Source organism: Anomaloglossus baeobatrachus, chromosome 5 (assembly GCF_048569485.1).
Source record: "Anomaloglossus baeobatrachus isolate aAnoBae1 chromosome 5, aAnoBae1.hap1, whole genome shotgun sequence".
Lineage (NCBI taxonomy): Eukaryota > Metazoa > Chordata > Amphibia > Anura > Aromobatidae > Anomaloglossus > Anomaloglossus baeobatrachus.
In genome coordinates this window covers 223489660-223561748 of record NC_134357.1, presented here as the reverse complement: position 1 = coordinate 223561748, position 72089 = coordinate 223489660, and the positions used below count along the sequence as shown (strand labels likewise).

Here is a 72089-nt window from a genome sequence, read left to right as displayed (position 1 = left end):
CCGTTTTATAAAGGATCTTGAAATGGGGAGACTTTTGCTATTTTCAACACCTTCAGTGTCACTGTCATCGTCATCCATATCTTGCATATCATTAGTGGACATGCTTTGGGGGCTGTCTGTTTTAGCATCGGCTGCATGCAGGTGCTTTTTGAGAAACTTATCCACATCAGCCTGGGTGGTGGACTTAACTGGCCTGGGCAGAGAACTGGCACGTGCGTTGCCGATTTTGACCATGTTGATGTCAGACATACGTGGTTTTATGCTTAAATGAGTGGATGGTAGGGGTTAGGCCACTCCGCTCCCTCCAGGTAGCACAGACCTTAGTACATTACACTCCCTCTAAGAGGGGTAGGGAGGCAAGAAGAAAATGTCTCTGTTTGAGGTATTTCAGTAAGGCCCCTCTCTAAATCATCTCCGTCTCTGGGCCGCTCTTGCTGCCTTGGTGCTTGCGATAATGTATGGAGCTGTGTCTAGAGAAGGATTTCCTGCCGCTGGCCAGGTTGCTGTGCAGTGTAGTGTGGGCCCCAAACCCGAGCCAACAGGGCACCCTATAGTATGAAGGTGCACAGAGCAGCTCCCCACGGCTCCCTCTGTCTCTGGGTACCTTGAGAGGGGATCCCCCCGGACCGAGTCCGTTCACCTTCCACCTGGCAAAGTCCCGGTGTAGGGGGGGCTTTTCCTGGCGTCTTCCCCTCAGCACTGGTCCCTATTCCCCCTGCGACTCCACGCTCAGCAACGATGACGGCCGCTGAGCCACACGGGGGGGGGGCAATGAAGGGGGCGCCTGGGTGCCGGGTGTCCGCAGCTGGGCCCGACCGTCGCAACAGGCCGGATCTGGAGCCTCGGAGCGGGGGAGGAGCAGACGCACAGCCGGGCGCCGGAGGATGTCCCACTCACCGCCGGGTCCTCGCTCAGGTGCCGCAGGCCTCTCCCGAAGTGCCGCTCCCTGCCGCGAGATCTCACGCCGCGTCCCAGGAGCTCCACGCGGCCTTTCCAGTAACCGCGCGGCTCGCCGATCTCGCGCCTCAGACCCTCCGACCGGCCAGCTGGTGAGTACCGGGCCTCTTCACCTCCACAGGTCTTCCGGCTTGCTCTGGCAGCCCGCGCGGTCTCAGCTCCGTCCACCCTCCTCAGAGCCGGGCGGATGGGGATCCAAAATGGCGGCGGCAGCACCCCGGAGCGTCGGACCAGCCCGGGCCAGAAAGAGAGTAGGTGGGGGACTTTAATCCTTCTGATATCGGCCTGTACCTTCTGAGCTCCCTGGTGGGCTCTGTCCCTCCTCCTGTGAGTGCCTTCTTGGGCCGCGCTTCTCTGGCCCTGTCACCTCCAATGCCCTGCCAGGCCGCAGCTATGGCCGAGTCCTAGGATGCGCTCCTATGGATGCAGCCGGAAAATCATTTCATGAAATATTTAATAAAAAAAGGGCTTCCCTATATTTTTGTTTCCAGCCGGGTACAAATAGGCAGCTGGGGGCTGGGGACAGCCCGTAGCTGCCTGCTGTACCTGGCTAGCATACAAAAATATGGCGAGGCCCAAATAATTTTTTGGGGGGGCAAAAAGTCCTGCATACAGTCCTGGATGGAGTATGCTGAGCATTGTAGTTCTGCAGCTGCTGTCTGTATGGAGGAGAGCAGACAGCAGCTGCAGAACGGCAAGGCTCAGCATGCTCCATTCACTAGTGCATGCAGGAGAACAGACAGCAGCTGCAGAACTACAAGGCTCAGCATACTCCATCCAGGACTGATGAAGGAAGATATTCCAGCAACTTGAGTCCAAACAGGAAATTCTTTAAAACGTGGATTCTTTATTATTTACACACGGTAACATAGGAGTGAATGTCAAAAAAAAAAAAAAAACAACAAGAGAAACACGACTTTAAGTTCCATCCTATCACCAAGTGATCACACTAGCAGATGCGATTCTATTGAGGATGTAAAAACTGCCCGTAATTGGTTACCTACCACAGGATCATACAAGTGTGGACACAAGAAATGTGGACTTTGTCATTATATGTTGAATGTAAAAAAAATTTCTTCATATGCCGATAAAAAAACGTACCAAATTACTTCTATGATTAACTGTGGTTCAGACCATGTGGTTTATTTGATTTCTTGCACGATGTGTCAACTGCAGTATATTGGCAGCACTTCATGCTCCCTAAGAAAAAGAATATCCGAACACATCTATGATGTGAATAATGTTACATCTAGGAAGTTGTCTAGTGCCTCCCAGCACTTTCGTGATATACATGCTGCTAGTGTGATCACTTGGTGATAGGATGGAACTTAAAGTCGTGTTTCTCTTGGAAACAAACTTTACTCCATCCCTTAATATATGATGTAAAGTGTCATCTGTAGACAAAATTGGAAGATATTTCTTAACAATTCTGATCACATCATAGTAGTTGCTGCTGTATTTTGTGGAAAAAACCACCGGTAATTTGTTCTGAAAGTTACCTTGATTTTTATCCTTATTGTTCATTTCAAGATATCGGGATCTGTTTTTAATATTCACTTTGATTTTTGCCCTCTGAAGATTTTGAAAATTATACCCTCTGGCCAAGAACCTCCTATCAATACTACTACACTCTGCCTCAAAACATTCCTGACTGCTGCAGCACCTCTTTGCACGTATATATTCACCTGTGGGGATATTCTCCACCACATGCTTGGGGTGACAACTTTTAGCATGTAGTAGAGAATTGCCTGATATGGGTTTGCGATCTAAACTACAGTCACTTTTGCCACTATCAATATTTCAATGGAGTGACATATCCAAAAAATGTATTTTCGTTTGATCATGAAAAAAAGTGAATACTAAGTTGTGGGCATTGTTATTAATATAGGAAATAAATTCCTCTACCTTCTGTTCTGGTTTTTGCCACACAATTAGTATATCATTATGTACCAAAGGTATATGATGATGATATTAGATGAAAAAGGGTTATTTTGACTGAAGATGAATTGCTCCTCCCACCAGAACATAAAGACCCCAGCTAATGAGGGGGAGAAGCGAGCACCCATAGAGCAACCCCGCAGCTGAACATATTTTCTGTCTAGGAAGGTGAAAAAATTATTTTTCAATAAGAAAAAAGTGACTTCTAATAAAAAATTCTGCAGATCGTCAGAATAATTCGAGTATTTTTTAAGTTGGTCTTTTAAGGCCAGAATCGCAAGGGAATGAGGGATGGACGTATACAAAGTCTGTACGTCGCACATGAGCCAGCTGTAATGACTTTGCCACTGAATATTAGAAACAATGTTCAGTACATGTTTGCTGTCTAGAACATAACCTGGAGAGATTTTGGGGAGAAACTGCAAATGATTATCTAGCCACTCTGACAGGTGTTCTGTGACAGAATCAATGCCTGACACGATTGGCCTAAACGTTGGTGGAAACAGATTTTTGTGAGACTTGGGGAGGGCATGCAACAATGGAGTAAGAGAGAATGGTGGATTAAGGAACTCCCCCTGTTTTTTATCTATAACACTTAAATGCAATCCCTCTTCCACCAATCTCTCTAATGATTTTTTATATCTGCAGAAGGATCAAAATCGATCCTCATGTAGGTGTCACTGTCATTGAGCATGTTTAAAACCTCTCTTTCATAGAGGCCCACGTCCAAAACAACCACTGCTCCCCCCTTATCAGCATTCTTTATGATGATATTAGGATTATTGCGCAAGGAGAGAACAGCTTTTTAGATAAATTCTGGACAGTGGATCTCTGTTGATGAGAAAGGTTAGTAAGTTCCTTTTCAACTATGTTTTGGAAATCTCCCATTTGCTCACACCTTGATGGAATAGGGTAAAAACGTGGATTGGGAACAACCATGTCAGGAATTACAAAATCAATATTAGTACAATTGCCACTATCAGCTGAAAGCTCGCGTAAATTCTGTAATGTCATTTGTTCTTTGAAGGAAACAGGAGAAAATAAACTTTCAGGTTGCATGTTAGATTTTTTAGATACATTTTCAACATGAAAACAGTGTTTTTTTACGAAAAAATTTATTAACGTCCAATATTGTTCCAAAAAGATCAAATTTTTTAGTTGGAACAAAATTGAGACCTTTTTTTAAAACACTGATCTCATCATCATCCAAGATGCAAGGCGACAAATTTATAACAGAAAAATTCTCATTAACATCTACTTCTTTTTCCCTCTGGTATAGTGTCAGTGTTGATATATGCTATTTTCTGTGCTTACGACCACCCCTCCTTGTTTTTTTCGTTTTTTTTGAAAGGGAGTGGATTGGTTTTTTGAAACACTTACAGAAGTAGAGGGAGCATTCACATTAACATCAGACGTATCTGTATAAGGCTATGTGCACACGTTGCTTTTTTTTCAGCGCGGAAAAAAACGCACCCTCTTTTGTAAACAATGCTTTTTGAGAAAAAGGCATCGAAAACGCATGCGGTTTTCATGCGGTTTTCATGCGGTTTTCATGCGGTTTTTTAGGTGCGTTTTTTAACACTTGTCAGTGTTAATAAAGTTGGTTGAACACAGACCTTTGGAAAAAAAAAACCTGTGATGTCATTTCCTTCTCCACATTCTGTTTGGATAAATGGGAGGGCTTGGAATGGAAGGAGCACCATTTGAATTTTGGAAAAGTTGAAATAAACTTCGCGCACCATGTCACATTAGCAGAGCCCCTTGGGTACCTATACGTCAGAAAACCCCCACAAGTGACCCCATTTTGGAATCTGCATCCCTCAAGGATTTTATTCAGGAGTATATTAAGCATTTTGAATCCACAGCTACTTCACCCAAAATGTTGCTGTAGCAACAATATTCTCACTTTTAGGCCCGTTTCACACGTCAGTGAAAAACACTGACGTTTTTCACTGGCGTGTAAAACACGCACATGTCCCTCCGTGTGAAGTGAATCACGGCACACATGGGTTGTCTAAGTGCAATCCGGGCTCCGTTCTCCGTTGCCCGTGATTGCACTTAGAGATTAACTCACCTGTGTCCGCTCCCGCTCTCCATGGTGCTGATCGCTCCCGCGGTGCAGCATCCAGCCGGCCTTGACCCCCGCAGCAGCTGCTTCCGGGTCAGCTGTGTCGCACATCATGAATATGCGCGACAATAATGAGCCGGCTCAGAAGCAGCAGGGAGAACGGGCTGCAGAGGACATCGCTGGACGCCGGGTGAGTTAAAATGATTTTTATTTTAAAAGCACGTTTTTTTCTGGCACGTGTTACACAGACCACACCACTGCGTGGTCCGTGGAACATCAGTGATGCCAGAAAAAAATGGACATGTCTCCGTACGGCAATCACGCACACGCAGGTACGCCGCACGGAGACACATGCAGTGAAAAATCACTGACATGTGAGCAGACCCATTCATTATAATTGGTCTGCGTATGTCAGTGATTCTGGTACGTTTAAAAAAAAAAGCACAAACGTACCAGAATCACTGACGTGTGAAAGAGGCCTAAGGCTATGTGGCCATGATCCAGCGACACGGCGTCTAGTACACAGTGTCAGCCTTCCTGCAGCTGCCCACGCCCACGATTTGGGTTCAGGCTGCTGTGGAGCTCTATGCTACCTGCAGAGCACACTCATCTCCGCAGCATAAATTGACATGCTGAGGCTCGGGAAGCTGCGCCACCGGTCAGTTTATGCTGCGGAGAAAAGAAGCACAGTGGGCATGAGATTTCTAAAAATCCTTCCACTGTGCTTCTACTGCACAACGCAGCGTTATGGACGCAGGGAAAACACTCAGCGCCCATAACGCTGCAAACCCTGATTGTGGGCACACAACCTAAAAAGCGTCAATGGATGAATGGATGTCAAATATATATAACCCACCCCCCCCCTGCATATTCTAAGCTGGCACCTTTAGTACCTTTCATGTGGCACTAAAGGGTGCCTAGCTTAGTATTTATCCAATAAAAAAAAAAAAAAACAATGAAAAAAATGGCGTGGGGTCCCCCCTATTTTTGATAGCCAGTCAGGGTAAAGCAGACAGCTGTAGCCTGCAAACCACAGCTGGCAGCTTCATCTTGGCTGGTGATCAATTTGGAGGGCTCCCCAGGCTTTTTTTTTTTATTTATAAATAAAGAATTAAAAAAAAAATAACGTGGGGTCCCCCCCAAATTAGATCACCAGCCAAGGTGAAGCTGACATCTGGGGTCTGGTATTCTCAGGGTGGGAAGAGCCATGGTTATTGGACTTTTCCCAGCCTAAAAATAGCAGGCCGCAGCCGCCCCAGAAGTGGCGCATCCATTAGATGCGCCAATCCTGGCGCTTCGCCCCAACTCATCCCGCGCCCTGGTGCGTTGGCAAACGGGGTAATAAGTGGGGTTGATACCAGATGTGTAATGTCACCTGGCATCAAGCCCAGCAATTAGTGATGTCACGGCGTCTATTAGATACCCGACATAACTAATTGACAGTAAACAAAAGCAAAAAAAATGACAAAAAATTTTTTATTAGAAAAAACACTCCCCAAATCATTCCCTTGTTCTCCAATTTAATCAAAAAAATTGAAAAAAATGGGTCCGCAGAAATCCATATGGATGTCCCACGTTGCCTCTGGACCTTCTAGAATATGGGGGCACGTTCAGGGAACGTATCCCCCATTTTCTAGGAGGGCAGACCCTCCATTTGAGGAGAGTGGGTGCCAAAAATCTGCACCCACTCTCCCCGGGTCACAGCTGCAGAGTGCCGAGCAGCCAGCACAGCTCACACTGAACACAGTGCTGGCTGTCAGCTGCTCTGCTCATGTGACCGGCCGGCGTCTGCTGTGAAGGAGGAGGAGGCCGCGGGGGATCAGCGCTGCGACCGGACACGTAAGGGGGAATACCGGGGGAATAGGGGGTGACCGGGCAGGGCCTGGGGGGGCATTTTTCTGTCGCATGTGTTATTGCACATGCGACAGAAATCATAGGAGCAGGGCGGCCGGTGCGCTACTGTGCGCGCGGCCATGTTGGATTTTCGGGAGGGGGGGGTCGGGGGTCGGGGCGGGCACTTTGGAGACACCGGGGGCTTTCCTGGACTTTGCCAGGAAGTGAGGTCAACAGGAAACCTCTTGACCTCACTTCCAGGTAAACGCCTGCGTTCTGGCGTGCCGACAAAGGCCGCGGACCGCAACAAAAAAGCAGCTCACTGCGGTGTAGCTGCGTTCTGACCCCACATCATTGATTCAATGGGGGAGAGAACGCAGCCACACCGCACAAAAGAAGTGACATGCTGCTTTTCTTTCCGCACCGATTTTTGGCATCCAAAACGCTGCGTTTAGAAACGCAGCATGTGCACTGATTTTTCGGCTTTCTCATACACTTTGCTGGGAAAGCTGAAAGCATGCAATTTGCCACTGAAACGCTGCGGTTCTAAACGCAGCGTTTCCGCGGTAAAAAACGCAACGTGTGCACACAGCCTTATAGTCAGTAGAGTCCAAATCAGTTGTTTCAACGTCTATAGATGAAAAGGACAATCGGCTAGAAGGATTGTGATTTTTATTTTTGAGAATAGATCTAGTTACATTCTGTGGAAATCTCCTGAAATTATGCCAATTATAAATTTTATTCTCTTCATAATCTCTAGAGTCTCTGATAAATTTTTTCTCTTTAAATGCAGTAATAGTGTCCTCCAAATTGCTGATTTTAATATTAATTTGTTCTCTCATGTTTTTGTAAGAGTCCAGATTGGCATATTGTACAAGAGAGGACTCAATTGTACCGACTTTATTTTCCAGATCCAGTATTTTATTTTGTTCTTGTTCAATAATAAGTTGTATGAGTCTTTTTGAGCAATCAAAGTCGCGTTCCATTTAGTCACAAAATCCTGATTGAATTCGACCGTGGGTCTCTTGTTTAAGCGAAGGCCCCTGGGGATCATATCACTGTCTAGATATGCCTGCAGCGTTTTGCTGTCCCACCAGCTGCGTATTCTTGCTGACTTAGTTTTCTCTATATCCCACAACAATTTATTCAGTTCCACATGTATATCCGTGGGAATATCCTGATTATTCAAAGAAAAAATCCTTGCTGCTCTTTCCATTCGTTTTTGGTCAGTGGCATGAAAAATATTCAAATTCTGATCATCATTTATATCGGTTTTCATTATAGACAATTATTCCTCTTGAAAGTCATGCAATAGTTTTAAAAAACAAATGTTCGCACACTTTATAGAGTCCAGATAAGACCGTAGTATGACTTATTCCTTGGAATTATATGCAATTCATAAAGTTCAAATAGGGAGCGCAGGTAGGTTGCCCAGCAATAGTAAAAGGAATGAAGGTTTTACCCAGCTCACCTGCTTGATAGGAGACCGAAACCTGTGGTCCGTGCAAGGAAAAAGTCGGCAATTCTTTGGTAATGATGAAGGAAGATATTCCAGCAACTTGAGTCCAAACAGGAAATTCTTTAAAACGTTGATTCTTTATTATTTACATATTAAAAAGTCCATGTTGGGGTTAAACAAACCCAAGACAGAGCAGACACGTTTCAAACACTTGGTTCTTAGTCAATCTCTAAAGCATGTGTTCACAGGACTTGTTTAAAAAGGAGGGAGTAAAGACCAAAACATGTGTTTAATCAAATGGAAATAGCTTTTCACTAAAGCATTAACCGTGTGAGGGGAACATTTTTTATGCAGGTATTCACACACGGTAACATAGGAGCTAATGTCAGAAAAAAAAAAAAAACAACAAGAGAAACACGACTTTAAGTTCCATCCTATCACCAAGTGATCACACTAGCAGATGCGATTCTATTGAGGATGTAAAAACTGCCCGTAATTGGTTACCTACCACAGGATCATACAAGTGTGGACACAAGAAATGTGGACTTTGTCATTATATGTTGAATGTAAAAAATTTTTCTTCATATGCTGATAATAAAACGTACCAAATTACTTCTGTGATTAACTGTGGTTCAGACCATGTGGTTTATTTGATTTCTTGCACGATGTGTCAACTGCAGTATATTGGCAGCACTTCATGCTCCCTAAGAAAAAGAATATCCGAACACATCTATGATGTGAATAATGTTACATCTAGGAAGTTGTCTAGTGCCTCCCAGCACTTTCGTGATATACACGGTAAAACGGTAGTTTTGATGGCATGAAAGTTTGTGCTATTGAGAAAGTAAAACTTCCTAAGAGAGGAGGAAATTTAAAGGATATTCTTTTTCAGAGGGAAATTAAGTGGATTTTTCTAATGGGTACCAGAACTCCCACAAGTTTGAACAAAAGAAATGAAATACTGTTTGCTTACTAATGCTGTTTTGTTTTTGTTTGTTTGTTTGTTTTCATAGTATCATAGTATCATAGTTTTTAAGGTTGAAGGGAGACTCTAAGTCCATCTAGTTCAACCCGTAGCCTAACATGTTGATCCAGAGGAAGGCAAAAAAAACCCCAATGTGGCAAACAAGTTCCAATGGGGAAAAAAATTCCTTCCTGACTCCACATCCGGCAATCAGACTAGTTCCCTGGATCAATACCCTGTCATAAAATCTAATATACATAACTGGTAATATTAAATTTTTCAAGAAAGGCGTCCAGGTTCTGCTTAAATGTTAGTAGTGAATCACTCATTACAACATCATGCGGCAGAGAGTTCCATAGTCTCACTGCTCGTACAGTAAAGAATCCTCGTCTGTGATTATGATTAAACCTTCTTTCCTCAAGACGTAGCGGATGCCCCCGTGTTCCAGTCGCAGGCCTAGGTGTAAAAAGATCTTTGGAAAGGTCTCTGTACTGTCCCCTCATATATTTATACATTGTGATTAGATCCCCCCTAAGCCTTCGTTTTTCCAAACTAAATAACCCCAAGTTTAATAACCTGTCTTGGTATTGCAGCCCACCCATTCCTCTAATAATCTTGGTCGCTCTTCTCTGCACCCTCTCCAGTTCAGCTATGTCCTTCTTATATATCGGTGACCAGAATTGTACACAGTATTCTAAGTGCGGTCGCACTAGTGACTTGTACAGAGGTAGAACTATATTTTTTTCATGAACACTTATACCTCTTTTAATACATCCCATTATTTTATTAGCCCTGGCAGCAGTTGCCTGACACTGTCCACTAAAGTGAAGTTTACCATCCACCCATACACCCAAGTCTTTTTCTGTGTCTGTTTTACCCAGTGTTCTACAATTAAGTACATAATCATAAATGTTATTTCCTCTACCCAAGTTCATGACATTATCTACATTAAACTTCAATTGCCACTTCTCAGCACAATCCTCCAATTTACATAAATCTCCCTGTAATATAAAATTATCCTCCGCTGTATTGATTACCCTGCAGAGTTTAGTATCATCTGCAAATATTGAAATTCTACTCCGCATGCCCCCAACAAGGTCATTTATAAATATGTTGAAAAGAAGCGGGCCCAATACTGACCCCTGTGGTACCCCACTATGAACTGAGACCCAGTCCGAGTACGTACCATTAATAACCACCCTTTGTTTCCTATCACTGAGCCAGTTTTTAACCCAGTTACACATATTTTCCCCTATCCCCATTATTCTCATTTTATGTACCAACCTTTTGTGTGGCACCGTATCAAAAGCTTTTGAAAAGTCCATATACACAACATCCACTGCATTTCCCTGGTCCAGGCTTGAACTTACCTCTTCATAGAAGCTGATCAAATTAGTTTGACAGGATCGATCCCTCATAAACCCATGTTGATACTCTGTCATAAGGTTATTTTTCTTGAGATACTCCAGTATAGCATCTCTCAAGAAACCCTCAAGGATTTTACCAACCGTAGAGGTTAAACTTACCGGCCTATAATTTCCCGGCTCAGTTTTTGTCCCCTTTTTGAATATTGGCACCACATTTGCTATGCGCCAGTCCTGCGGTACCGACCCTGTTATTAAGGAATCTGAGAAGATTAAAAATAATGGTCCATCACAAAACTCAATTCCTGTAGTACTCTGGGGTGTATGCCATCCGGGCCCGGAGATTTGTCAACCTTAGTGATTTCGAGGCGGCGGCGTACTTCCTGCTGGGTTAAGCAGGTAATATTCAAGGGTGAATTTATGGTATCACTGGTCATGTCATCTGCCATGGCATTTTCTTGTATAAAAACCGTAGAAAAAAAGTCATTCAGCAGGTTGGCTTTACCCTCATCCCCTTCCACCATTTCACCAAGACTATTTTTAAGGGGGCCAACACTATCGCTTTTCAGTTTTTTACTGTTTATGTAGTTAAAGAATATTTTAGGATTATTTTTACTTTCTCTCGCAATGAGTCTCTCTGTCTCAAACTTAGCTAACTTAATTTGCTTTTTACATATTTTATTTAATTTTATATAATTATATAATGCCTCATCACTACCTACCCTCTTTAATTCTTTTAAGGCTTTCTGTTTTTCTTTTATTGCTTCCCTTGCAGCTCTATTTAGCCATAGGGGTTTCCTCCTATTTCTAGCATGTTTGTTCCCATAGGGTATATTTTCTGCACAAGCCCTATTCAGGATGCTCATAAAAGTCTCCCATTTGCTTTGTGTACTTTTATTACTTAGTACATCATCCCAGTTTATTGCACTAAGATCATCTCTCAACCGTTTAAAATTTGCTTTCCTGAAGTTTAGTGTCCTTGTAGCCCCTCTACTAGACATCTTACTAAAGAATACATGAAAACTTAATATTTTGTGATCACTATTCCCCAAGTAACCCCCAACTTGTATATTTGATATGCGGTCTGGCCTATTGGTTAGTACAAGGTCTAGTAGTGCTCCCCCTCTTGTGGGGTCCTGTACCATTTTTGACATTCACTCCTATGTTACCGTGTGTGAATACCTGCATAAAAAATGTTCCCCTCACAGGGTTAATGCTTTAGTGAAAAGCTCTTTCCATTTGATTAAACACATGTTTGGGTCTTTACTCCCTCCTTTTTAAACAAGTCCTGTGAACACATGCTTTAGAGATTGACTAAGAACCAAGTGTTTGAAACGCGTCCTCTCTGTCTTGGGTTTGTTTCACCCCAACATGGACTTTTTAATATGTAAATAATAAAGAATCAACGTTTTAAAGAATTTCCTATTTGGACTCAAGTTGCTGGAATATCTTCCTTCATCATTACCAAAGAATTGTCGACCTTTTCCTTGCACGGTCCACAGGTTTCGGTCTCCTATCAAGCAGGTGAGCTGGGTAAAACCTTCATTCCTTTTTCCATCCAGGACTATATGCAGGAGTTTTTTGCCCACCAAAAAAATGACGTGGGCTTCGCCATGTTTTTGCATGCTAGCCAGGTACAGCAGGCAGCTACGGGCTGCCCCCAACCCCCAGCTGCCTATTTGTACCCGGCTGGGAACTAAAAATATAGGGAAGCCCATTTTTTTTAATTATTTCACTTATTTCATGAAATAATTAAAAAACAAATGACGTGGGCTTCGCCCAATTTTTATGTCCAGCCATGTACAACTAGGGAGCTGGGGATTGGAATCCGCAGCACAGGTTAGCCCGAGGTTTCTGGGCACCTCTGCTGCAAATTGCACTCCGAACTGCCCCAGAAAATGGCGCTTTCATAGAAGCGCCATCATCTGGCGCTGTATCCAACTCTTCCAACAGCCCTGGAGCCGGGTGGCTTGCTGGGTAATAAAGAGTTAATACTAGCCTTGTTTTACTAGCTAGTATTAAGCCAGAGATTCTTAATGTCAGGCAAGTTTGACCCGGCCATTAAGAATCTCCAATAAAGGGTTAAAAAAAAAAAAAAGACACCACACAGAGAAAAAATACTTTAATACAAATAAATACACAGACACACTTAGAGACTCCATGTGTATTACTCCCTCACATCCCTCCACGATCCATGGTCTTCTGTCTTCTTTCTCCTTCAGCCCATGCAGCTCTGCTCCATCAGCAGCACTGCATGGGGGGAAGACGCTGTGCTCTGTGCAGAAATCACTCAGTGAGAGTGACCAAAAGGCTGTCGGCTGTTAGCGGTGACTTCACCGTTCACAGCAGGGTTACCATAGCAACGATGCTCCGATCACATGATTCCCGGTGCCGCTATTCACCGGCTGTGACAGCCAGTCCTTGCATGTGGGCTGACTCTGTAAAGAGCGCCCCATGCAGGAACGGGGAGTTGTCCGTGTGCCAGAGCATGTCGCTGGTACACGGAGATACACAAACGATCACTGCGTACTGGAGATATGCACTGACAGGTCCTACATGATGCGTCATAGTCATGTGACCAGTCTGTAGCCAATGAGATAACAGACACGTGACTGGTCACATGGCTATTTTGACATCACGATAGGTCCTGTCATCACTGCTGTTTACCAGGAGGACGCAGCGATCATCGGATGGAATAGCGATAGGAGACAGAGTGCAGGACGGATTGCGGGGACCGGTAAGTGTTATGGCAATGTTTATTAACTGTATGTGTACATTTATAATGTGTTTTTATGTGTTTGTGATTGCCTCCCATTGTTTCCTATGGGGTTTGAGTGGTTCATCGAACGGTTCGCCGAACCGAACTCGAATGCGGCCTCCGTTCGGCAAACCAACTCGAGCCGAACCGGGACTGGTTCGCTCATCTCTAGTTTTGACACTCCTGGATGAACTTTTCTTGCTGATCCATCCTATATGATGGTATTGATGATGACACCTTATTTAAATGTCCATGAGCTTTCCTGGACTAAAGCGGGCTTTACATGCTGCGATATTGGTACCGATATCGCTAGCGTGGGTACCCGCCCTCATCTGTTATACGGCACGGGCAAATCGCTGCCCGTGGCGCACAACATCGGACAGACCTGTCACACATACTTACCTGCCCGGCGACGTCGCTGTGACCGGCGAACCACCTCCTTTCTAAGGGTGCGGTTCGTTCAGCGTCACAGCGACGTCACAGCTGCATCACTGCGCCCAATAGAAGCGGAGGGGCGGAGATGAGCGGGACGTAACATCCCGCCCACCTCCTTCCTTCCGCATAGCGGCCGGGAGGCAGGTATGGAGAGCTTCCTCGTTCCTGCGGTGTCACACGTACCGATGTGTGCTGCCGCAGGAACGAGGAACAACTTCGTCACTGCTGCAGTAACGATAATCGAGAATGGACCCCCATGTCACCGATGAGCGATTTTGCACGTTTTTGCAACGATGCAAAATCGCTCATAGGTGTCACACGCAACGGCATCGCTAATGCGGCTGGATGTGCGTCACCAAATCCGTGACCCCAACGACGACACATTAGCGATGTCGTAGCGTGTAAAGCCCCCTTAACTCTGACTGCTGATGGAGTTTTGATGATATCATTACTTGAATTTCTATGCGTTTTCATGTACAAATTTTGCCTGCTGACTTACCTACCTAATTACACTGAAGACACTTTGTTTGAATGCCTGTGAGCTTTCCTGGACTAAATTTGACAGCAAATTTTATCTCATGTTATTGAAGATTGTTGCCCAATGTTTTGTCCATGACTTCGAATGGATGCTGGGTCAATTTATCACTATTAGAAACCGTTCATGGACTTTTTGATTACTATATTTGAGCTTTGTGGATTTTTGGATTTATTGAACTGGACGCACTTTTTATATTTAGGTGTTTGTACTGCATTTATAATTTTTTGTGTGTCTTTATTATTGTTATGGATATATAATGCAGACATATGTTGTGGATATTATACACAGGTAAATGCATTTATGTCTACATATACCTTTTTAGAAAGAAGCTTTGTTTTATATTCAAATCATTTTCCATTAGGCAATGAATGCAACTGCTGTTTGTTCATGTCAACTATGTTCCCTAACGATGTCACGGTTAATGTTGGTTGTGAGAGTTATCTCACCCTTGGTGTATTTGTCTATTTAAGAATTTAATATTTAATGCCTTCTAGCATGTAGAGATGTCAGGATTAAGAGTGGTTTTCTGCTCGAAACGTGTAGACTTCTGTATACACTGCTGCTTTAAAGTTTTTCTCATTGATATAGATTTGGAAAAACGTATGGCTTTTTATGGGAATGCTGCTAAAACTTTCTCTTTTTATCAGTAACTAACAATACATACAAATGTGATTGACTGAGTAATTTTGAGCAGTCTATGAAAACTGACAAGACCTTTTTACCTTCTTCACTACCAAATTGACAGCAGTATTATATTATCAAACATCAGCTGTGTGTGAACAGCCAAACATGAAGTGACAACGTCACCCACTGAAACAATTATATTTATTGAAATATATTAAAAAATAGAATTTAAACAGCATAAGGTGCTATGTGTTGAATATTACATACAGAGTCACAGACAGGGGAATTTTTTGAAAATTCCAAACAAAAAATTCTTATATGGGATAATAATATCACCACCAAACAAAATTACACAGAAACAGATAAAAAAATGGGCTGACTAAATAACCTATTATACTACATTAGATGGACATCATAATATGACTCCATCCACCATAATAACTTAGCATTCATAAATATCACTGATACAAAATGAGGTAGTTTGACTGATGAATAAATAATTATAAAACATCCATGTCTATTAATATAATACCAATCAATAAGTGGCAGTGACTATCAGAATATAGTTAATATAAGGTGACTTGTGCAAACAGATAAATAGATCCAAATGATACCTTGCCCACATTCATATCTGATAAAGTGCATATATGAACTACAATGCAGACCACATACTTAGAAAGAAACTTACCAGCATATAGTGCAAAACATCAGTATTACCTAGTAGCAAGTTGGTGATTCCTGTCCGTGACTCCTCACTCCGACACGTGTTTCGCTCTCGCTTTCTCAAGGAGCGTGACCAGAGTGGGAGACACCAAGGTCTCCCTCATCCGCTGAGTCTTCCATGTCCATGGACAGTTCGTCCTCCATTTCTTCATGTTCTCCTTCACCTTCCTCAACATTTCGCCTGCAACCATGTGCCCTTGTTGAACCCTGTCCCCCATGGTCCCATGCCTGCCGCCTTGGTGATGATGAACGTCTGGACCTTGGTGATGTTGTTGTCTCTTGCGCATATGAATCCTCCTGTAGTTCCTCCCCTTCCTGTTGTCCCACCCCCTGAGTCCGAATAGTGTTTAGCGTGTGCTCCAGCATGTAAATGACTGGAATTGTCATGCTGATAATGGCATTGTCAGCGCCAAACATATTCGTCGCCATGTCGAAACTGTGCAGAAGGGTGCATAGGTCCTTGATCTGAGACCACTCCATCAGGGTGATCTGCCCCACCTCTGCATCTCGTTGGCCCAGGCTATACGTCATGACGTATTGCACCAGGGCTCGGCGGTGCTGCCACAGTTGCTGTAACATGTGGAGAGTCGAATTCCAGCGTGTCGGCACATCGCATTTCAGGCGATGAACCGGCAGGCCGAAAGACTTCTGGAGCGATGCAAGTCACTCAGCTGCAGTGGTTGAACGGCGGAAGTGAGCAGACAGTTTTCGTGCCCTGTTCAGAAGGCCATCTAGGCCGGGATAGTGTGTTAAAAACTGCTGGACAACAAGGTTCAACACATGAGCCATACAAGGCACGTGTGTCACCTTGCCCAGGTGAAGGGCCGCACCCAGGTTTGCAGCATTGTCGCACACGGAGGCTGCAGGTTGAGTGGAGACAACCATTTACCAAACTCAGTCTCCAGAGCTGCCCACAACTCAGCCGCTGTGTGACTCTTAGTTCCAAGCCATTTCAAGACAAAAACTGCCTGATGCCGTTGCGCTCTGCTGCCAGCATAGTAATGAGGGGTGCGTGATTCCTTCTGCGCAGTTACAACGCTGGTGGCCTGACCAGGCAGGCTTGGGGCGGAGGTGGAGGACCCAGACGAGGTTGAGGAGGCAGAAGCAGTGGAGGAACATGGACAGACAGAGGATTGACACACAAGTCGTGAGGACGGCAAGACTTGTGCAGCAGACCCTTCACCATCTATCACCATAGTTACCCAGTGCCCAGTCAGCAACATGTAATGTCCCTGTCCATGCTTACTGGTCCAAGTATCTGTGGTGAATTGCACCCGTTCACACACAGAGTTTCTCAAGGAAGCGGTGATGTTGTGTGCCATATGCTGGTGTAGCGCAGGCACACCTTTCTTAGAGAAGTAGTGGCGACTGGGCATCTGGTACTGGGGCACAGCGACAGACATAAGGTCTCTAAAATCCTGTGTGTCCACCAGGCGGAAAGGCAGCATTTCGGTAGCCAAGAGCTTACAGAGGGATAAAGTCAACCTCTTAGCTTTGTCATGGGTCGCAGGAAATGGCCTTTTATTTGTCCACATCTGAGGGACAGAGATCTGGCTGCTGTGTGGAGATGGTGGTGAGTAGGGTGTCCCTGGAAAAAAGCAGGTTTGTGAGGAAAGTGCAGGCATAGACATGATGTTGCCTTCATCCAACGTTGGTGCTATCGATGTCTGAGAGAGCTGTACACATGCACTTGTTTCCCCTTCCAAACCAACTGACGACCTACCAAGCAAACTGCCTGTTGCGGTTACAGTGGTGGAAGTTGTGCGTGGAAAACCAGGTGTGACAGCTGTCCCCACAGTCCTAGAAGATGAAGAGTGCGCGGATGCACTGGAAGGGGCAGGTGGTGGATGGTCCGCTCCGCTAGGCCGCATTGCAGCACGGGGAGCTTCCCACTGGGACATATGATATTTATTCATGTGACGATTCATGGAAGAAGTTGTCAAACTGCGGAGGTTTTGCCCTCTACTAACAGAATCACGACAAATTTTACATATCACATGATTTGGGCGATCTTTTGCTATGTCAAAAAAGGACCAGGCTAGGCAAGGCTTAGAGGGCATGTGACCTGCTGAGCCACCACGACTAGTGCTCAGAGGCAGAGTGGTGGCTGAGGATGCAGTTGTAGACGTGCTACCAGTACTCTGACTCTGTCCAGGAAGGCGCAAGGTAACTTCGTTATCAGTAGCATCCTCCTCCACTGCCTCTGTTGACCTCCTCGAGTGCCTGACTGTGGGTTGACAGTAGGTGGGATCTAGAAGTTCCTCATCAAGCGTTGTGTTTGCACTCCCCTCCCCCTCAGACCGAGCCTCTTCCTGCCGTGAACGAATATTTAAGTTGTCATCCCAATCTGGTATCTGCGTCTCATCGTCATCAGTATGTTCCTCATTGTCTATTACAAAAGGTGTTTCAGTTTGTGAATAAGGGTCAACATTATGCTCAGAAACTTGGTCATCACGGCCTGAATCTAAGTCACAAAGGTTCTGGGCATCACTGCAGACCATTTCCTGGTCTGTACTCACTGTAGCTTGGGAGCAGACCTCTGATTCCCAGGCTATAGTGTGACTGAACAGCTCTGCAGACTCAGCCATCTCTGTTCCACCAAGTATGGGCGGGCGGATGGAGACTTGAGAGCTGGGAGAAAGCAAGTGTGATTGGGATGACAACTCAGAGGACTGGTGTTTTTTGGATGCGGTAGTTGAGGTGGAGGAGAGGGGACTTGTTGGACCACTTGAGATCCATTCAAGCATTTTCTTTTTTTGGGCAACATCTACCTTTGTTCCAGTTGTTCGTGTTCGTAAAAAAGGGAGCACATCCGATTGTCCACGGAAAGTAGTAGACATCTTACTTTTGCTGGAAGATGGCCTATCTTCAGCAGATGTTAATGGAGCTTTGCCACCTTCCCCACGGACACAACCTTTTTTTCCTTTTCCAACACGCCTCTTCCCCTTTCCACCAGCATCTGTCATTTTGCCACTCATTTTGCTAGCGACAAGAATGTCCACTTAAAATGTGGTAGTAAAAATTGAGAGGTGGTGTAGATTGCAGCGGTGGTCTACCTTTATTGACAGCAGAATAAACAACAATAACTATCCAGACAATGAAACTATGGCCCTTAAAATGGCAGCACAGTTTGCCAGTATAATAGCTTAGAAAAAATGAGTTTGAGTGTGCAATGCAGAGGTGCTGCAAATAGATTTGCACCAGTGGGACATTAATGAAGTCCAACAGCCACTTTTAGGATGCCACTAAGTTTCCTCAATGTTTGGTATTCTAATGGCTTTGTAACAATGAGCTTGAGTGTGCAATGCAGAGGTGCTGCAAATAGATTTGCACCAGTGGGACACTAATGAAGTCCAACAGCCACTTTTAGGATGCCACTAAGTTTCCTCAGTGTTTGGTATTATAATGGATTTGTAACAATGAGCTTGAGTGTGCAATGCAGAGGTGCTGCAAATAGATTTGCACTAGTGGGAAACTAATGGAAGTCCAACAGCCACTTTTAGGGTGCCACTAAGTTTCCTCAGTGTTTACTAGTATAATGGCTTTGTAACAATGAGCTTGAGTGTGCAATGCAGAGGTGCTGCAAATAGATTTGCACCAGTGGGACACTAATGAATTCCAACAGCCACTTTTAGGATGCCACTAAGTTTCCTCAGTGTTTGGTATTCTAATGGCTTTGTAACAATGAGCTTGAGTGTGCAATGCAGAGGTGCTGCAAATAGATTTGCACCAGTGGGACCCAACAGCCACTTTTAGGATGCAACTAAGTTTCCTCAGTGTTTGGTAGTCTAATGGCTTTGTAACAATGAGCTTGAGTGTGCAATGCAGAGGTGCTGCAAATAGATTTGCACCAGTGGGACACTAATGAAGTCCAACAGCCACTTTTAGGATGCCACTAAGTTTCCTCAGTGTTTGGTATTATAATGGATTTGTAACAATGAGCTTGAGTGTGCAATGCAGAGGTGCTGCAAATAGATTTGCACTAGTGGGAAACTAATGGAAGTCCAACAGCCACTTTTAGGGTGCCACTAAGTTTCCTCAGTGTTTACTAGTATAATGGCTTTGTAACAATGAGCTTGAGTGTGCAATGCAGAGGTGCTGCAAATAGATTTGAACCAGTGGGACACTAATGAATTCCAACAGCCACTTTTAGGATGCCACTAAGTTTCCTCAGTGTTTGGTATTCTAATGGCTTTGTAACAATGAGCTTGAGTGTGCAATGCAGAGGTGCTGCAAATAGATTTGCACCAGTGGGACCCAACAGCCACTTTTAGGATGCAACTAAGTTTCCTCAGTGTTTGGTAGTCTAATGGCTTTGTAACAATGAGCTTGAGTGTGCAATGCAGAGGTGCTGCAAATAGATTTGCACCAGTGGGACACTAATGAAGTCCAACAGCCACTTTTAGGATGCCACTAAGTTTCCTCAGTGTTTGGTATTCTAATGGCTTTGTAACAATGAGCTTGAGTGTGCAATGCAGAGGTGCTGCAAATAGATTTGCACCCGTGGGACACTAATGAGGTCCAACAGCCACTTTTAGGATGCCACTAAGTTTCCTCAGTGTTTGCTAGTATAATGGCTTTGTAACAATGAGCTTGAATGTGCAATGCAGAGGTGCTGCAAATAGATTTGCACCAGTGGAACACTAATGAAGTCCAACAGCCACTTTTAGGATGCCACTAAGTTTCCTCAGTGTTTGGTATTCTAATGGCTTTGTAACAATGAGCTTGAGTGTGCAATGTAGAGGTGCTGCAAATAGATTTGCACCAGTGGGACACTAATGAAGTCCAACAGCCACTTTTAGGATGCCACTAAGTTTCCTCAGTGTTTGGTATTCTAATGGCTTTGTAACAATGAGCTTGAGTGTGCAATGCAGAGGTGCTGCAAATAGATTTGCACTAGTGGGACACTAATGGAAATCCAATAGCCACTTTTAGGATGCCGCTAAGTTTTCTCAGTGTTTGGTATTCTAATGGCTTTGTAACAATAAGCTTGAGTGTGCAATGCAGAGGTGCTGCAAATAGATTTGAACCAGTGGGACACTAATGAAGTCCAACAGCCACTTTTAGGATGCCACTAAGTTTCCTCAGTGTTTGGTATTCTAATGTATTTGTAACAATGAGCTTGAGTGTGCAATGCAGAGGTGCTGCAAATAGATTTGCACTAGTGGGACACTAATGGAAGTCCAACAGCAACTTTTAGGATGCCACTAAGTTTCCTCAGTGTTTGCTAGTATAATGGCTTAGTAACAATGAGCTTGAGTGTGCAAAGGGAAGGAGGGTACAGTGGCCGGGTTCTGGGTCAGTGTAGAGGAAAGGAAGCATCACTTTCTTTTCCTCCTAATGGGGAAATGCAGCAAGGAACTCCCTGACCTTAGCTACACAGACGCTCTTATCTAACCAGAAAAAGAGGAAGGGCACCACCTAGTGGGATCTCCTGGTATACTAAACACGTACTGAAGAAGGGGAAGAGGTAAGGTATACCAACATGGGATCACCACAAGAATATATAAAGAATAAATATTTTATTGATGCACGCAGAAACAAGAAACCACATGTCTCCACACTTGGAGTATGGGCACACAATAACACAATTAAAAACACTTAAAAAGCCAAAGGCATGGACACCATACACGCCAGGAAAGATGACATATAAACAATACAATGTCAATACAATAAAGGTACCCTATAGAATATTGCACAAAGCCCGGTCCCAAAATCGGTCTGTTTATAATGGTGGTAAAACAGAGACTGTATGATATGATATACAGAATGAATGGAATGCAGAGTTGAAAAATCGCTGTGCAGATACAGATATGTCAACACCTGAATATAAAGGATCACACGTGTTGCAATAAGTTACCCCTATATGTGGTGACCACGGAGGTCAATGAGTCATATAGTAGAAACCTAATGGTATACCATATACATAGCTGATCAGGGTAAAGGTAGCACACGGCAGGTACGTATGGAGGTTTAGACTAGATCCGCAGAACATTCGATATAGTGCAAGTGCACCAACAACAAACACCACATACAGTCAATGTCTCCAGTATAAAGGGATATACACCATACCTATTACCCTTATAATAAACCTGTTAATGCAGCATGTGCAATATAAACCAGTATATAGTAAATATAGTGTATGCAAACAAACTTCAGATACACATAGAGGTTTAAAGCCTGCACAATATATCTAGCATGTTACAGGTATGTCAGTGAAAGGTAACACAGTCAGTGTCAATATAGGACCAATGATTGTGAAGAGAATATACAGTTAGGTCCAGAAATATTTGGACAGTGACACAAGTTTTGTTATTTTAGCTGTTTAGAAAAACATGTTCAGAAATACAATTATATATATATATAATATGGGCTGAAAGTGCACACTCCCAGCTGCAATATGAGAGTTTTCACATCCAAATCGGAGAAAGGGTTTAGGAATTATAGCTCTGTAATGCATAGCCTCCTCTTTTTCAAGGGACCAAAAGTAATTGGACAAGGGACTCTAAGGGCTGCAATTAACTCTGAAGGCGTCTCCCTCGTTAACCTGTAATCAATGAAGTAGTTAAAAGGTCTGGGGTTGATTACAGGTGTGTGGTTTTACATTTGGAAGCTGTTGCTGTGACCAGACAACATGCGGTCTAAGGAACTCTCAATTGAGGTGAAGCAGAACATCCTGAGGCTGAAAAAAAAGAAAAAATCCATCAGAGAGATAGCAGACATGCTTGGAGTAGCAAAATCAACAGTCGGGTACATTCTGAGAAAAAAGGAATTGACTGGTGAGCTTGGGAACTCAAAAAGGCCTGGGCGTCCACGGATGACAACAGTGGTGGATGATCGCCGCATACTTTCTTTGGTGAAGAAGAACCCGTTCACAACATCAACTGAAGTCCAGAACACTCTCAGTGAAGTAGGTGTATCTGTCTCTAAGTCAACAGTAAAGAGAAGACTCCATGAAAGTAAATACAAAGGGTTCACATCTAGATGCAAACCATTCATCAATTCCAAAAATAGACAGGCCAGAGTTACATTTGCTGAAAAACACCTCATGAAGCCAGCTCAGTTCTGGAAAAGTATTCTATGGACAGATGAGACAAAGATCAACCTGTACCAGAATGATGGGAAGAAAAAAGTTTGGAGAAGAAAGGGAACGGCACATGATCCAAGGCACACCACATCCTCTGGAGGCAACGTGATGGCATGGGCATGCATGGCTTTCAATGGCACTGGGTCACTTGTGTTTATTGATGACATAACAGCAGACAAGAGTAGCCGGATGAATTCTGAAGTGTACCGGGATATACTTTCAGCCCAGATTCAGCCAAATGCCGCAAAGTTGATCGGACGGCGCTTCATAGTACAGATGGACAATGACCCCAAGCATACAGCCAAAGCTACCCAGGAGTTCATGAGTGCAAACAAGTGGAACATTCTGCAATGGCCAAGTCAATCACCAGACCTTAACCCAATTGAGCATGCATTTCACTTGCTCAAATCCAGACTTAAGACGGAAAGACCCACAAACAAGCAAGACCTGAAGGCTGCGGCTGTAAAGGCCTGGCAAAGCATTAAGAAGGAGGAAACCCAGCGTTTGGTGATGTAAATGGGTTCCAGACTTAAGGCAGTGATTGCCTCCAAAGGATTCGCAACAAAATATTGAAAATAAAAATATTTTGTTTGGGTTTGGTTTATTTGTCCAATTACTTTTGACCTCCTAAAATGTGGAGTGTTTGTAAAGAAATGTGTACAATTCCTACAATTTCTATCAGATATTTTTGTTCAAACCTTCAAATTAAACGTTACAATCTGCACTTGAATTCTGTTGTAGAGGTTTCATTTCAAATCCAATGTGGTGGCATGCAGAGCCCAACTCGCGAAAATTGTGTCACTGTCCAAATATTTCTGGACCTAACTGTACCTCATGCAACAAATATCCCCAGCAAGTAAGAGATATAAGCCGAGCCTGTGAAAATAGGGCCAAGGCCACTAGGGCCATATAAGGCGGCCAAGGCAGGAATTTAAAGATTTAGGCTAGAGATAGTGCAAAAGTGGGACCGTACTCACTACCCCAAAAATATAATGGTAGCCATAGAGAAGGAGTAGATAGGGAGAGTACCAGCTGAGTTCCTGGCGTGGAACCCCACGCGTATCGCCACGTGTACAGTGGCTTCCTCAGGGGAAAGAAAGGCTGTGTGCAATGGTATTGTGTGTCCTATTTAAGGACCGATCATCAGTACTCACCAGTGTTGCAGCTGGGAGATCCTGGACAGTGAGCATGGAGCTCCGATGGCGATCGCCATCTTGCTCAGTCACATGACGTGACAAAACTCCTCCCCCCTACCCTTCACTGCGCATGCGCGAGGCAACCAACCCTATATGTGGTCACCACATATAGGGGTAACTTATTGCAACACATGTGATCCTTTATATTCAGGTGTTGACATATCTGTATCTGCACAGCGATTTTTCAACTCTGCATCCCATTCATTCTGTATATCATATCATATCATACAGTCTCTGTTTTACCACCATTATAAACAGACCGATTTTGGGACCGGGCTTTGTGCAATATTCTATAGAGTACCTTTATTGTATTGACATTGTATTGTTTATATGTAATCTTTCCTGGCGTGTATGGTGTCCATGCCTTTGGCTTTTTAAGTGTTTTTAATTGTGTTATTGTGTGCCCATACTCCAAGTGTGGAGACATGTGGTTTCTTGTTTCTGCCTGCATCAATAAAATATTTATTCTTTATATATTCTTGTGGTGATCCCATGTTGGTATACCTTTCCTCTTCCCCTTCCACAGACGCTCTTATCTGTAGCTGTTAAAAACTCTTTCCTCGGACCTGATTGTCACCTATGGCTCTGAGCCTGCTGTAATTAGCCCTTACAAGGGCTGAAAGAAACTTCTATCCCTATTCTGTATAGCGCTTTGTGTAGAGCGTACACAGCAGTATCGGAGACAGGAGCTCCACCTGCGGTGACTGACACCCAGACACAGAAGACAGATAATGGCGTCCAGATGGGCAGATGCCCGTATTTATAATGCAGGGACATGTGACATGGACATCCTATCACACATGCCATTGCTTCTCTGGCTAAAAGTCCACTTAGCTGTGTGTGTGTCTGGGATTGGCTGACATGCTGGCCCGCCCCACTACACGCGCGCTTAGGGAGGGATGGAAGAACAGAAAAAAAAAAAAAATGGCGATCGCCATTATCCCAGCAGCAATGATCTGAACGCGCTGTTCCCGCAGACTATACGCTGAAATTTCATAATAGTGTGAGTCACAGAGTGACTTACACTATTACAGCGGAAAGCCAGCTAGTAATTAGCTTGGCTTTTTGCTGCTAGAACCGTTCTCGAACGTAACTAGAACTATCGAGCTTTAGCAAAAAGCTCAAGTTCTAGTTCGATCTAGAACAGCCCCCAAAATCACTCGAACCGCGAACTGGAGAACCACGAACCGCGCTCAACTCTAATTATGATGTCCATCTAATGTAGTATAATAGGTTATTTAGTCAGCCCATTTTTTATCTGTTTCTATGCAATTTTGTTCGGTGGTGATATTATTATCCCATATATAAATTTTTTGTTTGGGATTTTCAAAAAATTCCCCTGTCTGTGACTCTGTATGTAATATTCAACACATAGCACCTTATGCTGTTTTAATTCTATTTTTTAATATATATCAATAAAAATAATTGTTTTAATAGTTGACGTTGTCACTTCATGTTTGGCTGTTCACACATGGCTGATGTTTGATAATATATTTATCGGATTGATGTCTATTTGTTACCTTTGTGGAAAATTCATGTAAAATACAAATTGACAGCAGGCAGTACTAACAATACGTTGGAAAGTGATTGATTGCCTAATTGGGAGTAGTCGGTAATAAGGAGCAATAGCTATTTAGATTGTAGATCTGACCTGCTCTTTCTTTGCTTCAATATCTCTGTGGTGTGCTCCAACTTCTCACTGTGCTCGCCCCCCCCACCCCCCCCCCCCGTTCCCCACCTTCTTTTTATGATCTTTGTTTACTCTGCAATTAGTAATGTTGCATCTGGTTTCTTTGATTGAGTGACCAAGAGGTTCTTGTTGTACCCCACCTCTTCACAGCTGATTGCACTTGTGTGTGGATATATTGGTGCCTCTGAACTCTGCAACAATAAAAGTATGCACCATATAAGTATGATGCATTGAATTAGGCCGAATTGGACCAGAAGGGACCGGAAGGTAACTGCATACATAGTCACTTTAAACAATGTTTGTGTTTCTCTTCACTTTCACCCCAATAATACTTCTCCATCTACACCTTCAGCCTGGGACAGCTCAGAGTCCCACGGCTTTCAGTATCATCTCTATGCCGATGATACTCAGATCTACCTCTCTGGACCTGACATTACCTCCTTATTAACAAATATCCCACAATGTCTCTCTGCTATTTCATCCTTCTTCTCTGCGAGATTCCTAAAGCTTAACATGGACAAAACAGAATTCATTGTCTTTCCTCCTCCTCATTCAACTCCTCCATCAAGCCTATCCATCAAAGTTGATGGCTGCTCACGCTCCCCAGTCTCACAAGCTTGTTGCCTTGGAGTAACCCTCGACTCTGCTCTATCCTTCAAGCCACACATCCAAGCCCTCTTCACCTCATGCTGACTACAACTCAAAAATATCTCCCGGATCCGTGCCTTCCTTATCCAAGAATTAGCAAAAACATTAGTACATGCCCTCATCATTTCCCGCCTCGACTACTGCAACCTCCTGCTCTCTGGCCTCTCTTCCAACACTCTTGAACCCCTCCAATCTATCCTGAACTCTGCAGCCCGCTTAATCCATCTCTCCCCTCGCTATTCCCCAGCCTCACCACTCTGCCAATTTGTTCACTGGCTTCCCATTGCCCAAAGACTCCAGTTCAAAACATTAACCATGACCTACAAAGCCATCCACAACCTGTCTCCTCCTTACATCTGTGACCTAGTCTCCCGGTACCTACCTGCACGCAACCTCAGATCCTCACAAGATCTCCTTCTCTACTCCTCTCTATCTCCTCTTCCCACAATCGCATACAAGATTTCTCCCGTGACTCCCCCATACTCTGGAACTCTCTACCCCAGCATATCAGACTCTCTCCTACCGTGAAAAGTTTCAAGAGGAACCTGAAGACCCACCTTTTCCGACAAGCCTATAACCTACAATAACCCTCAGTCCAGTACACCACTGCGCAACCAGCTCTGTCCTCACCTATTGTATCCTTACCTATTCCCTGTAGACTGTGAGCCCTCATGGGCAGGGTCCTCTCTCCTCCTGTACTAGTCTGTTTTGTACTGTTAAGGATTGTTGTACTAGTTTTTATGTATACCCTTTTTCACTTGTAAAGCGCCATGGAATTAATGGCGCTATAATAATAAAAAAAAAAAAAAATCGATTTTTTTTTTTCGGTGCGAGTCTGTCAGGCGGCTGCACGGTCTCTTTTTGTCATCTCCTGACACCCCGGCTGCCTTCCCCCTCCTGCCTCCGGCTCCCTCCACGCCTCATCTAACCCACTAACCCGAACCGACACCATGGCCTCAGGTGTGATGGTTGCCGATATTGTCGTTGAGATCTTCAATGCAATGAAGGTATGGAAGTCCTGCACCCCCGAGGAGGCAAAGAAGCGTCTGAAGGCTGTCGTATTCTGCCTGAGTCCTGACAAGAAATAATTATCCCAGAAGAAGGCAAACAAATCTTAGTTGGAGATTGTGGCGGGAAAATCACCGATCCCTACAAGGCCTTTGTGGAAATGCTACCCTGTGATGACTGCCGCTATGCCCTATATGACTGCTGCTATGAAACAAAGAAGACTAGGAAAGAGGACTTGGTCTTTGTCTTCTGGGCCCCCCGAGGATGCTCCACTGAAAAGCAAAATGATATATGCCAGTTCTAAAGACGCAATCAAGAAGAAATTCCCAGGTTGTAATCACGAGATGCAGGTGAACAACAGAGCTGACATAAGAAACCGTTGTTTCCTGGCTGAGAAACTTGGCGGCAACACTGTCACCTCTGTGGAAGGAGTACCTCTGTGGAAGGAGTAACTCTGTGAAGACCTCATTGCCTCCACTCCCAGTGTCTGTTCCACTTCTTAAAGGGGCTTCCATGTTATGATCCCTCCCCCCAACAGGGTCTCCTCTGTTACGCTTAAACCCTACACTCCCTCTTGATGAGGGAATCATTCATTCTACAAGCAGGCTTCTCCTCCAAGCCATCCCCCTGCCTCAGCAGGCATTAATGTCCCTGTAGTACATTTTTTGTTTTGTTTTTGTTCCAACAGAGGCAGTTTTACCATCCTAGTTATGAACTAATCTCCTGCCCCTTCATTCATTCATCACTTGCCTCCTAAGCTGAGTTATTTTGCCAAATGCACCCTGGCATCTTACCCATTTTCCTCATTGCTCCAGTTTTACAAAACTGAGCTCTGTAGATGTGGATACTGTAATCTAGATGTTCAAACATTAATGCAAATTGTGGATCAAACCATGGCCCATAACGTGCTGCTTGTGGGTTGGCCTCTAACATTCCCAGAACCATTTTTCGTTTTGTCAGATGAGCGCACCTCCAAATTCCACTTTTCTGCAACATTCCTTTTTTTGTTACCCTCCTGGCATTTGCAGGGTATTAAGTACTTGTAGTATCGTAGGAAACCTTTTTAAGAAGCTTGTAATGGCACCTTTATTAATTTGTAAACCTCCAGTAGCACAGAATTCCTCTTAACTTAAAGGGAACCAAACATCAGGATTTTCGTGTATAAGCTGCAGCCAGTGCAGTACTGGCACTATCATGCACAGTGTGTACATACCATCAGGGGCCAGCTCGGGTGTTTAGTCAGTGAAATCCAACTTTATAAAGTTTGAAATTTCGTGCACTTTTTGATTGACGTGTGCACCTCTGCAGAAAATGTCCGGGCGGGTTATGCAGGAGTTCCCCGCCCCCCCACCAGCCTGTTCCTCCCTCTCTCCTGATGTCCGGGCGGGTTATGCACGTGTTCCCCGCCCCCCCGCGCTGCCTGTTCCTCCCTCCCTCCCTCTGGCTGTATGTAAATATCTAATCTTCAGAAACATGGCGCCGGAGTGGGCCTCTGCGCATAGCGCTTATCTCCGGCGCCATGTTTCTGAAGCCCGCATTACACAGCTTGGTGTCTGCAGACTGCAGAACAGCTGATCGGAGGACGCGATATCACTACCGTGACCGGGTCTCGCAGCACTGCCGTCACGGGGTCATGTGAGTCCATTGTGAACTTACCTCACCTGACCCCCGATGTCGCTGGCAAGCTCCTGTCCTGGCCCGGTGTCCTGAGGCGGCACGTCATCATAGCTACAGCTGATCGCGTCCTCCGATCAGCTGTTCTGCAGTCTGCAGACACCAAGCTGTGTAATGCGGGCTTCAGAAACATGGCGCCGGAGATAAGCGCTATGCGCAGAGGCCCACTCCGGCGCCATGTTTCTGAAGATTAGATATTTACATACAGCCGGAGGGAGGGAAGAACAGGCAGCGCGGGGGGGGGCGGGGAACACGTGCATAACCCGCCCGGACATCAGGAGAGAGGGAGGAACAGGCTGTTGGGGGGGCGGGGAACTCCTGCATAACCCGCCCGGACATTAGCAGCGAGGTGCACACGTCAATCAAAAAGTGCACGAAATTTCAAACTTTATAAAGTTGTATTTCACTGCCTAAACACCCGAGCTGCCCCCTGATGGTATGTACACACTGTGCATGATAGTGCCAGTACTGCACTGGCTGCAGCTTATACACGAAAATCCTGATGTTTGGTTCCCTTTAAGCAGAGTATAGGACACGGCTTTCCTCCAGTCCAGCACTCCATATTTCGTTTTTTGAAATAGATGGCCGCATATTAAGTACTTTGGTTTTGTTTTTTTCTTTTTGCCAATTTCTCAATTCGATGACCCTTTGGGCATTTGTGTGTTTAGAGACTGGTCTATTGGGAGGGTAAAGAAATAGATGACTGAAGCCTTTCACCACCTACAGCTCCCTTGTTTTTTTGTTTTTTTTCCCTCCCCTCAGTCACTTGTTCATTGCGGTCTTTAATTCCTTTAGTCTTGCGTTACTAATATGGAAGTCATAATGGCAGATCTGACATTAATAAACCAATAAAGGAATCAGAAAAAAAAAAAATAATAATAAAAAAATCATAATAATAATCATAATAATAATAATTGTTCACTGGCAATTGTTTTCCAGGCACTGACAATCCCTATTCCTATCATTAAATGCCAATTTGTGGCACTCGGCTTTCCCTACACTGCACATGCCTATTCTACACTTTCGCTCTCCTATCTATCTCAACTACCTTTCATTAAACCCCTAGCTAAGCTGTCTAGCTGCCCCACCGGGAGCCCTGGTGGCAGCACCTTCCCTAACGTTTCAAATTCAGAAAATGGCACCAACGCCACTTGTCCGCAATTTATATGCAAAGTTACAAAAATATGTACAGCTACACTTTGAAAAGCTAAAATATGTAAACATGAAATATAGTAATTTTGTCATTGCTTACTCATATTGGAAAAAATGAGATAATTAGTTTACAAATTGGCCAATTTGTGTAAGCCTGACATCCAACGACAAGGTCTACCTCTATTTGTCGGGACCCTATCCTAATATGCCTCTATCCAGGTTAAAAAACCTACAATCAATGGGCAAGTAGGATCGAGCTAAATGAACATGGTCTAACTGAAGGGCGGAGTGCTCTGTCAAAAAGGATACTAATATAAAAAGACTGACCACCCAGTACATCCACTAGGTGTGAACAGGTGCACACTGAAAATTCAACAAAGTTACAAAAATATATACAGCGGCACTCTTAAAAGCTAAAATATGTAAACATGAAATATAGGAATTTTGACACTGCATTTTTTGGCACAATTAATAGCCGCCGGGTATATCTGGCTTGACCCAAATCCCCACCCCCACCACTCATTAAAGACATCCCCTCCAATCCATCATACAGCATCACAATCCTATACAAATGCATAACGTTATTAAAAAAATTAAAAAAAAAAAATGTAAACGCGATCGAACAAAACCGAACATTACCAACTTTTGAGAAAAGGGCGAGGGGTTACCGAGCCCGAATAAAAAAGCAAAGGATCCTACCAAATTTGAAATTGGTAAATCTTTATCAAATAGGTTTACTCATCTCTAGTTGAAACCTCTATGGTCGATACATGGCCAAAGAGACCCCTCCTTTTTCTTTACGGCCGGCTTCACACTTGCAATTAACTCGCACGAGTGCTATGCGAGAAAATCTCGCATTGCACTCGGACAAATGTTAATCAATGAGGCAGCTCCCATCTGCTATTTTTTACTCACTCCAAATCGGACTGAGAAAAAAATCACAGCATGCTGCGTTTTGGTGAGTTTCTTGCGCGAGTCTCTTCAATGCAAGTCTATGGGTACGTTAAAAAAAACGGATGTCACACGGACGGCACATACACCATCCTAGTGACATCCGTTTTTCTCAATAGGTTTCTAGCAAGTAGCAGAGAACACTGTAAATGCTCCTGTACATAACAGTACATAAATAGCAGCTGCTGAGGGTAAAAACTGATTGCACACTGACAGGACATGAAATGTTAGAAGAAATCGTCCGACTTTCTGGCATGAGAATCGGACCGATTTTACACTCACAATTGTGATTCCAGCCTACAAAGAAGACTCCAGCTCCGGACAGTGAGGACTTTTGGATGAATCCCATTATCAGATTCTCCTTCACTTTATTCGGACATGGCTTGGGTCTCAGCCTGAAACTGAGGATGGTGGAGTGGAATGGAATGTGTGATAGAGTGGAATTGGGAAGGAGATCAATAGGACAGCCAGATTGCCTGTGTGGTGGCAGGGTCTCAGCCTCCTTTTTGTCCAAGATGTCCGCATAGGCCCAGTAAGAAGATGTCAGCTCAGGGTCTCACAGGTGGCCAAGAGCTTGCATGGAAATTAAACAACTTTCATAGCAGGAGTGACCCCACTTGATTACCTCTCCGTATGTGCAATCCAACACTGGTTGATGCTTCCGAAGTCATGGCAAGCAAAGTAAAAGTGGATGCGACATTACTGGTAACACATGGAAGGCAATCATCTCCATATGCAGCATTTCCCCCTGAAGGACAACTTGCTTGGTGACTAGCTAGATAGCCTCAGACAGGGGATTTCCATCCACAGAAGACACAGCAATGGGAGTTTGCAGCTGAAAGATGGGAATCAGATACCGATCCACAATGGCCTGCTGTATGAAATTCCCAGTGGAAGCAGTCCAGTACAGCCGTTTCAGAGAATCAGGTGTCTGCACTTGTTATGGACACAGTTATATATAGTGATGGAGAGGACTTGCTCTCACCTAAGGTGGCCTCTCCTACTCACCCTATGCTGGAAAGTTTCTCAATTTCTGCGGACATAAGCAGATCATGTGCATATGATTTCTGCAGTAGAATAACCCCTCACTGGTGCAACGGATCTCACGATGTCAATTAGCCGAATACACTTGATCTACCTCCATGGTCTCGGAAGGAGTCACAAAAGCTACAAGTAGCAGCATGATGGGCCTCTGGAATGAAGAAGCCAGGTGCAATGACCTCTTCTCTAGGTTTGCCTCTCTGGATTGCTCTTGGAACCGAAGGTCGATGTGGATAGCTAGGTCATCCAGACAAGATGGCACAACCCGATCAGCCAGCTCATCCTTTATCATTTCAGACAATCCTTCCCAGAATATAGCCACCTGTGCCTCGTTATTCCAGGGCACAGTTTGGAGGACAGGATGTGGAAAGGGACATCATAATGACCTATGTTGAGACTCCCTTGGCGGAGTCTGAGCAGCAAATATGCAGCCGAAGAAACTCGTCCCGCCTCGTCAAATGCTTTGCGGAACATCTCCAAGAAGACTAGCAGGTTATGGGTGATTGGATCATTTCTCTCCCACAGTGGGTTCATCCAAGCCAGGGCTTTGCCACTTAGGTGTGACATCATAACAGCCACTTTGGCTAAGTCTGAGAACAGATGAGGCAACAGTTCAAAGTGCAAGGAGCACTAGTTTATGAAGTCACTGCATATTCAGAGGTCACCGTCAAATTTTGGAGTGGGTTACAGACGAAGACTGGGGTGGGGAGCTGGGTTTGTTGGTGGAGAAGGAACCGCTGTCAGTACCGCATTTGACAGAGACAAGAGACATGGCTAGAAAGCTGGTATCCAGTGACCAAAGAGGAGTCTGCATCCGACCCTGTTATTCACGCTGCCGGACCACCTCTTGTTGCAGGCCATTGAATTGAGTGCCACTGGAACCAGCGGGATTCATGGCCGGGGCAAACTGTAATGCTCTTGGGACGAGCAAAGGGTTAGGGGATCCACTGGTCTGAAGATACCGATCAGTGGCCTGGGAGAGAAAACTAGAATGGCTACCAAAACTTCACTAAAGCCACAGGAGGTGGCGATAGACACATGCTCTCTAGTTGTAGAAGCAGCAGCGTATCTCATAAGATTGGCTGGTGTGGATAATTGCAGCAGCGGATATTGTAGGAGCGGCCAGAGATGATACGTGCAGTAGATTATATAGGAACAGCCAGTGTGGGTAGTTGCAGCAGCATACTTGATATGGATTGAAACATATACAGGAGTCAGCAACAGCACACAACACAATAACAGCAACTCAAAGGACCTGAGACCTAGTAACATATAGAACTCATGGGCCAGGCACCTCCCTTAAGAAGAAGGTGCCTTAAAAAAAACTGTTGACTTTCAGAATTGTTGAGAGGTGTACTGATCCTTTAAGAAGAGGGGCCTGTCAGAGTGCACCCTAAGGGCAGTCCCGAGACCTGAGTGGTGTGCGCAGGCCTCAGGAGGCAGCAGCAGGAATCAGAGATAGAGCAGACACCACTGGGCAGCTGGGAAGGTAAGAGTGCCAATGTCCCCATGAGGGAAGGGAGCAAAACAGCGTGGGGACAATGGTACAGGCATTACACACTCACAGGGACAATTGCATGGGCAGCGCTTCTGTTCTCACATAATTACCAGGACGTACTGGTACTTGCAAGGTCGGCAAGTCCTCGACAAGCAGGCCGTACCTAGTATGTGCAAAGTTGTGAAGGGGTTAAACCCTTCACGACATGGCTATTTTCCATTTTTATTGTTTAGTTTTTTTCCTCCACTTCTTCCAAAAGTCATAACATTTTTTATTTTTACTTCAATATAGCCATTTGAGGACATTTTATTTGCAGGAAGAGTTGTACTCTTGAATGAGTCTATTCATTTGACTATATAGTGTACTGGAAAATGGGAAAAAAAATTCCAAGTTCAGTGAAATTGAAATAAGTGCAGTTCCACAATTGTTTTCAATATTTTATTTGCCACAATCACTGTATGGTAAAGTTGACCTGACAATATGATTATACAGGTCATAGATACCAAGCATGTATAATTTTATTTTTCAATTTAAGTGGTGAACAAAAAAAATCAGAAATTTGTAAAAATTTAAAATTTTGCTTTTGGCACCATTTTCCAAGACAGTAGGAACCTGCTATTTAGGATAAAATCACCTGTGGCAAGTGGGGGGAGGGGTGCAGAGTCAGAAGGTATAACCCTCTTGAATATAGACAAAAAGACTGACGGCACTCACCAAACTGCAATATTTTTGTCTATATTCAAGAGGGTCATACCTTCTGACTGTGCACCCCTCCCCCATTTGCCACAGGTGATTTTATCCTATATAGCAGGTTCCTACTTGACCATACATAGGTGTTTTTTTGACCCAGAGAGAGGCTTCAACATAGAGTAGGTACCCAGTTACGAGATATGCCGTGACGTGGCAACTGGTCAGATATACAGTACTGTTATGGACAAGATTATGAACTATTATGAGTATTAAGAGTTATATGAAGATATCCAAAAACCAGGATTTAAGATAGTGCTTGAACTGTGTACCACACCTATATCTGCATTCAGACATCATAAGACTCATGAGACAGTCTGGACTTTCATGTGACAAGTGAATCATGCTGACATAGCTTAATATAAATGAGAAAGCACATATACAGAATAAGCTATTTTACGGTATACCCAATAGGAGACGTGTTATGTATTCTTGGCTCCTAGCCAACTGATTCCTTTAAATGTGTTTTAACTTCCGCAATAAAAGTAGTCATATTTTCTATGCAGATCTGTGTACATTTCTCTGATCTGTATGGAAGAATAGTATGCATGCTACTAACAAATGACTCATGATTTGGATGCAGACAGAGTTAAGGTAGATGCATAATTAGATTGCATCACTGTAAATTTATGGCCCCCTTAACAAATGGCGCCCGAACGTACCTTAGGACGGAACATCTGGATGACAGACGGCCATGCTGACACCTTGATTTGAAAAGGCAACTACACGAGCGGGGAGAATGCGCAGCTCCAGAGGTGAGAACATTTCTCTTATCTCACCTCACAGACCTCATGTGTGTACTTGCATTTCGAAAGGGGGGGTTGGGCTGTCCCAGTCTAGACACCTAATGACTGCGATCTCGAATGAGATAAACGTCCTAAGTGAACCCACCAAGGTCATTTTTTATCTTAATCCATCTGCATTATGTTAAATGTAATGTGTTTTGTTTTTTTGTCTGTCCTGTGGAAAAAGCATAAGTTTCAAGTTTCATTTTCCTGGAGTTAGCGTTAAAATGAGGAAGTTGTTATATACGCTGACTTCTGGTATGATCCAGGTTATATGGTTATATGTGTAAGTGTGTAATGCAGATGAGTTCAGACACCCGCATGGTATATCTAGTGTCTTTATTCTTATGTCAATCAATGTTTTGGTTCATTATTTTGACTGTCTGGAAGATGGAAAAGAATATAGCATACCTGTTCGTGGAAAACAGGAAGTTCTGTGCTCCGCTGGCGTTAGAGCAAAAATGAGGAAGTGTTCACGGTATAATTGCAGCTGTTTCTTTGAGTGAAGAGAAAAAAAAAAGGGAACTTGTACTTTGTAGAATTTATTTTGTGTGGCAGAAGGTATACTGCCATATACACCAATGGGGGACGTGTTTGATCAATAATTGATGATTGATAAGGCCTTGGACCTGGTCTTCAGGGATAGAAGATTTGAAAGGGGGGGTTTCTATGGACAGGTACAGTGTTCTGAAAAGAAGGTGAGGAAGCCCTGACTGTTACCTGGTACGGTTTTCCTGCTAAGCAGTGAGTTGAACGTTGTATGCGTACTCATTGGTCTTTTTTAGTGGATGTCAATATATTCTATTACCTAGGATTGCGAATACATTGGGGAGAATCCTTAACCTTGGCCTTAATCAGAGTCATTGAGTCTTGGATGGACCGTCCTCATGAGGTGTATGTAGTGTGAACAGATTTTACTAGTACTTGAGATATTGTTATGTCACTGCCGGAGTCTGCTCCAGCGACTTCTGCTCCGATCGCCAGGCGACGCCGTGTCCCTGCAGTGGATGGTGCTGGTAATGGGAGAGGAGTTGATGCCAGCGGCAGCGGTGGGCACAGGCTCCGATCATCCACTGGGCTGGGTTATCTTGGGATCTGCAGTACCGCTGGCTGACTGTGGGTGGCGTGTGTCTTCCAGCTGAAGTTGCCAGCGTTCAGCTACAGCCAATGGGAATACACCACACCCTAGTTATTCCCCCTCCTGTCACATGACCACTGTCAGAGATAGTTCTGATTTCCTGGCTCCCGGTCCGCCCTATTCTGTTTTGTGATTCCTGTGTGCTGACTTCTGCGTGTTTTCTGACTACCCTTCTGCCTGCTGTTTTTGTACCTCGCTGCCCGATCTGGATTTGACCTCTGCTCCGTTTTCTGATTACGTTGTTGTCTGCCGATTCTGTCCCTGTTCTGCTATTCCTGGTTTGACCCTGCCTGACGACTACTCTCATCGGACTGCAGCCTTCCACAGGTAGTGATCTCCAGGGCCCTGTGTAATTCCAAATCCCTGTATAGGGGTTAAAGGGTTTCAGGATTCTGGGGATCCTGCTTGGTGAGTGGCTTCCCTCTAGTCTGTCCATTACATCCCCCTGAGTCTGTTGATCCAGGCAGGCGTTACAGATATCAACAACAGCTGGCGTATAGTAAGGGTGAGTGTAATTTCTTACCACCCACGTGACACTGGTTTGACATGTGCTCTAGTTCTTCCTGGAAGTGGTAGATGAACCTGTTGTGTTATTGTTGTGCACTGAGATAGAATCTAGACATTTGTATGTATAATGTATGCAGTTTCTAGTGTAGAACACCGTAGAAATGTTGAAATTGAAAAAAGAGAAGTGTTAGTTTTCTATTTGAAAATCTGTGAATGAGGTCAAATTAGACCAGCAAGTTTAAGATGAAGGAATCTGTAAGTGACAGAAGGTGAGACGCATGTTGATAAAGAAAATAGAGAATTCTTCCATTGGGGGGGATTAGATGAGAATTGATTGAAGGTACAGGATGTGATATTGAACGTTAACGAAAGTGAAAGTATTGAGATGATTTGAAGAAATGTAATTCTGAATCTAGTAATTACACTATGTGTATTTTACCTGTCTGTGAAAATGGCTTCTCCAGGCCCATTATTAGAAGCAACGCCCTCCATCCTATAAGCTGTCCCATAGGTTGGACTTGTGTACTGTGTGTGGAGCACTGCGTCCACGTAAGCCCACCCCATTATTTCCTGTCCTAAATGTAGATTTCTTTCTTACTCTGTATTTTGCCCAGCCATTGGGTGTGGTATGGTATGGGGATATTATGTCAGGGTCTGACAGGAGATAGGGATATGCTGGAGGCTCGACCCTGACCACCATTAGGTCTACCGTCAAGAGGAGGGAGAGCACAGGATCCCTAGTCACAGGGTCAGCACAGGGGTCCCTATATAATCCATATTCCCAGTGACAGATGGAAAACCTGGTGAATGTAGATGGCCCGTCCCCTGTCCCTCCCTCTCAGGCCTCTTCAGACGCCATTTTTGGCCAACACCTACTTCCTTTTAGCGGTCATTTTATCCCAGTCACTACATAGTTCCTCTTTTGACGCCATTTTAGTCTAGCCAACACCCAGTTCCCTATTTTTGCTTTCAGCCGCCATCTTAGGACCCAAAGCTACTGCTCTGTTTATTGCTGATGCAGCAGAGGCTGCAGGGGAGGGACCTGAAATCCACACTACATTTTTGGTCATATATGCAGTTGTGCCCCATTGTGTTCCCACTAATGAGCCTTAGAAAAAGGACATTGCAGATAGTCCTGTGGAAACTTTTTCCCTTCACTTTTGCATATTTGTTTTTACTGTACCTAGTATACAATTTATTAGACCATATACCGTAGACTACTCACTATTAGTGCTGGTGGACAGTGAATATTTTCCTGCCTATGGCAGTTGCTTCTCAGCCTAGTTTTGAGATAATCTCGCTTGTATGTTATCCTGCCTGGTATCTTGCACAAGAGTTCCCTGATGTAGTGTGTGGAGGTTCGTGTGGTCCAAAGGGAATTTTGATCATCAGGAGTTGGCATATATTAGGGTTTTTGTTGGCAGCACCCAGTGATCCTTTGTGTCTTAGTTAGCAGGGTCTGTCAGGAGATACGGATACGCTGGAGGCTCGCCCTGACTACCATACGTCTACCGTTGGGATGAGGGAGAGTGCAGGGTCCCCAGTTACAGGGTCAGCACAAGAGAGGTAGAGTAGGCACGCTCCATGACTATTTCTAGTTGCGTATATGTAGTCGGGGGGGTGCTGCTTGCTACTTACCAAACACTCTTGTGCTCTTTTTTGCCCCGGGGTTTTAGGGGATCTTAGTTTTTAGAATTTCAGTGTTCTCCTGACCCCAATTTACACCCATTGCTCTTTCTTACAAACCTGGGTATAGTCCTTTGTATCAGGTCTCCGAGAGCCCATATGCAAACAACTATAGCTGGTAACTCCTGATTACAGAGTGAAGGACCAAGACACCCTCTTACAAGTGGCAAGGCGTATGGAGATGAATCTAACAGCTTACAAGATCACCCTACATACAGATGTGTTGCATTTACAGTCACCTGAAGAGTATCATCACGTCATCTCCAGCCCAGAAGTCATTCTGCCTGTTTGCCATGGAGGAAGACAGAAGCCCTTTGGATACAGCTCAGCCAGATTGGATCTAGTTGTCCGAGAAACACCAACCTAAAGCACCAGTTGAAGATCAATGCTCCGTATGACATCACTGCTCCCTGACAAAGTCACCATCTCCAGATGTGTGGTCCTTAATCCTGCTACACTTCTCCCTCTTCCAAGGGGGGAGTGTCCTACCTCTGACACCTTGGTGGAAGAGGTAGTCGACTCTGGCATAGCTGAGGCAGGAAACCTCTGGATTCGATACAATGACGGTTACACCTTTAGACCCTGACTTAACCCCTTTGCGGATGGATCAAGATGTGCATCAAGAAGGCGGTTCCTAACGGGTATGGTGGTGGTAGCAGAAGACGCTGTGCTAATACAGCAGTCGCTACCCGCATTTCTGTCTGCAAAAGAAGCAGAGGTATGTGCTCTCACTGAAGCCTGGAAGATGGCAGCCAACATCTACTCTGTATGGAAGACAAGAGACTTGATCACGGCCAATGGAACTGAACACCACCATGAGGCCATAGAAGAACTGATGGAAGCTTTGCTATTGCCAGGCAGAGTCACGGTGAGCAGGGTTGAGGCCTACATTGGAGAAGTCAAGGGAAGCAGTAAGAAATGCCCTCGCTGACAGAACATCCATAGAAACCCCAAGACCACTTACCAAAGAAACAGTCAGTCAATCTGTGCTTTTTAAATGACCCCAATGTGAATAAGAAAGGAAAGATGGAAAGTCTTGAGAAAACATTGTCCTGACCCTACAAGAGCAAGTCTCAGAAGAAGAAGAGGACTGAGATAGGGTGCTGCTGTGGGCTCCCGGAGACCATAGGAAGTGGCTAGTGACCTGCTTTTACTGCCAGCCAAAGAGAAATGGCAGGCCTTTGACACAGAACTGACCCTACACACCCCATACCAGCCACAGAATAGAGGGAGAGTTGGGGCAGTGTAGAAAGCAAGGGCATGAGAGTCTTCCCCTTGCATTGATCAGTGTCAGACACACCCCAGCAGGGACCACTAAGTTGAGACCCTATGAAATTCTGTTTAGCAGTACCCCCAGATACTTTAACTAAACTTGTTGTTTGATTAACTAAACATTTGCCTAATATACGTTCTTGAGTTTTCTCCTCCAGATCCAACCAGATCTAGATCTTTCTCTCTCTTTTTCTCTCTCTCATCCTCTTTTTCTCTCTCTCTTTCTCTCTTCTCAATCTTGCTCTCTCTTCTTTCTCTCTTCCTCTCTCAGGAAAGACTTTGGCTATCTCCAAAGGGGGGAATATTATGAACAAGATTATGAATTATTATGAGTATTAAAAGTTATATGAAGATATCCAAAAAACAGGATTTAAGATAGTGCTTGAACTGTGTACCACACCTATATCTGCATTCAGACATCATAAGACTCAGACAGTCTGGACTTTCATGTGACAAGTGAATCATGCTGACATAGCTTAATATAAATGAGGAAGCACATATACAGAATAAGCTATTTAACGATTTACCCAATAGGAGACGTGTTACGTATTCTTGGCTCCTAGCCAACTGATTCCTTTAAATGTGTCTTAACTTCCGCAATAAAAGTAGTCATATTTTCTATGCAAATCCGTGTACATTTCTCTGGTCTGTATGGAAGAATAGTATGCATGCTACTAACAAATGACTCATGATTTGGATGCAGACGGGGTTAAGGTAGATACATAATTAGATTGCATCACTGTAAATTTATGGCCCCCTTAACAGTACAAATGGCCGTTTCTATATGCTAAATATCTCATTTTTCTTAGATTTCCCTTAGCAGTAATGCAGGTCTATATTCACACATTCATAGTGTTCATGCATAGTTCACATTCCAGTTTTGGTGAGTGCAGTCAGTCTTTTTGTCTATATTCAAGAAAATCATACCTTCTGACTGTGCACCTCTCCCCCACTTGCCACAGGTGATTTTATCCTATATAGCAAGTGCCTACTTGCCCATACACAGGAGGTTTTTTGACCCAGAGAGAGGCTTCAACATAGAGTAGGTACCCAGTTACGAGATATGCCGTGACGTGGCAACTGGGCAGATATTCAAATGGCCGTTTCTATATGCTAAATAGCTCATTTTTCTTAGATTTCCCTTAGCAGTAATGCAGGTCTATATTCACACATTCATAGTGTTTATACTTCAGCATTTCAGAGTGTAAACTGTCTTTTTGTGTATTTTATGTCGTGTTCAGTTATACACCTGTTCACATTGCAGTTTGGTGAGTGCTATCAGTCTTTTTGTTCTTTCATTCACAGACCCTGTGGGTCTATATGGTGGCGTGGTGTAAAAATAAATAAAAAAAAATAAATAGCTGTAGGGTCCCTTCATATCATGATACTCAGCACAGATAAATCATATGGATGCAGTCCCCAGCCATGCGCGTTATCTTGGCCATGAATCAAAATAAGAGGAACCAAATGTGGCTTATCTTTTTAAATATTTAAATTAATAATTTAAAATAACGGAATGCCGCCCTCCCCAATTTTTATACCCAGCCATAATAAAGCCTCACAGCTGGGGACTGGTAGTCTCAGGCTGGGGAAGATCCATGCTTAGTGGGTCCCCCAGCCTAAAAATAGAAACCTGCAGCCACCCCGGATTGTCGCATCCATTAGATGTGACAATCCTGCAACTTTACCTGGCTCTTCCTGATTGCCCTGGTGCGATGGCAATCAGGGTAATTTAAGGGGTTAATGGCATCGATGAGAACTCCCATTAGTAATCTATAAATGAAAAGAAATAAAATACAAACACTGAAAAAATCCTTTATTTGAAATAAAATACAAAAAATAACCTCCAAAATAATCTTTCACTCCTTTATTAACCCCCAAAACACCCAGTTCCAACGTAATCCACATGAGGTCCCACGATGATTCCAGTTCTGCTACATCTGAAGTGATAGCTGTGAGCTTCAGGCAGAGATTAAGCCAAGCGATGAGTGGTGACTTCACTCAGAATATTTGTGGTCTATCATCTCCTGGCAGAAGACCGCGTTTTTTTGCAAAGAGATGCAGATTTAGTGCTGACATTTTTACACCATATTCCTGTACCCAATCTACACTTCTTTGCAAAAAAAAAAAAAATGCATCAAAATCAATTGTGGTATGATGTGGTACTGATGCAATTTTTTGCCAGGAGGTGTAGATTGGGTGCAGGAATATGCTGTAAAAATTTCAGCACCAAATCTGCCTCTCTTCGCCAAAAAATGCAGGTTTTCTGCCTGGAGATGCAGGTCTGTGAACTTAGTGACCTCACCTGAGGTGAGGTTACTCAGTTCAGTAAGTTCACCTGAGGTCAGGTTACCTGCGATCACAGGTAGAGTACCGTGGGAAACTCCAGCAGGGACTGCAAATAACCAGAGTGACATCACTGCTCATCACATGGCTCAGTCTCTGCCTGATGCTCGCAGCACTCAGTCATGTTCTATGGCTGTGCGCTGTCACTTGAGAAGTAGCAGGGGTGGAATCACTTTGGGACCTTGAGTGGATTAGTTCGGACCTGGGTGTTTTGGAAATTAAGAAATGGGGGAAAGAGGGTGGAGTTTTTTGTATTTTATTTCCAATAATGGATTTTTTTGGTGTTTGTTTATTTCTTTTCACTTACAGATTAGTAATGAGGGAGTCTCATAGACGCCTCCCATTACTAAATTAGGGCTTAATGGCAGCTGTAAGCGGTCATTAACTCCTTATTTTACTCAGATTGTCACCGCACCAGGGCAATTGGATGAGCTGGGAAAAGTTCCTGGATTGTCGCATCTAATGGATGTGACAATCCTGGGCAGTTGCTATTTTTAGGCTGGGGAGACCAATAACCATGGGTCTCCCCAGCCTGGGAATACCAGCCTCCAGTTATCAGGCTTTATCATGGCTTTGTATCAAAATTGGGGGGAACCACACATCGGTTTTTTTTAATTATTTATTTAAATAATTAAAAACAATAATAAAAAAAAATGCCGCATGCAGTTCCTCTTATTTTAACACACAGCCAAAATAAGCGCACGGCTGGAGGCTGCAGCCTGTAGCAATATGCTTTTTCTGTGCTGGGTATCAAAATATGGCGGGGACCCCACTCTAATTTATTTAATTATTTATTGATTTTTTACACCACAATAGAGATGTAAATAGGGTCTGTGATTGCAAGCAGTCCAACATGCTGTCACACAGGGTGGGGATGCCTCTGACTGCACCCAATCACAGATGCCAGGTCTGCCAGTGGGCAGGGAAAGCAGTAAATAGCAGTAAAAAGTATAGCGCGCCTGCTTTATACTTATTTTCTTTATCTTTCCTTCATTTATTTTATTACCTGGGTTGTCGGACCTGGATCCTTATCTGGCGTTCCCTGAGAACTCCATGTCCGGCACTCGGGTACTCTTGAAACCGCGTAGATCCGGACTTTTACAGTCTGTGTCCGCCCATCACTACTAATGAGACAAGAATGGACCAATAATCAGGATTTGGTCTAGAAGTTGATATCCTGCTGTCAGAACGACATGCAGAAGTTTGGAGAAATAAGTCAGCACTGCAAATATTGTGTCTTTACATAAAGTTGATGTATTTTCCAATAAAAGTGTAAAAACTTACGAAATGCTGATAATTGCTGTGAGGAAAGAGTTAACTTTTTACTGGTTAGAAAAGTCATGGACTCTCATTCTCCTTGCAAAGAAAACAACCAAGAATTGTTTACCTAACAGACTGAGACATTTTCAAGGACTCATTGTTTTGGCTTAAAGATAGTGAAGAACACTGCTGACACAAACAGTTTTTTTTTGCTTTTAGAATAAAAGTCATCATGTTAATTTCTCTTGTCAGGAACATGTAATGCACGCCTATAATGAATGTAGACTAATGAATATGTATGTTACATAGTTATGCCCTAATTAGTTTTGTATAACCCTGTGTAAAGAAAGTGAAGAACACTGCTGACACAAACAGTTTTTTTTTGCTTTTAGAATAAAAGTCATGATGTTAATTTCTCTTGTCAGGAACATGTAATCCACGCCTATAATGAAAGTAGACTAATGAATATGTACCAAACAGGGACCCGTTTCCCAGGACGCGGTGGATCGTCTTGCCAAACCGTGGAGTAGGTGGCCAGATGTGGGGACCAGAAATACCTGGCCAGGTAAGAGTTGAATGCTTTATGCTCTTTGCTCTGCTCCCCATCTCTGTTCTCTTCCCTCCTCAACGTGCAAGAGGTACACTGTGAGTAGATACTGGGTAATTGGCGGGTCACTACTGAACTCTGAGAGAACTTTTGCCAGCAGATGTTTTCTGTGTCCTTGTCTGTTTGTTTGTCTGCTTCTCTGTGCTTTGCCTTTGTTGCCCGTCCAAGATCAGAGGAGTTGGTAACATCTGGTTCCTCCAGGCTAAAACGGTGTGCCCAGGGTCAGACCGGTCACCTTTGGGTTACGGGCGAGTGCAGTGGGACCAGTGCCAGTGCTAAAACCACCTTGGGACGAACCAGATAACCAACTCCATTGGCCCTCACGTCAGTGAGTGTTGCTAAGGGAACAGTGTGTCTGCTCTGTCAAATAGATGTGATATTCACTGCCTTAGCGTTAGGTGGCCCTGTTTGCCATTGCCATCGGATATAGAGTGTACCTCTGGTACAAGAAGGGTAACGCAGCACCATTCAACATACTCTGCCCCCTCTGAACAAAGTTAGGACACCACCTTTCAGTAGGAATACAGATCAAGAGTCAGTCTCTGGGTACTTCCAGGATAGGTGGTTCTAGACCTCACCTTAGGTAGGAATACAAATAAGGAGTTAGTCTCTGAGTATTTCCAGGATAGGTAGGTCTAGTCCAAGGGACGTTCAAGGGTCTAAAAGCTGAAGAAGATAGATGAAGAATGGGTCAAGGAATATCAAAAGACAGAGCTGGATGCACCCTGCAGCACCTCATTACATGTTATCATGGCAAAAGAACAGCCAGTCAGTCTAAGGAAGTTTTCAAGACATTTGCAATTTAAGATTTTATTGATTTTTCAAAGGAATACAAAATTAGAACACACATCCATGTTGTAACAAATGGTGCGAATCAAAAGTCAATGCGACACCAAGCCTTTGCAGGCTTCGTAATATTCTATGGATGGCAGCAATGGTACATAAATACTCATTTAAAACCTTAGATAATGATAAAACAAGAAGAAGAGGTTATAGCAAGTGAAGGTCATAGGATCCAGAGAAAGAGGGGTAATCCAGAAGAAGGAGAGGAGAGATAGAAAGCAGAATGAGAGCAGAGTGAAGCGACCGGGACTAATACATTGTCTGTTGAGCTAAGATTTGTCGAAAGGGTGGCGTAAGCTGTCTGAAAGAGAAAAAGCCAGAGTGCCCCCATTCCGGAGATTAAATTAGTTCAAGAAATTTTTTACTAGACAGGAAAGATTCCCACTGGAACCATTTAGTGGCTGTCTCCACCGTCTGCCCTCGTGACTGGGCCATCACCATTTCCATGCGGTGAATCACATTTACCTCTGTTACCCACTCATCCAACGTCGGAGGGTTAGAATCTTTCCAGCGCCGAGGGATCACTGTCTTGGCAGCCAGAAGAAGGTGGCCCAAGATAGATTTCTTAAAAACCCTTTCCGATACGTTAAAGATATACAGTAAAACTGCGTCCGGGCGACTGGGGACTACGATCCCTGTGGCCCCCTGTATGGCTGCCAGTACTTTGTTCCAAAAGACCGACAGGCTCGGGCAGTGCCACCAGATGTTAGACATGGTGCCTCCTTGGGCTCCACATCGCCAGCAAGTATCAGGTATTTCGGGACACCATGCATGAAGGGACGCCGGGAACCTGTACCACCTGGAGAGTATTTTATAGCTGGTTTCTTGCATCCTAGTGGCAACCACGGATCTGTGGGTCAAGCGGAAACAACGCTCCCACTGATTCCCGGGAATCGTTTGATTAAGCTCTGACTCCCATGCTTTACAGAAGCTAGGAGGCGACACCTCTACTGCACTCGTCATAATCTTGTACACCCTTGATATTGCGTGGCGCGTATCAGAGGACCCAGTGCAAAGGTTTTCAAAGGGAGTTTGGGGCGAGGGGTGGGCCATGACAGTGTCTTGAGGTCAGGAAGTGTTTGAGTTGGGCATATTCAAAATGGAATTGCAGTTTGAAATTCCGGCTCTCTACTATCTCCTGAAGTGGGAGGAGGGACCCCCCCAGGGTCACCCGATTTAGTCTCAAAGGATTCACTTTCGTGCTTCCTAGAAAATTGTTGGATGACGCTCCCGGTAAAAACTCCGGGTTATCAGTTAGTGGCATAAGGGAACCTCTAGGCTGGATCATGAGATTGCACGATGACACAGAGTGAACCGTTTTCAATGTTTGTTTAGTGCTATAAGACATCTCAATCTTATGTTTGGTGAGGAGCTGCCAGGTCCAAGGCAGGGTCGGTAATGATAAGGGGCACATATCTTGTGCCAGGCAAACCCAAAGCTTAGAACTAGAATTATGCAAAAGGTCCAGGACCCTGGCGTGGGCGGCTGCCAGGTAGTACCTTCTACAGTCAGGCAGTCCCGTTCCTCCCGCACTCTTAGTCCTAGTTAAGACACTACTCCCTATACGGGAACGCCTTCCAGACCAAAGAAATCGACCGAATATGCGCTGCATCTTGGCCCAATAGGTTGCTGGAACATAGACCGGAACCGTCTGTATCAAATACAGCAATCTCGGCAGAGCCGTCATCCTGAGTGCGCTGATCCTGCCAAACCATGAAAGAGTGCCCCTATGCCACAGAGCCAAATCCCCCTCGAGCCGTGACAGGAAGCTTTGGTAGTTTAATTGAAAGAGCCTGGACAGGTCAGATGGGATCTTGATGCACAAATATCCAATACTACCGTGGGGTGGCCACCTGAAGGGGAAGTTTGGTTTTATAACATTCACAGTTGCTTGGGGTAAAGAGATATTTAGGGCCTCTGATTTATCGAAATTAATTTTAAAATTGGACCACTTGCTAAAACGGTTTAGCTCCATCATTAAGGACGGGAGGGATGTGATGGGATTACATAGATACACAAGGAGATCGTCGGCGAAGGCAGCACACTTATGCTCCCGATTGGCGATCTTGATTCTCTGTATGTCTGGGTTAGCCCGGATGGCCGACAACAAGTGTTCCATAACTAAGACATACAGTAACGGTGACAAGCGGCATCCCTGCCGGGTCGCATTTCGGATGGAGAAGGGTTTGGACAGAGTGCCATTAATCTTAAGGTGAGCAATCGGGGAATGATATAAAGCCATAATTTTAGACGAGAAAACCGGTCCCAGGCCTATGTGGTCCAGGGTCTGAAAGAGCGACTGCCAGGAGACTCTGTTGAAAGCCTTCTCAGCATCCAAAGACAGCAACATCAAGGGAAGGTTTTAAGTATGTGCGTGTTGGATTAAATCCAGGGTTTTTATGGTGTTGTCCCTTGCCTCTCTACCTGGGACAAACCCGACCTGATCGAAGTGGATCAAGTCGGGGAGCAAGGGGCCAAGTCTATTTGCCAAAAGCTTGGCATAAATTTTTAAATCTACATTAAGAAGCGATATCGGTCTAAAACTGCTACACGCCGTGGGGTCTTTTCCGGTCTTATGGAGTAGTGAGATATGAGCCGTGGTGGAATGGGGCGGAAAGGGGACAGATTCCGAAATTGAATTAAAGGAAAGGAGTATTAGAGGCTCTAATTGTTCTGAAAAGGATTTATAAAATTTGGCGGGGAACCCATCGGGGCCAGGACTCTTATTGCCAGGAGTGTCGCGAATCACTGCCAATAAATCCTCCAGTAGAAATGGACTTTCCAGGTTATTAATTACAGAGCTGTCGAGTCATCTAAAAGGTGAGGGTATTGAAGGACACCCATCACTCGACCTGGGGGGCTCGACAGGTAAATTATATAACCTGGAATAATAGTCGTGAAAGGTATTTGAGATGTCCGGGGTGGCATAAAGTAGTTAGTCGCGTGAGTTCTTGATGCAGGGAATGAGGGTATGGGCTCTCTCCTCCCTCAGCGCATTTGCCAACAGTCTGCCGGGTTTATCCTCAAACTCATAAATCCTCCCCTTTCCCACCTGTATTAGACGCTGATATGAGGAATCAAGCAGTTTTTTAACCTAGAACCTAGCTCGTAAGAGGGCTTGTAAATTTGTGGCCGATAAGGCTCGCTTGTGGATGAGCTCCAGTTCAGAAACCCTATGGAGAGCTATTACTATGTCTTGGGCCTTTTCTTTCTTGATTCGGGGCCCGTGCTTAATAAAAATACCTCGTAGGACACATTTCAATGCTTCCCACTTATAAGTGGGGGCTGTGTTATCTACTGAGTGGTCCTCCATGAACCTTGCAATAGAGGTCTGGATATCAGAAACACAAAGCTCATCCAGTAGCAACTACTCATTCAGCCGCCACGACCCTCTAGGAGCCGAAAGAAAGGGGATCCCAATCGTGCAATAAACCGGCGCATGATCTGACCATAGTATGTTATCCATTCCCGTGTGTTGGATCCAAGGGAGCGCACTATGTTGTATTAGTATGTAATCAAGACGACTATAGGAATCCTGAGTGTGGGAATAGAAACTATAGTCTCTGTCCGACGGGTGTTGTATTCTCCAGGTGTTGAACAATTGAATGCGCAGTAAAGCTTTTTTAATACGTTTAATGGTAGTGTATGCAATGCTAGATTTCCCCTTGGAGTTGTCTAAAGTAGGGTCCAGGGTGACATTAAGGTCGCCACATAAAATCACCGTTCCCTGTAGCAAGGGGATCGCGGCGTTGATCAAACGGGAAACAAAACTGTCCTGTTTTTGATTTGGGGCGTATGCGTTAATTATTGTGAAGATATGGGTCCCCACCCTCAGCGAGAGAATAATATATCTTCCAAGACTATCTGTCGTGCACTTTAGGATTTGATGTGGGAGGGATTTATGGATGGCTATCGCCACCCCTTTAGAGCGGGAGTCAGGGTTATCCGAGGACACCCATGTCTGGTAATATTTATTTTTAAGAATAGGGGCATGTCCTTGTTTGAAGTGTGTCTCCTGGAGACACGCTATTCTCACCTTCCGTTTATGAAGATGATACAGTATCTGTGACCTTTTCTCCGGAACATTGAGGCCCCTGGCGTTGAAAGAAGCGATGGTTAGGTCCGCCATCTATAAGAGAATAGGACATGAGAGATATATAAAAGAGGGGATAGAGAGAAGAGAAGACTTGAGGAAGGTAGAATGTAGCGGGAAAAAAAGGAAGAGAGAAAAGAAAACAATAAGAACAACAGGCAAAAAAAGCCTAGCACAACAGACTAAATCCGAACAAACGCTCCTAGGGAACATATCCGCCTCATCTAGGCAGGACAGGGGATCCCGACCTATTTGGGGAAAAAGGATGTCAGACATAACCGAGCAGAGCTCTGTATATACTAAAAAACATTAAGGATAACCATAGACACCGGTAAAAGTAACAAATGCTTATGTAATACGGGCTATGAATAGACTGGAAGGCAATGTGTGGAAGCCAAGTAACTCAAAATACTGTAAAAGGTATAAGTCATACAGGCATATTCAGCTATTAATTTCCTCTATATCGGTTACCGCGGACGACCCGCCCTACGGCCCCGTTCTCCTCTTGGCGGTAACTCCCTGCTGGGCTCAGGAGTAGAGTTGAGCGCGGTTCGCGGTTCGTGGTTCTCCAGTTCTAGGCTCGAGTGATTTTTGGGCTGTTCGAGATCGAACTAGAACTCGAGCTTTTTGCTAAAAGCTCGATAGTTCTAGATACGTTCGAGAACGGTTCTAGCAGCAAAAAGCAGGGCTTTTTACAGCTACAGTGTGCAGGAGCCATCGCTGGCAGCCTGCCAGAAGCTGGTAACCAAGATAAACATCGGGTATCCAAGCAAAGCGCTTTGGTTAGTAACCCGATGTTTATCTTAGTTACGTGCAGGTAGCCCACACTTCCCGCTCAGCTCACTCCGCCCCCTCCTGCCCGCGGCATGTATACATACATATACACACACACACACACTCTCACTCACGCACACCCCCCCCCCTCCCAGCTACAGTGTGCAGGAGCCATCGCTGGCAGCCTGCCACAAGCTGGTAACCAAGATAAACATCGGGTATCCAAGCAAAGCGCTTTGGTTAGTAACCCGATGTTTATCTTAGTTACGTGCAGGAAGCCCACACTTCCCGCTCAGCTCGCTCCGCCCCCTCCTGCCCGCGGCATGTACACATACACACACACACACACACACACACATCCCCCCCCCCCCACCGCTCGGCTTACCTGCGGTGATGAAGTCCCGCCATCCCGACCTCAGCGCTGTCACTGTCCTCCATGGCCGCCGCTTGTCACATCACCTATCGCTTCCGACCCGAGACTGACACTGGCGGTGACGTCACGGACTTCTCGCGATACTTAAGGGGAAGGCGCCGGTCATTGACCTCAGTGACAGGGGCTGTCGGCAGTGCTGGAGATCAGCGCAGGTAATGTACCTCGCTGACAGCAGCACTTGTCATCCCCTGCAGTGACCTGGGCTGACCCATTGATGTTAGCTCAGGTCACTGCACTGCTCTCCCAGCCAATGGGGAACATCCTGCTCTTCATTGACTGGTACAGTGTGGATCGTCATGGCAACCCCTTGGATTACACCAGACCTGGATTTGTTTTTCTTTCTAATAAATTGGTTAAAGAGGGAATGTTTTGGGGAGTGTTTTTTCAAATAAAAATGTGTTTGTCGTCTATTTTTTTTTATTACTGACTGGGTTGGTGATGTCCGGTATCTGATAGACGCCTGACCTCACCAACCCCAGGGCTTGATGCCAGGTGACATTACACATCTGGTATTAACCCCATATATTACTCCGTTTGCCACCGCACCAGGGCGCGGGATGAGCTGGGGCGAAGCACCAGGATTGGCGCATCTAATGGATGCGCCACTTCTGGGGCGGCTGCGGCCTGCTATTTTTAGGCTTGGGAAAGTCCAATAACCATGGACCTCCCTAGTCTGAGAATATCAGGCCCCAGCTGTCTGCTTTACCTTGGCTGGTGATCCAATTTTGGGGGACCCCTACGTGTTTTTTTTTTTTAAATTATTTATTTAATTTAAAATAACAGCGTGGGGTGCCCTCAGTTTTGGATTACCAGCCAAGGTGAGGTTGACAGCTGTGGTCTGCAGGCTGCAGCCGTCTGCTTTACCCTAGCTGGCTACAAAACTAGGGGGAACCCTACGTCATTTTTTTTTTTCATTTTTTTGGCTAAATACAAAGCTAAGCACCCCTTAGTGCCACATGAAAGGCACCAAAGGGTGCTCCACTTTTTCTCCATTTATTCTCCATTTATTCTCCATTTATTCTCCACTTTTTCTCCACTTTCTCTCCACTTTCTCTCCACTTTCTCTCCTCTTAATCTCCTCTTAATCTCCACTTTTTCTCCTCTTAATCTCCACTTTTTCTCCTCTTATGCTCCACTTTTTCTCCACTTTTTCTCCACTTTTTCTCCACTTTTTCTCCACTTTTTCTCCACTTTTTTCTCCACTTTTTCTCCTCTTATGCTCCACTTTTTCTCCACTTTTTCTCCACTTTTTCTCCACTTTTTCTCCACTTTTTCTCCTCTTATGCTCCACTTTTTCTCCTCTTATGCTCCACTTTTTCTCCTCTTATGCTCCACTTTTTCTCCTCTTATGCTCCACTTTTTCTCCACTTTTTTCTCCACTTTTTTCTCCACTTTTTCTCCTCTTATGCTCCACTTTTTCTCCACTTTTTCTCCACTTTTTCTCCTCTTATGCTCCACTTTTTCTCCACTTTTTTCTCCACTTTTTCTCCACTTTTTCTCCTCTTATGCTCCACTTTTTCTCCTCTTATACTCCACTTTTTCTCCACTTTTTCTCCTCTTAATCTCCAGTTTTTCTCCTCTTATGCTCCACTTTTTCTCCACTTTTTCTCCACTTTTTCTCCACTTTTTCTCCTCTTATGCTCCACTTTTTCTCCACTTTTTCTCCACTTTTTCTCCACTTTTTCTCCTCTTATGCTCCACTTTTTCTCCACTTTTTCTCCTCTTATGCTCCACTTTTTCTCCACTTTTTCTCCACTTTTGTCTGAAGCCAACTTGATGGAATTTGATAAAGAGCTAACAAAAGAATGTGAAGATTGGGAGATTGATATTAAGCAAAAGAAAGCCCAAAAATTTAAACGTGATCTAACAGACTATCAAAATGGGGATGTCTTTAGATGGCACCAGAAGAAAAATCTAAAGTCTGGATCAGGAAACCGTTTTGGCTCCCACTCAATTAACGAATCTGCTTCATCTGGTGAAGGCTCTTCTTATTCTTATTCATCTGCTGGGATTCGTGGTGGACAGAGGCCTTTCACCAATAGAATCGAGACTAGAAACTACACCAAGAGGAAGCAACGCCAAGAAGCCTTGAGAAAACCATCTAATCAGATGGATACCCTAAAGGTAATAAACCTCACTGACATAGAATTGACCAATGATCAAATAGATGTACTTCAATTAGGATTGTCCTTTTCGCCGGTGGCGAATTTCGACGTCTTCACTGCCATCAAAGACTTGAATCTATTTAGTCGTAAACTTCTATTTAAGAAGTATTTTGCTAAAAAGGATATGGGTCTATATGCAGACTTATCCAAGGAAGAAATTGAGGCAGTGAGGACGTTGGAATCGCTGTTGGCGGAACAGGAGGAAACCACTATTGGTAATTTTCCGCCATTTATCAAAAAGAAATCCACAACGTTTCCTCCCTTGTCAGCTTGTCCCGTAATTGATATGTTCACGAAATCACGGGGTCTACAACGTAGACGTACTCATGATAATCTCAGCCATAAACAACGTACGGCCCTGAGAGAAATCAAGAATATGAACAGTCTTGTGGTGAAACAGGCTGATAAGGGAGGAAATATAGTCCTTTGGTCAAAGGCGAAGTACGAAACAGAAGCATTCAGACAATTGAATGATACTGTTTGTTATACCAAGCTTGAGGGTAACCCTCTGAAGAAATTTCAGGAAGAACTATATGACATACTCTCTTTGGCATTGGAACGGGGTATTATACCCAAGAACATCTTTGAAGGTCTATTGGTGGAATACCCGATCATCCCAACGATATATTTTCTGCCGAAAATACATAAAAATATTGAATGTCCCCCAGGAAGACCAATAGTCTCTGGAAACAATAGTCTCTGCGAACCTGTGTGTAAATTTTTAGACTATTACCTAAAGCCATTGGTATGTACCCTTCCATCATATATTCAAGACTCTACTGAGTTTTTAAATCGGCTTGAAGGAATTATATTTGAGACCGATATAATCATGGTAACCGCAGACGTAGAGTCATTGTATACGTCAATAACTCATGATGATGGTATTAGAGCCGTAGACTTTTATTTGAGAACCACTACAATGGATGTCCAGCTCATTGATCTCCTCCTGCTTCTATTAGAGTTTGTACTTCATCATAATTTCTTTTTGTTTAAGGACCGCTTCTATCTCCAACAGAGAGGAGTTGCGATGGGGGCGTCTTGTGCGCCCTCATATGCGAACCTCTTTCTTGGATATTGGGAGTGGTCTATAATTTATCCTGACTCGGAGAGTGGCGCAGTCCATATGTGGCTGCGCTTCATCGACGACGTGTTTATGATTTGGCAGGGGGAGACCAATCAGCTGGACATCTTTATGCAACAACTTAATATTAACAACAACAATATTCGTCTCACTTATAATTTCAGTAATGAGAAGATTGACTTTCTGGATGTACGGGTCTTCAAAGGGATGGACGGACAACTTTGCACAGATATCTTCCGCAAGGAAACGGCAGTAAACGCAATTCTAAGCGCAAAATCATCGCATCCCACACAGGTGATTAGTTCGGTTCCAACAGGACAATTTTTAAGAGCTCGGCGTTTATGCTCAAATGATGATCTATTCGAGAAGCAATCTCTTGATCTTGGGAGACGTTTCAGGGCTCGTCACTATCATGAGCGGTCGATACAGACTGCTTATGATAGAGCGAGGAATACTCCACGTGAGGCCTTGTTGAGACATGCAGTCAAAAAGGGCGATGGGGATGTAATTCGGTTTATTACTCCCTATCATGCCCAGTGGAGAGAAATGTCTGGAATAATTAAAAAATATTGGTCGGTGCTTCTTACAGATAATGACCTTGCTAGGGTTTTGACCCCCAGCCCCGCAATTACCCCAAAAAGAGCTAAGACCCTAAAGGATGAAATTGTGAGAAGCCACTATATTCCTGCAACTGGGGGAAGATTTTTTAGCACCAACAGTGGCCCTAGGTGGGGCTCCCGCTCATGTGGGGATTGTGGTGCTTGCCCTCAGGTGGACCGCACAACTGAATTCTGGGATTCCACATGAGCAAATGTATATAAAATAGTACATTTTATTAATTGTCGCTCAGCAGGAATTGTTTACTGGGCCAATTGCCCGTGTGGCCTTATTTACATTGGATTGGCAACTCGGGAATTCCGGGTCAGAATCCTGGAACATATTCGTGACATCAAAAATGCGGCAAAAGTACAGAAACCTGAGGAAATAGGGCTGCTGAAAAACATCCCCAAACACTTCAAGGAGGAACATGAGTGTAATTGGCGTTTGTTAAAATTTAGGGGGATAGAAAAGGTCCATCTTGGGGCTCGAGGAGGTGATTTAAAAAAGATTCTGCACCAAAGGGAAGCCCGGTGGATAACGATTCTAGACACCATTAAACCAAGGGGACTAAATGATGTCATCAGTTATAAGCCCTTTTTGGCTTGAATATGGTTCACGGTTCTGCAATGTGTGATGATATGCTTGATTTCTGTCTGCCTGCCTGCCACTTTACCATATGTTTTAATACCTTATTTTACTTTTCAGACTACCATTGTCCCTGGATATATGAATATTTAATACAGACTACTCTTTACATGGCATAGGAGCTGAATGTACTGGACTATAGCACTTTCGTGATGTTATAATACGATACTAACTAATTTATATATATTCCTCATGAAATTCTCTGCTATTGTGGTTTTTGCCCTTACTTCAGCCCTCTATTGCAATGGTTACTTTGACTTCCGCCCTGTGCGCGCGCAGACCTCTGGTCTTCTCTCCTCCTCCCTGCTCGGCGACCAACGGAGTGCCGAACCTGTGCGCATGCGCAGATTTGGTTTCCGGGACGCCGGGCATGGTGGATGATGGGCACCGGAGGGCCGCGGCGCGCCGCCATAGGACGGTAAGTGCCACTTTCCAGGGATAAAGGCAGCCTTGTACACCATACCTGCACCTCCCGATGAAGCGATAGCGAAACGCGTTGAGGTGCAGGGCGGTGTGTGTACACAGTGTCTGTAGCGATTTCTGGGTAGGTGATTGTACCTCCATGTGTTCTGGGCACCTTATATGCGCACATATGGTGCATACTCTGTTTGCGAACCCTATTCATTTGATATATGGATGGCTGTTAGTGGTTATACCCTATTGAAACTTGTAAAGTGATCTCAGGTTATATCTCTGTATAAATTGAGTTATTTAACTTTAGTTGGGATCATTACTGTATACAGTCATAGAATTTGGATTGTAATCTTGGTTCTTTCCATCTATAATCATGTTACCCATGCATATAATTATACAATCATGTCATACTTAGACCTTTCTTGTTGAACAGAGGCATTTTCATAACCGTATTTAGGACTATATCCTGCATGTTGACACAAAAATTGGGTTGCAATTATGTGTTTTTTCCATCTATAATCATGGTGCCCAGGTATATAATCATATAATTATGTTATGGTCAGACCGTGTATGTCAAACACGCGCCCCCCTGCGGTTTTTATAAAAAAACGTTTTAATTGCACATTCTGTGGCTCTGCCTGCCCTTTTTTGTACCCCCAGATAAATTTTGTATGAATAAAAATAAAAAAATATATATATATACTCTATTGAATTTTCATGGTCTTCTGATTACTGTTGAGTATGAGGGTCTTTTTTAGGAATACAACCTTTGGAGGGTCCTCCTGGATCGCGGTGGGTCCCTGCTGCCTCACATCTTCCTTGGGTCTCCAGACTTGTCGCCCCCTCGGGCACCGGGATAGTGCTCCCTTCAGGCCCTGCAGGCCGCAGTTCTCTTCCTGGCTGTGGCAGGGTCCCAGGCTCCCGAGAACGGGTGAGGTAAGCCCCGATTGTGCCCTGAGATGCAGGGGGTTGTCCTGAGGTGTTGGGCTTATTCTTTTTTGGTGCAGATTTGCCCATTGTAAATAATAAACTGGCTCTATGGGGGATTATTTAGAGGAGCTCCAGCAAGCAGTGTCCTCACTCAGCCATGTCCGGCTCCGCCCCCCCTTTCAAGACATTTGGATTGAAGGGAAAAGATCAATTGGACCCTAAAGCTGGTGTCACACATAACGACGACGACAACGACGTCGCTGCTACGTCACCATTTTCTGTGACGTTGCAGCGACGTCCCGTCGCTGTCGCTGTGTGTGACATCCAGCAACGACCTGGCCCCTGCTGTGAGGTCGCCGGTCGTTGCTGAATGTCCAGCTTCATTTTTTGGTCGTCACTCTCCCGCTGTGACACACACATCGCTGTGTGTGACAGCGAGAGAGCGACGAAATGAAGCGATCAGGAGCCGGCACTGGCAGCTGCGGTAAGCTGTAACCAGCGTAAACATCGGGTAACCAAGGGAAGACCTTTCCCTAGTTACCCGATGTTTACGCTGGTTACCGGCCTCCGCTCTTGCTGCCAGTGCCGGCTCCTGCACTGTGACATGTGGCTGCAGTATGCATCGGGTAATTAACCCGATGTATACTGTAGCAAGGAGAGCAAGGAGCCAGCGCTAAGCAGTGCGCACGGCTCCTTGCTCTCTGCACTGTGACATGTAGCTGCAGCACACATCGGGTTAGTTAACCCGATGTGTACTGTACCTAGGAGAGCAAGGAGCCAGCGCTAAGCGCGGCTCCCTGCTCTCTGCACATGTAGCACAGCGACGTTATGATCGCTGCTTCTGCTGTGTTTGACAGCTAAGCAGCGATCATAACAGCGACTTACAAGGTCGCTGTTACGTCACGGAAAATGGTGACGTAACAGCGACGTCGTTGTCGCTGTCGCTTAGTGTGACACCAGCTTAACAAATGAAAGAAAATAAGAGCTACTAGAGCAGGCGTAATAGCAGATAAATCATGGACTGAAGTGGTCAGAACTCTTTCTGACATGGCAAAAACAGCCCACGATCAAGGCTGGATATACCATAAAGAATCAGACACATGGGAAGAAACTGGGAAGAAGGCTAATAAGGATCAGCAGCCTTCTCCGTACCTGTCAACTACTCCTGCAACAACTCCAAAAATAGCAGGATCCTCTGAATGGACCTGCACAAACTGTGGCCAACAAAATCCGGACTGGAGTGAAACATGCATAGCCTGTGGAGCCCCACAGCACAAGCCACAAGCCACAAGCCACAACACCAGTGCCTCTTTATCCCGAAGTGGAAAGAAGAGTCCTAATAAGACCACCTGTTAATCCACAAAACCCAGATGCTCCCAGAGATGCAGTTCCTCGTACGTATGAAGATTACGTACCCTGGACTCCAGCCGAGCAGATGGCTTTCCTGCAAAATTTTCCAGACCCGGCTAGAAACCTCGTCAGTTTTTCACGTTACCTGACCCAAATACAGGTCTCCTACAGAAGCACTTGGTTGGACATGGAGGGCTTATGTAGAGTTAAAATGTCCCCTGAGATGTATGCCTAACTCACTGCCCATCTGACAGGACATGCACTTGGTTGGACATGGAGGGCTTATGTAGAGTTAAAATGTCCCCTGAGATGTATGCAAAACTCACTGCCCATCTGACAGGACATGTTCCAGCTGATACCGGTAATGTGGAATCGGGCCAAGACTTCATGACAAGACTTAATCTCTTCTGCACCCAGGAGCAACAAACTAAGGGCACAATGGGACCAGTGCATCAAGGTCCTGTGGAGAATGTCAGCTCATTTTACTACAGATTAATGCAGTCATTCGCAGATGAAGGGCTGGACTTACAAGAAGGCGCAATACGTCGCCTCATGGTAAGATCCTTCATGGATGGGATACATGCACCTCTGGCAGATAGACTGAAAGCATGCTGCCCCAAATGGAGAAACATGGAAGACATAGATCTTCTAGTCAACAAAGCAAGTGGCTTAGAAACCGACGCAAAGGATAAAAGGATCAACAAGAAAGTTGTCATAGCAGCAGTGGACGGTCAGCCAGAAGGCCCAAGAAAGAAGGCACCGACCTGCTACTATTGTGGGATCAGAGGACATGTGATCAGAGACTGTAGAAAGAAGACGAGGGACACTCAAAACCAGGCCGAGAGTCAGGAGGAGAAGACTGCCTGACTTGCGGCCATACGGGACAGGGATGCCAGAGGTCCATTTATACATGTTCCCCTTCAAATTGGCAACAAGGAAATCAGGGCTCTGGTGGACTCATGAGCCTCACGCTCCATACTCCCCAGGAACCTGGTGCCTGAAGGATCCATCTCATCTGAAGCTACTGTAGTGTCCGGTTTTGATGGACAAGCCCAGATAATACCAATAACACATCCACTGAAGGTAAAACTGGGACCACACATGTTTGTGTCCAAATTCTTAGTCTCCCCCCTGGGTGGAGATGCCCTAATGGGACCAGATGTACTATCAAGATTCCAAGCTCAGATTGTATACATAGAAGATGGATCTGCTATCCTGCAAATTCCAGAGGATATTCCTGAAGAAGTCCTGTGCACTCTTCAAATGATCGAAGATCAACCAGGATCTGATGCCACACAGGAAGCAAACATGAATCAAGTACTTCTACAAGTTCCTGCAAAACTCTGGTCCACATCAAAAACTGACCTTGGCACACTACCTGTGCCCCCCGTAAAAGTTTCAGTCAAGCCTGGAACTACACCACCGCAGCTGAGACAATATCTTCTCAACGCTCAACAGGAAGCTGCCCTGGATCAACAGATAAAAGAACTGCTGAAGTCGGGAGCTCTCAGAACTACTAAGTCTCCGTACAACACTCCGCTGTTTCCTGTAAAGAAGAAACAAGTGAAAAAAGGTGATCCAGTCACGTACCGAATGCTACACGATTTGAGGGCAGTGAACTCAATACTGCAGCCCCTCACTCCTGTTGTTTCTAATCCCTTACCTGGCCAATCCACATACCCTGCTTACACAAGTACCGGCTACATCTACCCATTATACGGTCATAGACCTTGCTAATGCTTTATTCTCAGTACCACTGGATCCAGCATGTCAAGACCTTTTTGCATTCACGCACAAGCAAAATCAATACACGTGGACCAGGCTGCCTCAAGGAATGCAGCATTCTCCTACACTATATACTCAGGCTATGAGTAGTGTCCTTCAAGGCTGGCAGCCTCCTGAACGCTGTGTCCTCCTTCAGTACGTGGATGATTTACTACTGTGCTGCCCCAGCGAAGAAGAATGTAAAACGGCTTCAATAAGTCTTCTCATCTTTCTAGCAGAAGTAGGCTGCAAAGCAAGTAAAGATAAACTACAATTCTGCAAAACGAGGGTCACCTTCTTGGGTCACTGTCTCTCTGCGGGACAAAAACACCTCAGCCCGGACAGACAAGAAGTGATCAGAAAAGCAAGCATTCCTAGGAATCTCAAACAGCTCAGAGGATTTTTAGGGCTAATATCATTCTGCAGACAATGGATTCCCAATGCATCGCTACTCATGCAACCACTGTATGATTACACGAAGAATGTTCCTTTCTGCCTTACAGAAGAAGCTCGACAAAACTTTCAACAGCTCAAAGAACTAGTGATTGATGCACCTGCTCTTGCACTACCGAACTATGATCTCACCTTCTAGCTGTTCGTAGCAGAGCTTCAAGGATTTGCCGTAGGAGTACTCACCCAGAAGATGGACAAACATCACATAATCGGGTACTACTCCTCTCAACTCGACAACATCACCAAAGCAGCACCAACCTGTGTCCGTTCTGTTACAGCAGTTTCAAACATACTGCAGAAAGCATCTGAAATCTCACTCGATTTCCCGACCACCATTCTTACCAGCCATGACATCTATGCTGTTCTCAATCAAGTGCAGTTGAAACATCTCTCCATGGCAAGACAAGTCAGACTTCAGTGCACGCTGTTGCTACCCCCAAACATCTCATTTGCTTGAGTCTAAACCTCGATGATCTGCTGATCTTTACAAGTTTAGAAGGGGGGACAGAAGAAGAGAGTGACAAATGTACCAGCGCACCATTTGACCATGATTGTCAAGAACTCATTGAACATGAGGCAAAGCCCCTGCACAATATTCAGGCAACACCGCTTACAAATCCAGACTTTGAACTTTTTGTGGATGGTAGCAGATATGCTGATGAAGCAGGCAAATTCCACACCGGATTTGCGGTAGTGACTTTACATGCAGTCTTAGCCAAACAACCGCTACCTCCGCGCATATCTGCCCAAGAAGCAGAACTTCTTGCCCTCATCTGGGCCATTGAGTTTCTGGAAGAACAAACAGCGAATATCTACACGGACTCAGCCTATGCAGAACGGCATTGTGCACAATTTTGGCACTATGTGGCAGACTAGAGGATTCCTCACAGCAACAGGAAATCCCATCAGGCATGGAGCCTCAGTGAAGAAACTAATGGAAGTAGCCTTTATACCAAAACAGCTAGCTATCATAAAGGTTGCTGCCCACACCAAGGCTCAAACACCCGAGGCAAGGGGAAATCGCTTGGCCGACCAAACAGCAAAACAAGCAGCCCTACTTCCTTTAAAGAAGACGGAAACAGTGTCAACGACGGAGGAAGAAATGCAGAACCTCTCTGAGACACAGGAAAACGCCTCTGAGGAAGAAAAGGCCGGATGGCGGGCCAAGGGGGCAGAAAAGGTGGAGGGGATTTGGCGCCTAAACGGACTTTCCGTCCTGCCACGCAGTTGGTTCCCTGCCATTTTCCAAATACTCCACTACCCTACGCACGGTAGCACAAACTCAATCATGAACCAGATGCAACCTCTTTGGGTAGCCCCCGGCTTCAGACAATACGCCTCCCAGAGAATAAAAGCTTGTCACATCTGTCAACAGCATAATCCAGGCCAGCTAACTAAAACCCCGCAAAGACACATGCCAAAGACGTTTGCCCCATTCCAAAGAGTACAAATAGACTATATCCAGTTGCCAAAACATGGCATCTACGAGTTTGTACTTGTCTGTGTAGACCTCTTCTCAGGATGGCCAGAGGCCTACCCTGTCAGCTCAACCACGGCCAAAATCACAGCAAAAAAACTGGCCTGTGAGCTGGTACCCCGGTTTGGACTCCCTGAAGTCATAGAGTCAGACCGAGGTACCCATTTCACTGGACATGTTTTCCAGAACACCTGTGCCCTGTTAGGCATTCAGTCAGCCTTACACACGCTTTACAACCCACAGTCATCAGGGGAAGTGGAAAGGTTAAATGGAACTCTAAAGCTCAAATTAGCCAAGGCAGTGGAGGAGACTGGTAGACCATGGACAGAATGTCTCCCCATAGCTCTTTACTCTGTAAGGACCACCCCGCAGGGAAAGCACAGGCTCTCACCCTTTGAAATACTCTTTGGTAATGCACCCAGATTAGGATGCTACTTCCCGCAGGAGTTACACCTGCAATGTGATAGCCTAAAGTCTTATGTTGTTTCCCTGCAGAAGAGGCTAACTGAGACCCACCAAAGGGTCTATTCTTCTCTACCTGATCCTGATGCAGTTCCAGGAACCCACTCCCTAAAGCCTGGTGACTGGGTTTACCTAAAGAAGCACGTGAGAAAGACCCTTGAGCCACGATTCGAAGGGCCTTTGACTGTCCAGCTGACCACTCCAACCTCCGGCAAACTTGAGGGGAGATCGACATGGGTTCATGCCAGCTACTGCAAAAGGCCTAATACTGCTGATAAGTATTTCTATGTGTACTTCCTTTCTGGGGCCTTCTACACCACGGCAGAATTCATTTGAGCCCCACCATGAAGTGTTAAGCGGGCTTTACACGCTGCGACATCGCTAATGCGGAGTCGTTGGGGTCACGGATTTTGTGACGCACATCCGGCCGCATTAGCGATGCCGTTGCGTGTGACACCGATAAGCGATTTTGCATCGTTGCAAAACAGTGCAAAATCACTAATCGGCGACACGGGGGTCCATTCCCAATTATCGTTACTTCAGCAGTAACGAGGTTGTTCGTCGTTCCTGCGGCAGCACACATCGCTGCGTGTGACGCCGCAGGAGCGAGGAAGCTCTCCCTACCTGCCTCCCGGCCGCTATGCGGAAGGAAGGAGGTGGGCGGGATGTTACGTCCCGCTCATCTCCGCCCCTCCGCTGCGATTGGGCGGCGGTTCAGTGACGTCGCTGTGACGCCGCACGGACCGCCCCCTTAGAAAGGAGGCGGTTCGCCAGTCACAGCGACGTCGCCGGACAGGTAAGTATGTGTGACGGCTCTGGGCGATGTTGTGTGGCACGGGCAGCGATATGCCCGTGTCGCGCAACAGATGGGGGCGGATACCCACACTAGCGATATCGGGACCGATATCGCAGTGTGTAAAGTAGCCTTTAGTTGAAAAACTTGGGATCTCAGACTGCTGGATATGTACACATGCACCTGTGGCAGCCTCTTCTATGTCTTACTTAGCCATACTGTCAGGACCGGGAGGACTGGTAGACCCAGGAGGTGGATCCGCTTGACCGAGCTCCCCACCGGGGGGCAGGGTACACGGCAGCCGGAGCACTGGCGTGGCCGGGACGGGAGCCGCGTCCCACAGGGGACGGGAAGAACAAAGTCACTGGGGTCACAGAGTTCCTTGAGACAGTGCAGGACACTGGTACAGGTGCCGGGTAGTAAAGATAGGCAGTAGTACAGGACACGGCACAAGGGGACCTGAGCACCTAGCTCACAAGACAAAGCTTCAAGACACGTTGATCAGGCGCCGCCCACATGGAAAGGCCAGTCTTATATACCTAGCACAGCCTCATGTCATTTCCTGCTGCAGGTGTGCTGGGCCTATAAGACCAGGAGAGTGGGCGCGGCCCGGTCCTATACAGAACCATGTGGCTAAGACTCAGAGTCAGACTCATAAGACCAGGAGCAGGACACAGGAGAGCACGAGCGGGAGCGGCAGCCATGACCGGTGGACACGTGGACTGGATCAGTGGTTAAGGAGCAGTGCAATGACGGTGAGGCCGGATCAGTGGGTACGGAGCGGTGCCGGGATGGTGCGACCGGATCAGCGGGTAAGGAGCGGTGCCGAGGCATCGGGAGCGTGACACATACCAGTCCCAATAAACGAAGTGTTCCAATGGGGAGGCTGTTACAATAGACTATCAGTCAATGACACAAAGTATTAAAAACTGTGGAACACTAGTGTGCCCATACCAATTGTAGAATGGGTAGATTTCCCCTGGTGGCAAGGCAACCTAACTACCGACCTTCCCGGAACCCAGCAATTCTTAGCCTTTGAAGGAAGCAGCTGGGTACCCCGTAATTACACAAAAACACCTACTTTGGGCAAGATTCCAACAGAAGGAATCAAAATAAGTTTTGGGCGAACCTCTGACAGTACAGATGCATTTAAACCCTTGCTGTTAGAGAGACATCTGCAAGACCATGGGTGGACACACAATTCATTGTTTCCAGAAGGCACAAATGATACTTGTTACTCCCAAACCGGAAATTTATGGTGAAATGATTCTGACCCGTATGTGCCTGGCCGAGAAACCTGTGGTGAACAGTCCGCAGGCTATTGTAGTCCCCTAGGCCAACTTCCCGGATGGTGTATGCTCAGAAACATATCGGCCTTTATAGATATAGTACATAGACTCATACTACAACATTCTGCCATCTGGGATCTCCCGCCGCAGACCTACAGGGTTTGTGGTTACAATGCCTACAAATGGCTGCCAGTAGGAGTAAATGGTACCTGCACTCTAGCCCGCTTGACTCCTGCCACCTTCATTATCAATACCACTGACATACCGGCAGGAAAAATGCCTCTCCACCTCCTGGTAAAAAGAGTGGCAGATAACAAAGACAGGCCTAGTGGCCGACCCCATGTTGTTCAAATGAGCCATGTCAACAAATTTTTCAGTTCCCTTTTTCTCTATCCCATGATAATGCAGATGTATGATAAGTTGGTGGACAGCACCGACTATCTTGATGATCAAATTTTTGAGGTTCTCCAAGCAGTAAATAGTACCATTGCCATACAGAGACAATTAATCATTGTAACCAACCAACATACTTTGGTACTGGATTACCTCACTGCGGCCCAAGGGGGGATGTGCCAAATAATAGGCCCCAGCTGTTGTCACTACATAGATCCAAAAGGAACCTTAAAAGCCCAAGCCAGTTTAACTGAGATACAAAAGCTGAGGAAAAAACATGATGAGGAGGTACTCAGAAGCTCAGATGCTTGTTGGAGCAATACCTTTTCAATGTTCAACCCTGCAAACTGGTTTAACCTCATAACGACGGCCGTACGACTTAAAGCGGCGGCAAAACAGGGTACTTATTCTGTTCCGCCGCTTTAAAGCGGCGGCCCGAAAAAACCCTGTAGCGCCCCCCAGCGACCGAAAATCTCGGGGGTTTCAGCTACCGGGGGTAGCTGAGACTCCCCAGATTATGAATCGGGGTGTTTTTTTTGGACCCCGATCATGTGATCGGCGGTATACACTGTATACCGACGAACACATGAAAAAAAAAGAAATGGCCGGTAAAACTGATTTCTTTTTCATCTGACATGATCAAACATGTCAGATGAGAAAGAAATCTAAACCCCTAGTGCCCCCAAAGCCCCCGGTACCGGAGAGTCCCCCCACCACCCCTACCCCCCCTCCGAAGCACTCAAAATGGCGCCGAAGCGCATAGAAAACTGCCGCCGGCGCCGGCTCTGCATTCATTTCCCTCCGATCTGAAATAATCAAACATTTCAGATCGGAGGGAAATGTCCTCCCCCTGACCCCTCCTCCGGTCCACCGGAGCCCTCTGGTCACCGGAGCCCCCTCCGGGTCTCCAGAGACACCCCCCTCCCCCCTCCGGAGCGTGGAAGATGGCGGCGCGCGGCCGCATTCATTCTGCTCTTTCTGCCGCATGTGACACGTCACATGCGACAGAAAGGTGTCCCCAGGTCCCACTAGGTCACCCCCCGTCACCCCCCCAGCCCCCGGTCATACGTTACCTGTCTGGTGATCCGTCCCGCGATCACGCCGCCTCCTTCTTGAATGCTGGCGGCGCATGCGCAGACAGCGGCTGTCAGCTGGATCCCTGGGACGCTGACGTCGCTGCTGCACAGGCTGCTCCACTGTGGACCGGGGGAGAGTGAGTGCAGTAATCAGCAGTCTCTCCATGTGAGGAGTGTGGTCCTCACATGGAGAGACTGCTGTTCCAGAAAATGGGGGGTACGTTCTGTGAGCGTGCCCCTCATATTCTGGAATGAGGTTACTGCAGGTCACTCTGCCCTAAGTTGGACCGGGGCAGTGTGAGTGCAGTAATTCTCAGATTACTGCACCCACACTGCTCATGGAGAGCTTGCTCTTCCAGAAAATGGGGGGATACGTTCCCTGAACGTGCCCTCCATATTCTAGAAGATCCAGAGTCGGCGTGGGACCTCCAAAATGGATTACAGCGACCGGAATTTCTTTATTTTCAAAAAATTGGGGAAAGAGGAATGTTTCGGGGAGTGTTTTTTCAAATAAATTTTTTTTTTGTCTTTATTTTTTTCTATTACTTACTGGGTTAGTGATGTCGGGTATCTGTTCAGATGCCGTGACATCACTAACCCCAGGGCTTGATGCCAGGTGACATTACAGCTGGTATCAACCCCATATATTACCCCGTCTGCCACCGCACCAGGGCGCGGGATGAGCTGGGGCGAAGCGCCAGGATTGGCGCATCTAATGGATGCGCCACTTCTGGGGCGGCTGCGGCCTGCTATTTTTAGGCTGGGAAGAGTCCAATAACCATGGCTCTTCCCACCCTGAGAATACCAGACCCCAGCTGTCCGCTTCACCTTGGCTGGTGATCTAATTTGGGGGGGACCCCACGTTTTTTTTTTTTTTTAAAAAAACGCCTGGGGAGCCCTCCAAATTGATCACCAGACAAGGTGAAGCTGTCAGCTGTGGTTTGCAGGCTACAGCTGTCTGCTTTACCCTAGCTGGCTATCAAAAATAGGGGGGACCCCACGTCGTTTATTTTAATTATTAATTTTTTGGGGGGCTAAATACAAGGCTAGGCACCCTTCAGTGCCACATGAAAGGCACTAAAGGGCGCCAGCTTAGAATATGCAGGGGGTGGGACGTTATATATGTTTGACATCTATCCATTCATCCATTGTAGCATTTTAGGCTGTGCGCCCATAATCGGGATTTGCAGCGTTTTGGGCGCAGAGTGTGTCCATAGTGTGTCCCTGTGTCCATAGTGCTGCGTTGTGCAGTAGAAGCACAGTGGAAGGATTTTTAGAAATCCCATGCCCAATGTGCTTGCCCAATGTGCTTCTTTTCTCCGCAGCATAAACTGACCTGTGGCGCAGCTTCCCGAGCCTCAGCATGTCAATTTATGCTGCGGAGATGAGTGTTCTCTGCAGGTAGCAGAGCTCCACAGCGGCCTGAACCCAAATCGTGGGCATGGGCAGCTGCGTTCTCCCGTGGACAACACTCACATCTCTGCAGGAGGCTGACACTGTGTACTAGACGCCGTGTCGCTGGATCATGGCCACATAGCCTAAAAGTGAGACATTTGTTGCTACAGCAACATTTTTGTGAAGTACCTGTGGATTCAAAATGCTTACTATACTCCTGAATAAAATCCAGTTTCCAAAATGGGGTCACTTGTGGGGGGTTTCTAATGTATAGGTACCCAAGGGGCCCTGCAAATGTGACATGGTGCCTGCAATTTATTTCAACTTTTCCAGAATTCAAATGGTGCTCCTTCCATTCCAAGCCCTCCCATTTATCCAAACAGAGGTTTTTGGCCACATGTGGGGTATCCCTGTGCTCATAAGACATTGGATAACAACCTGTTGGGTCCACGGTTTGTTGTTGTCTCTTGAAAAAGTGAGAAATTTGATGCTGAAGCAACATTTTTGTGAAAAAAATGAAAATTTTCAATATGGCAACCTAAGCTTATCAAATTCTGTGAAGTATTCGTGGATTCAAACTGCTCACTATACACCTAGATAAAAGCCTTGAGGTGTCTTGTTTCCAGAATGGAGTCACTTGTGGGGGACCGCCACTGTTTAGGCACCTCAGGGGCTCTCCAAATGCAACCTGGCGTCCGCTATTGATTCCAGCCAATTTTGCAGTCAAATGGCACTCCTTCCCTTCCGAACCCTGCCATGCGCCCAAACAGTTGATTTCCACCACATATAAGGTATCGCCAAACTCAGGAGAAATTGCACAATAAATGTTATGCTGAATTTTTTCCTTTTACTCTTGTAAAAAAAAAAAAAACTACCTGGTTGAAACAACAATTTTGTGGTAAATTTTTTTTTTTTTTTTTTCATGGCTCAACGTTATAAAATTCTGTGAAGCACCTGGGGGTTCAGGGTACTCACCAAACATCTAGATAAATTCCTTGAGGGGCCTAGTTTCCAAAATGGGGTCACTTGTGCGGGGTTTCTGCTGTTTAGGTACCTTAGGGGTACTCCAAATGTGACATGGTGCCCGCAATCTTTTTCAGCCAAATTTCCTTTCCAAAATTCAAATATTGCTCCTTTCGTTCCAAGCCCTCCCATTTGTCCAAACAAAGGTTTCAGACCACATGTGAGGTATCACCGCGCTCATAAAAAAGTGGTTAACAAACTTTGAGGTCAAATTTTTGGAATTACCTCTTGAAAAAGTGAGAAAATTGATGCTAAAGCAACATTTTTGAGAAAATTATTAAAATTTTCAATATGACAACGTAACGTTAACAAAATCTGTGAAGTACCTGTGGATCTAAAATGCTCACTATACCCCTAGATAGAAGCCTTGAGGGGTCTAGTTTCCAAAATGGTGTCACTTGTGAGGGATTTCTTCTGTTTAGGTACCTTAGCGGACCTGTAAATGCAACATGGTGCCCGCAATCTATTTCAGCCAAATTTGCTTTCCAAAATTCAAATATTGCTCCTTCTGTTCCGAGCCCTCCCATTTGTCCAAACAGAGGTTTCTGACCACATGTGGGGTATCGGCGCACTCATAAGAAAGTGGGGAACAAGTTTTGGGGTCCATTTTGTTGTGCTATTTCTTCTAAAAGTGAATAAATTTGGGTTAGAGCAACATTTTTAGGTAAAATTTAATTTTTGCTTTTTTTCATTCCACATTGCTTTTGTTCAAGTGAAGCACCTGAAGGGTTAATAAACTTCTTGAATGTGGTTTTGAGTCCTTTTGGGGTGCAGTTTTTAGAATGGTGTCACTTTTGGGTATTTTCTGTCATCTAGGCCTATTGAAGTCACTTCAAATGTGATGTGGTCCCTAAAAAAATGGTTTTGTAAATTTTGATGTAAAAATGAGAAATCGCTGATAAACTTTGAACCCCTCTAACTTCCTAACAAAAAAAAAATTTTGTTTCCAAAATTGTGCTGATGTAAAGTAGACAAGTGGGAAATGTTATTTATTAACTATTTTGTGTCACAGAAATCTCTGGTTTAACGATATAAAAATTCAAAAGTTGAAAATTGCTAAATTTTCAAAATTTTTGCCAATATTCAATTTTTTTCATAAATAAACGCAAAAAATATTGTCCTAAATTTGGTACTAACATGAAGTCCAATATGTGACGAAAAAACAGTCTCAGAATCACCGGGATCCGTTGAAGCGTTCCAGAGTTATAACCTCATGAAGTGACACTGGTCAGAATTGCAAAATTTGGTCTGGTCATTAAGGTGAAAATTAGCTCCATCACTAAAGGGTTAAGGGAATAGGAGGATGGTTCATGGGGATACTGCAATCGGTATTCCAAGTGTTACTCTGTTTATTAGTTGCCTATGTAGTGTTTGGATTGCTAATGGCTTTGTTTTCCCGCTGCTTGAGGAAATGCAAATACAATGATTATTCAGCACCCCTATGAAATCACTAATATGCTTTTTTTTTCTACTCTTTCCTCTAGAAATCACCTTGGCGTATCATGATGAGACTCCTATCAAGAGGCATGCAGGCAGTCCTCTGGGTGATGGATGTGGATGACACTCTCTGGGCAACCCGCGGCTCAGAAAGTATCTGGAGACTAGCCTGCTCGCTCTACAGTTCATAGCTACACCGCTTCTCGATGGGCCCCAGTCCATCACTCATGCCAAAAGGGGGGATTGTGAGGAAAGAGTTAACTTTTTACTGGTTAGAAAAGTCATGAACTCTCATTCTCCTTGCAAAGAAAACAACCAAGAATTATTTACCTAACAGACAGACATTTTCAAGGACTCATTGTTTTGGCTTAAAGAAAGTGAAGAACACTGCTGACACAAACAGTTTTTTTTTTTGCTTTTAGAATAAAAGTCATCATGTTAATTTCTCTTGCCGGGAACATGTAATCCATGCCTATAATGAATGTAGACTAATGAATATGTATGTTACATAGTTACGTCCTAATTAGTTTTGTATAACCCTGAGTATCTAACCGAATCAATACAGTTCTATTTGGCAGCCACACATCTCCAGTGCTTATGTGTATAACAGCGTCTGCCTGTTTTCATTGAGACTGGGAAAGAGCGCGGGGGGGGGGGGGGGGGTTACCGGGACTCCCTCCGCATTTGGACATCGCTGGCAACAGTTGTGACCGTTAGGTCAACCTAATATTGCACATCAGAAACCACGGAAACATCTGCCAAAATTAGTGGACCAGAAAACTGTGTGAAAACTAAACTTGTATCAGTGTCAAAACATTTGGCTATGACTGCATGTGTAAAAAGCGTGGATAATGGGAAGATTGCAGAAGAATGCAACAAAACCATGATAGAACTAGTTCTCCCTTCTTGCAAAATGCTTGTGGTGGCATGAAAGAGCCTTGCTGTACAATGAATCAGTGCCTGGCTCTCCCATGTGTATACACAGGAAGAGACCTGTCAACTAAATGAAATGGAATAGTCAGCAAGGGACTTCAGCAGTCTATCCAGGTCTCTCCCTATAGTCCTCAGCCAGATATTCAAATAGTCCTCAGCCAGATATTCAAACTATGTTACATAGTTACATAGGTTGAAAAAAGACCTAGGTCCAGCTAGTTCTACCTTCCTCCATCAATTATACTGTTGGAAGTAAACATGGACAAAATGTGTAATGTGTAATATGAATCACTGTGCTTACAATTGCTTCCATGAGCTCTAAATTCCACAAGAGCTCAAAAGGTCTACATCAAAGAGAAAAATCATGCCCTGTGAGGGGGTTGTGAATCTGTGAGGCAGGAAGGCAATCGTATGTCCTGTAGTGTATTTCCCTTTGTTCTATTGACAAAGCAAAGAGTGGATCTACATGTGAATTTAACATTTTGCCTGTGGCCTCGACATCTGTAAAAAACCCCTGTGATATTTGGAAGATAAACCATTGTTCTTGAGATGGACATCAAGTTTCCCCAGCCCAAATGGAGTGTAAACATGTCCTCAGGCCTTTTGGTATGAAGACCTTTCATATATACCAGGACACAATCCACAGGAAGGTGAAAACCATTGCAACTACGTGTGTCAAGAGTCTTGACCCTCCAACCTATTCTGCACCAAAGAGAGCATCAACATTAGCAGGCATGTGCATGTTCCTGGAGGACTCAATAGTACCGTCCAATCAGGTCACAGTCTTTTAGGCCTGAAACACACATCCATGAAACACGTGCGTGTTTGGTCCGTTTCCGTATACACCGGAGACACGGACAAGCATGCACCAATGTTAGTTTATGTTTGAGGTCACACGTGCGTTATTCCATAATGTCGGTGTGTCCATGTCCGTGATCCGTATGTGTTTCCATTTTGCACGGAAGCATGTCCGTTTTCTGCACGGAACACGTACACACGGGCCCAATGAAAGTCAATGGGTCTGTGCACACACATAAGTGACACGGACGCATCTCTGTATGCTCCGTCTACGTTTTGGGCTTTTTTCTAGCGATGTTGGTAATTTTTTGTTTTTTTTGTCTATGTCGGTCAATCTCCCTCAGTCCGTCGGTCGGTCTCTCTCTGTCTTATCTGTCCCTCTCTCAGTCTGTCGGTCAGTCTCCCCCCTCTCTCATACTCACCGTTCCCCGATCACTGCCGCGGCGCTGCACGGCTGTGAAAAAAACTCTGGCGGCTTTTACTATTTTTACATTAATCAATCTAGTATTCACTGCTTTCTACACCCACCGGCGCCTATGATTAGTTGCAGTGAGACACGCCCCCACACTGAGTGACAGCTGTATCACTGCAACCAATCACAGCAGCCGGTGGGCGGGTCTATACTGTGCAGTAAAATAAATAAGTAATTAAAAAAACGGCGTGCGGTTCCCCCCAAATTTTTTACCACACAAGATAAAGCCAAATGGCTGAAGGCTGGTATTCTCAGGATGGGGAGCCCCACGTTATGGGGAGCCCCCCAACCTAAAAATATCAGCCAACAGCCATCCAGAATTGCCACATCCATTAGATGTGACAGTTCTGGACCTCTACCCGGCTCTTCCCGATTTGCCCTGGTGCGTTGGCAAACGGGGTAATAAGGAGTTAATGGCAGCAACCCATAGCTGCCACTAAGTCCAAGATTAATCATTGCAGGCGTCTATGAGACACCCCCAATGATTAATCTGTAAGTTAAAATTAATAAACACACACAGTGTAAAAATCCGATGTATTTGCAATAAAAAACACTATCAAATACCCTCGTTCACCACTTTATTAAGCCCCAAAAACCCCTCCAGCTCCGGCGTAATCCACGGAGGTCCCACGTCGCTTCCAGCTCTGCTACATGAAGGTGACAGGAGCTGCAGAAGAACACCGCCGCCGCTCCTGTCAGCTCCATGCAGCAACTGAGATGAGTATCGCGATCATCGATGATGTCACTCAGGTCACTCGCGGCCACCGCTGGATCCTCCAACTGTGACAGCAAGTCTCCCGAGTGACAGCGATGAAGTCACACGTGAGTTGCGGTCTCGGGTGGGTGACTCCAGCTAGCCTCGGGTAACCTGAGTGACAGCAGCGCTAATCACGCTGCTCACTTCAGTTACTCTGGGGATTAGCGGTCACCGGTGAGTCCTGCACGGGTGACCGCTAATCAGAACGCGACACCCAGACAGAGGCGCAGTATGACAATGAAGTCGGGTGAAGTTCACCCGAGTTCATTCTCTACGCGTGACTCT

The 72089-nt window shown here is 45.1% G+C and overlaps 1 long non-coding RNA gene and 1 pseudogene across 1 annotated transcript; both read left to right on the top strand.

Annotated features, from left to right (window-relative positions):
- Positions 1-27187: 27187 nt before the first annotated feature.
- On the top strand, positions 27188-28418 carry LOC142309878 (cofilin-2-like; annotated as a pseudogene).
- A 6629-nt stretch (positions 28419-35047) lies between these two features.
- On the top strand, positions 35048-53631 carry LOC142309877 (uncharacterized). Its single transcript, XR_012754025.1, has 3 exons — positions 35048-35108; positions 43828-43912; positions 53508-53631. It is a non-coding gene; the product is annotated as an uncharacterized LOC142309877 (long non-coding RNA).
- The last annotated feature ends 18458 nt before the right edge of the window (positions 53632-72089 follow it).